Here is a 71514-nt window from a genome sequence, read left to right as displayed (position 1 = left end):
CAGAATTTTAACTCAATTACTCTAACAATTAAACTAGATGCATCCATTGGAAAGTAGTGTATACATACAAATTACAATTCAACAATTGAACAATAACATAAAAAATTTCCTCTTTCTAACTTTTCACAAACCACTATTCAATATGCTTGCATGTCTTTCCTCTCTCCTCTAATGTCAACAATACTTGTTTGGAATCAACAGGACTTTCAAAGTTATAATCAAATGGCTTAAGTAAAGGGTAGTTGAAAGTCATTTAGGCTTATATTATACTATAAGCACAATCTGAACCACTCAAGCACTCAGATACAAAACACACTATCCCATAATTTACCAAGTTTCTAATGATTGAGAGCTTACTAATAATATTTCCAACATCACTTTATTTATTCAACACTTTTTTTCTTTTTCTTTTCTTTCTCATTTTTTAATTTTAACAAGGAAGATAAATAAAATTAGTGATGTTGAAAAATATTTTTATAATTCACACATTAATCTCAATTACCCACTTATAATAATAATTTAATCCACATACAATTCATCTCCCCAAAACTTATTTCTAAACTTATGGTATAATTCAAGGAACAAAGGAAAAAATGTAAGTGGATTCAAAGTTATCTTCATAAAGTGGTTAAAAATAAATGAACAAGATAAAGCTCAAACAGAAAAACTAGGGATAATATAGATAAAGGTCATCTTGAAAAGGCCCAAACGATCAATAAAAAATTGCCTAAATTATATTCTAAACAAGCATTCTCGAGATTTTCGTCTCAATAATTAATTCATGTAAGTTTTATCTTATTCAATCAATTTTACCACAAACCAAAGTAAAACTTGTATGATGCAATTCAAATATTGAAAATTTACAATGATACAACTATTTCTAAGAGACATCCAAAATAATCCAAAGAGTAGTCAAGTCAAGCACACAGTTTAATTTAATTCTTCCTACAAGTAACAATAGTAATTATCCCTCCATATCATCGACTTAATTCAAACACACAAAAAAACAAACAACTAAAATAAAATAAACACAAGCTAAAAATAAAAGAAATAATTCCCTCCCCAAAAATAAATTCACATTGTCCCCAATGTGAAAAACGAAAACCCATGAGAGAGAGAGAGAGAGAGAGAGAGAGAGAGAGAGAGACTTACCTAAGAACCCTTGTCAAAAGGGGTTTGGTGGTGGCGGTTGGTCATAAGGGTGGAACCACAGAGGATCATCCACCCTATAGACCAAGTCTAGATCAAAGTATTCAACTGCCTCACTTGCTTCTCAACGTAAGCATTACGCTTAACCATGTAGTTTTCCATGTGATTATTTTGTTGAATGATGTAGTTCAGTTGGTTGGTCATGAGTGTATTTCATGGTAGGGTCAAGGGGACCCGCTAGAACAACTAGCTGTCCAACATTGTCATTTGGTTGAGGTTGACAGCGACCCCTTTGCGAAGGCGCTTCAGGAGGAGCACCATACATATATGATGCCTTAAGGCAGAGAACTATGGCATGAGTTATTTTCCTTTGCGGTGCAACTCTAGTATCATTATAGTAGTGAGGCACATCATAAGTTGCACACAAATTAGTAATAGCCCCTACTAGACCCAAACCACCAATAGTAGTATCTTCGAGCATGTTGTCAATGCTATTCTAAAAGTAGGTCCCAACATTCAAATTAAAACCCTTCATAATCACATAAACAACCTTCAACCGATAAAGAAAAATGTGAAAATGGTTGTTAGGAATCAGTCTTGCACTTACAAAATACAATCATGCTTTAGCCACCTGATTGAGCTCATAACAGTACATGAAATATGGATTCACATCATTTTTATGGAGCATAGCTCCATGATACCCCAATGTTGCACCCATATCCACAAAATCCAAAGTACCACTTAAAGTTGCAGATCTTCCTCAAAGAAAGTAGGAAGGTCATACAGTTTATGAATCATGTGTGCAGAAATAGGAACATACTTACCCCTCACCCTTACCATTTGGCTCCTCCTCTTTGGCCAATTAGCAAAGAATTCATAGGCCATAGTGTTATTGATTTTCTCCAAAACATTAACAAATTGTCCCCATTGCCTCTAGTGCCCAGGTTGACAATCAACCTGGTGCGCTGGTTTTGATCACTCAAATACAAATTTTGCTTTAAACATTCTCTCTAAAATGGTCAAAAATGAGGTAGGTGGTATCGTCCTCAAGTTCAAGAACCTTGAAAGTGTCAAAACAACATCTCGAAAGCTCCAAAAGAAGCCCTCAATGCCCAGGTTGACATATGGCCTGGTGCGCTGGGTTCTACTTATCTAATTTTGATTTCGTCTCGACCGTTTGTCTAGTTTTTCATAGTGACTGAGATCTATGAAGTCAAAAAATCAAATTCACAACTTCATATTTCCACTTTTCCAACAAAGTGACTTGTTCGAAAATTGGGGAGTTTTGAGTCTCTCGTTTTTGTAAAGTAGCAACATCTTCAATAATTGGTAACCAACTTTACTATAACATAAAAAATGGCTAAGTGATGTCGAAATATCACTCAGGCATCAAAAAATACATCCCGGACACTTTTTCTTACTCACCCAGCTTCCAGGTTGATGTCACATATATCAACATGGGCTCTGGATGTCAACCGGACACAGGGATGTCAACCTGGACATTGGGCCCAAAACAACCTTCACTAAAATGGCTATAATTCACTAAATATCGATATGATTGATGCGATTAAACTTTCTTTTTGAAGCCATATCAATGCTCTATCAAGTCATGTCTCTTACTCCAATCGCCATTCTAAAATTATTAACTCCAAATTTTGTCCTCAAGAGGGTTACAAATTTAAACTACAACTTACCCGAAGTGGGTCCCACAGACGCGACTCAAGTTCCGAAAATTAACGACCAACCCCGAAGTCAGTTTCTATTAGATCATTATCAACGGTCAAAAATATCATAAATTTATTTTTCCATATTTTTTGGAATATTTTATTATTATATTAATAGGACCTCCTTCCCTATAAAAGGAGAGCTCATCCAGCTCATTTTTTACATTCAGAAAAAAGTACCCATAAGGTCAGAACATCTCTCTCTAAAAATTAAAGCTTTCACACTTAGCTAATTTTCTTGTAATTCTCGTGAGAAATAAAAACTCGAAGTAGACGTAACTCTATTACCATCTCGACATGGGGAGTGAAGTACTATAAATTTTGTGTGTTTCTCTAAATTATTTACCTAAACTTATTATTCATCTCGCCAATCTAGTGAGCTAGTATTGGCCATTTTTTAGCGTCAACAGATGAATAGAGAGAGAGAGAGAGTCTAATTTTAACCAAGAAATCATAGATCTAAACGTAATAATCCAAAATAACATTTTTTTCTAAAAAAATGCACCACAAATCTGAATTAGCCGCAAGAACCACCTGCAAACAACAAAAATAAAATGGTAGAAAACACAAAAAAAAAATATGGTAGAAAAAAACAGAGAGAAGAGATAGGACCTTCAGTGGTGGTTGGGCCGTTGGGGTTGGGTTTTTCGTGGTTGAGGCACCGCCGATGCTAGAGAGAGAGAGAGAGAGAGAGAGAGAGAGAGAGAGAGAGAGAGAGAGAGAGAGAGAGAGAGAGAGAGAGAGAGAGAGAGAGTTTTTCATCAGCGATGGTGGATTCTTCATGGTTGAGGTGTCGTCAAAGTTAGGGTTGGCAGTGGCTAACTAAGAGACACATAGAAAGAGTGGGAGAGGAAAAAAAAAGCAAAAAAAAAAATATACCTTTCATGGTGGTTGGTGAGCCAAACAAAGAGAGAGAGAGAGAGAGAGAGAGAGAGAGAGAGAGAGAGAGAGAGAGAGAGAGAGAGAGAGAGAGAGAGAGAGAGAGAGAGAGAGAGAGAGAGAGAGAGAGAGAGAGAGAGAGAGAGTTTCTTTAGGGTTTTTAGGGTTTTTTGTGGCTAAGGCAGCTGAATTTTTGTTAGGGTTTTATAAGGGTTTCTTATGGGTTTGAAGCCCATCTAAAAGCTCACAACCCCTTTAGAGGCGAAAAGAATTTCAAGATTTTTTTTAGTGTTTGTAAAAAATCGACTCTAAATTTTGTAGTAGTGAAATATGATAGCTATATATACATCAATAATGCAGGCACAATTTTCTACATTTTACTATACGGGGATGACATGCTGATTGCTAGTAAGAATCCATAAGTGATCAATAAATTAAAGAAGCTTTTGAGCAAAGAATTTGAAATGAAATATCTTAGCAAAGCTAGAAGAATTCTGGGGATTGAAATCACCATAGACAGATTTAGAAGAACGTTGAAGTTGACTAATAGCAAGTACATTACCAAGATATTAGACATGGTTGGTTTCTCAAACTCTAAACTTGTCTCAACACCAATTGCACAACAATTCTGATTATCTAATGTATATAATGGTATGTATCAGGCCAGCCTTGTGCTATGGTATCTTTGTAGTGAGAAGATACATGGGAAAACTAGGGACAGAACACTCGAAGGCAATGAAATGGATGGTGAGACATCTCCAGGCAACAATCAGTGTTGGACTGATTTATGGATTAGACAATGAAAGATCAAGAGTAAAGGGTTATGTGGATTCAGATTATGCTGGTGACCTAGACTTGAGAAGGTTACAATAATCTAGTTATGTTTTTCAACTTAATGGATGTACAATAAGTTGGAAAGCAAACCTACAGTTTATTATAGCTCTATCCACCGTAGACGTTGAGTACATTTCATGTATTGAATCTGTCAAAGAAACACTATGGCTTAAAGAAATTTCAAGAGAGCTAGGAGTTGACCAAAGATAGCTCCTAATCTACTGTGATAGCCAAAGTGTTCTCAGTAGAAATCAAATGTTACATGTCTAAGCATTTGATGTAAGGCTCCATTTTATTAGAGACATCATAATTAATGAATGCAAAGTTCAATCCCGCAAGATATAATAGAAGAAAATATAATATTCTCACCAAATCACTAGCTACAACCAAGTTTAGTAACTGTCTATTTTGTTGACAATATCGATGTAATTGTTTTGCCATTCATTGTATTTTTGTACACCTTAATTATTTGTGAAAGGTGAAGAATTGTTAGCTTTTAGTTTACTAGTAATTCGGTAATGTTAGCTAGTGTGCACTGTTAGTTAGGGGTTAGTTTAAACCGATTTTGGCTAATTAATTGCTTTGTAAGGGGTCTTGACTAAACTCATTTGACTTATACATTTGCCAGATTAATAAACAATTGTCTAAAAGCCTCAAGATCCCCGAGTGTGAAGCACAATTTGAGTGCTTAATTTGTGTGTGCGTTCTGTAAGTGCATAGTGAGTGCAGTGTTCTCGAGTGTGTTCTTGTAAATATGTCCCTAGCATGTGAAGATCATAACCACTTACAACTTATTCTATCAGTAGGCACCTTAAAGTATCTAATAATACTTTAAAAGACAACAAAAACAATACCTTGATTTAGTTTCATAGAGATGTAATTTTTTGAAAATGTATTCCAAACAATAACAAAAATCATTAATCTTCCGAAAGATAAAAGGTGACAAATACATGATTATTATAGCTAAAACATGACTAACACCAATGAAAAACATAACAAAAAACACATTATTTAATAACCATATATATAGGACAACATCAAGTGAGATCTAATGGAAAAATTACAACACCAAAGGTAGAGACAAGCTTGAAAAATATTAATTTGGAAAAATATTCTTCCCCTCTCTTAACCATAACAACACAATAACAACAAGAAACTTCAGCTATGACAACTAGGAGAAAAGGTTATGAAAAGGGAGACTTTAGGGTTACTTCTAGAGCTAGAGAGATTGAAAATGGTTAGGTAGATAAATTTTTAGAGGGAAATTGTAATATTTAAATTTATATAAAATTAATATTAGACATCATGATGATCCAAATAAGACTTAGCAATGCGACCATTACCCCCGTTGGGATAGAAACCACCAGGCACATGTTCATTACCACTTCCATAAACAATTCTAAGTATCTCCATTGGTGTCCTTCCATAAGAAAGCGAGTCTTGGTTTGCAGAGAGCACATTTCCAGAAACTCTTCCCTCAGCGCCTAGAGATGTTGGTACCATAAGCCCTTCGTCTTTCAAACCTACTTTTCCCAACTTGTTCCTTAGCTTAGAAATTTGATTTGTGAACTCTGCCACATTTATGTTATATGGCTTCACTATCATCTTCCTACGCTCATATAGCATTGCTCTAATCACAGCATCTTGGCCGGATTCCACACCCAAAAGACCTGCTACAAGCTAAATCATAATTTCACCAATTAATTATAAATATCAAAAATGTATGAATATATAGGGTAATTTTATAATACACTCCCTAAAGGATTGTTTTGGTACACCCTCTATCTGTTTTTAGCATTGAGGAGAGCTTTTTAGTCTAATTTATTTCTATGATTTGTATGTTGTAGTTATCTAGAACCACCTATATATAAATTTAAGAAAATTCTAAAATGTTTAGTATAGAAAATAAGTTTCAAATATTTTGTTGCACGTTACTTTTTTTTAATATGTGTAGTAAGCAACTGTTTAAACTTTTATTTTAACACTGTAAACTAATTAGAATTTTCTGAAAATTTATAAGTGATCTTAAAAAACTACAATGTATGTGATTGTGAAAAAAATAAAATAGACTAAAAATCTCTCCTGAATGCCAACATAAATAGAAAATATACCAAAACAATCTTTCAAGAAATTTACTACAAATATTTTCATATTATATAAATACATATGAAAAAAAAAAATAACAAGTTTGAAAGCTTACTCTTTTGGAAGTAGTTCCATTGAGATTTGGGTTTGTTCCAACATAGCCAGTGAGTCCAACATAAGGAATCACATATGATGCTATAAGAAAATTAATGCTATTTTTGTAAGGATTAAAGGGAGGCCTTAGCTTTCTCCCAAATGCACTATCTATTACATTTGCAAATGATGATGAACTTAAATTCAATAGTGGTCTTGGGAACCCTTTAACTGTTTTTTGAATAGCCCTGCATGCATGCATAAACAAAATTAAAACCAACATATATATATATACACACAATAAACACAAGTTAAAAAAAATACAAAAATTAGAACCTCAAGTGTCCTACTTCTTGCAATCCAAATTGCAAGATGACATCTTTAGTGAGAGTATCTAAATTGGCCTTTGTAGCACCAATGGGTGGTGGGCCCCCTTTGGTTAATTTTGGAGCAACTTTGTCCAAACCATAACCCAATGCTCCATACAAGAAGAATTCAGCTTCAAAAAACTCAAGATTTAAAGGAAATTCCAAGAGATCAACATCAGATTTTGGGACAGAGGTCCCATAATTATTCTTTGATAGAGATTTTGGGAGGAGGAGGAGGAAGAATAGCATAAGAGCAAAAATTGGAGTAGTGGCCCTCATTGACTCTCTGTGTATATTACTACTCCTACTCATCAATATAATGTATTAATTTGGTGACAACACTACGGACTACTCATATTTATATATGTTTTTTATTATCAATTAGTAGGGTTTCTTTTTTTTTTTTTTTTTTGGGTATTGAGTTATTGAATAATTGGGTATATAGCTTAGGTTATACTATAGAAGAGCATCTAGGGGTCGGCAAATAGTGTCACTATAATTTTTCACTTTTTCTTTGTTTTGTAGTGATTAATTACTTTCTTTTATGTTGCTTTTTGTAATCCTCTAAAGTTTAAATGTGTTATATGGTTGTTAGTACAATTAAACTTGATATTTAATTGTTATTCAAAAATATTCAAGAAAATTTACTGAAAAATATGCTTAACACTACTACAAATTTTTGTATATAGGTGTACAACTAAAGTCTTACATTAGTTAGAAATAGTAAGGATTATAAGTATATAAAGATGGACAATCTCTCTATTAGTATGGGGTCTTTTGAAAAAGTGTCCAAAAACAAATTGAAGAGGGCTTTGATCCAAATTAACAGATTAATGTCATACCAATGTGGAAATAGATGGTGTCCAATATTCCAACAATTCTAAATATAATTAAGCGGTTGACGGTCCATCATATATATCGTTTTGCAACTACAATAAATCCTAGTACTTTGGAGAGCTTGTGGCTAGAATATATTCTTACCTAAGAAGTTTGTTCAGAGAGAGTAATTATTCCAAGGATCATCTTCTTATTTACTAACTATATTACTAGCTCCCTTTTATATCATTTTTCTATGACTACCTGTTTCTTTTTCTACTATTTATTTATTATTATTATTTTATTTTATTTTTTATTTTTTGAGTAACATAGAGTTCATTTTTAGAAGGCAAAGGCAATTTAAAAAGTAGACAATGGTAAGCCAAACTATGGCCAAACACAAGTGGGTAATTTAGGCTACCAAACTTGGTAGCATGCATAGACAATAGCTACAATATTGAGACTTGTTTTGTACTATGGATAATGATATGTTTAATTTTGTGTTGTTGTGGCTTGTTTTGTATCATGTAGATGGTAGTTTTGTTTATGTCATATTTTGGGTTCATCCTACGTATAGTGTGTAAGGTAGCAATAACACTCTTAAGTTGTAAGAATATCAAAAATAAGTTTAATAAAAATAATAATTTAGAATATTTTCCTAACAATGAAATAAAAATTTATATTCTAATTTAATATTACTTTTATCAATGAATAATGTGTTAATTGAATTTTATATATTTATCTCATAAATGTGGTTTTGCATCACTTTGTTTTGTGCCTTCAAAAAGAACTAGAGACCACCATAACTAGATCTCAAATTTTTCAGAATTCATCAGTTTGTGACAATCGTCCTCCTCCTCTAAGGCTCAAAATACTTTCTGCTTTCTCAACAAACAAACAATAATAATTTTATTCAAGGATTTAATTCGTCTCAAGAACACAAATAATCCGAGAAATACAAAGAACAATAAAGAGAATTAAACAAGAAATATGAGAGAAAGACGCCAGGGATTTATGAGTTCAAACTTAGTACAATGCTCTACATTTCAGTTGGAACAGCAGTCATTAATATATTTATTAAACACAAAGTTTTACAAATTTACAAGATTACTCCAGTGTGATCCTTCTAAATCTTCATCAAGTCTATTGTGTTCAAGAGTCTTTCTCATAGACCATGTGCCTAGCTATTCCTTCATTCTTACAAAATACATCAAATTTATCTGAACAATATTCTAAACCATTATATGTTCTAAGACTTTTTACTTTCTTTCCAATTTGATTTTCAAGCATTATTTACCATAGCTTAAACTTTTCAAGTACTTCAGTTTTACTTTTTAGGATAAACACCATAATTTTCTTGAATAATCATCTATAATTGAGAGAAAGTACCTACTCCATGATCATCTAACATTTCTACAGAGATCAAATTTCTTTTGAGATCCAGTACTTATCTCACATCCCTTAGTACTTTTTCCATGCCATCATGTAATTTCAATCTCACAATTCCAATTCCCACCATATTACAAGACTTGTTATATTTCTCAGATATACAGTCCCATAATTTTAAATTCTTCGAACCAAGATTTATTTGGTGTCATAACAAAGGAACACCTAGAATCTAAGATCCACTCAGAATCTGAATTCTCAAAGGTAACAAGTAAGGCTCTAGCTGAATCATAGCCATCACTCATGACTACTGCATCTCCTTCAGATCTGTCATCACTATAAATATTTTCCTTTCAGAACAAACCCTTTTGATATGGCCTTCCATTTTGCAGTGATAGCATCTGATATTCTTTTTGTTACCAAATTGATTTAGATCTTTATTTCCATTTTGATCCCTTGTTATATTGTCCCTCTTCTTTTTTTTTTTTTTTTTTTTTTTGAAGAAAGTATTCAAACTTTATTAAACTTCAAATTCAGCAACCAAAAACGGAAGCAAATCAGTTGGGCACGATCAGGGTAAGAAATAGTAGCTTTAGCAATTTCATGAGCTACTAAATTTGCTGACCGTTTTACAAAAGAAATAGTAACACCACATAAATTCACAAGCATATTTTGACATTCTTTTATTACATCACCAAACAAAGAAGTCATATGAGTTGGATTACGAATTGCTTGTACCACCACCAAACAATCAGTCTCCAGAGTCACTTGCGGCCAATTTTTATTTTTTATCCAACTTAGAGCCTCACGGACTCCAATTGCCTCAGCTAACTCCGGACGTACACTCCCATGACAAAGCTGAGAAGTAGCCTCCAACATAAAACCATGTTCATCTCTAGCCACCATTTCATAGCCATAGTCTTGTCTACCCTCAAATATTGATGCATCCACATTAACCTTGATTATATTAGCAGCTGGGGCGCACCATCGGTCATTCCCATCCCTACGTAAGTCCAAATCCGTGATGTCTCCAACAAGGAGCTTATGCCGAATTCGATTGCCAAGGTTGCATGTAAAGAATAAAGCATAAATAAAAGAGGCACTAGAGTCTTAATTTGTTCTTCCATACTTTGTCGTTTCTTGCTCCCCAAATTGCCCAACATAAGATGCAAACATTCGACAAGTTTCTGTGTTGGCATTGTTGAAGACCGAGACACACTACCCATAGCTAGCTTTTCCCGTCGTGTAGGCGTGGTAATAGCTGCCCTCTCCCAACATTGAGCTGCAATAGGACAATAAGCAAGCACATGCATTATTGTTTCATTATGCGAGTTGCATACGGGACATAGGCTATTAACATCAACCCTTTTAGTGATCAATTGGACCTTTGTTGGGAGACAATTAGTTCCTCCTCTCCAAATCAAGTTCTTAACCTTTGGAGGTATTTTTAATCTCCAAAGGTCATTCCAAAACTTCGAAGCTTCAACAGTATTCCAAGCTCCTTTCGCTTTCTGAAACAAATTGAAAGCACTCTTCACCGAGTATACGCCACTCAACTCATGGTGCCAAACAAGGCAATCGGCTGCTGTATGTTGCAGGATCGGGACAGCAGCAATGGTTGCTGCATCTCTGCTGTTGAACAAATCCTGAAGCAATTCCATGTCCCATCTCCCTACTCCAATCTCCATTAGATTACTGACTACAGCCGAATCTAAAGCTGGGTGAGTGGAAGTGATAAATGGATGCTCATCCAATGAAAGCCACAGCTCACCTTTGACAGCCACTTGACTATCAATACCAATCCGCCACCTAGCTCCCATCTTCACTACCTTTTGAGCTTCAAAAATACTTTGCCATATGAAACTCGAGTTATTACCTATTGAAGCCGAGAGATAAGAACCATTCGGGTAATACCGAGCCTTGAAAATTCTCGAAACTAGGCAGGTGTTATTAGTAAGAAGTCTCCATCCTTGCTTTCCCAAAAGAGCAAGATTATGATCTCTCAAGTTGCGAAAACTCAGACCTCCAACACTTTTATGCTGACAAAGCTTCTCCCACGACATCCAATGAATCCTTTTCTCCTTTGAACTGGATGTTTTCCACCAGAATTTTGCCATATGTTGCTCCATTTCATGACTAATATCCAGAGGAAGAAGGAACACGCTCATAGCATAGCTAGGCAGAGCTTGAGCCACCCTTTTAATCAAGACTTCTTTTCCTGCTTTAGACAAGAATTTAGAGTCCCAATTTTGAACTCTTTTCCTGACTCTTTCCTTCAAGTAACCCAAAACCGCATTCTTGTTCCTTCCCATTGTGCTTGGCAAACCAAGATACATAATATGCTCATCAACAATCACCATTTGAAGAGAAGAGCAAATACTATTTCTTAAAGCCGAATTGGTGTTAGTGCTATAAAAAATTGAAGATTTGCCCAGATTTACTTGTTGACCCGAGGCTTGCTCAAAGAGAGTAAGAAGCTCGCGAACTTTACCAGCCTCCTCCATTGTGGCTTTACAATAAAGATAACTGTCATCTGCGAACAACATATGAGACACACGAGGAGCGCCATTTGCAACTTTGCACCCATGAAGCCACCCTCTCAGTTCATACCTCTTGATCAAAGCTGAGAAACCTTCCGCACATAATATAAAAATGTAAGGTGAAAGTGGATCACCTTGCCGAATACCCCTCTGCGGAATGATAGGACCCATTGTTTTCCCTCCATGAACAATAGAGTAGGAGGCTGACCGAACACACTCCATCATCAAAACAATCCAACCAGAATCGAATCCAAGTCTCAAGAGAATGTCTTCCAAGTAACTCCATTCTATTCTGTCATAGGCTTTGCTCATGTCTAGTTTCAAAGCCATAAAGCCTTCTTTTCCTCTCCTTTTCCTCTTTAGATAGTGAAGTACTTCAAATGACACCATAATATTATCCGTAATGAGCCTCCCGGAATAAAAGCGCTTTGATACTGTGAAACAATCCTATCCATAAACGGTTTTAACCGATTAGCCATTACTTTTGTAATTGTCTTATATAAAACATTACACAAAGCAATAGGTCTTAAATCCGTCATCCGTTCAGGACTTCTTGTTTTTCGGTATAAGCACAACATTGGCCTTGTTGATATCATTTTCAAACTTTCCACTAGAGAAGAAACGTTGCACTACCTTAACAACATCCATGCCAACAACTGCCCAGTTTTTTTTGGTAAAAGGCCGGAGTCAACCCATCTGGATCGGGGCTCTTATCAGGATGCATTCCAAAGATAGCATTACGCACCTCATCCTCCGAAACCGAGAGCAAAAAGGTCTCATTCATATCAGGTTTGACCACTCTATCCACGCACTCCACAACCGGACGAGTCAAAGTTGAGGAAGAACGAAACAGGTTTGTAAAATAATCTGTAATGACCACTTCCAACCCCGAATTCCATGAGACATCAACACCCTGCTCATTCTTCAACTGATGGATAGTATTAGTTTTGCGCCTTGTGTTAGCAGCCGCATGAAAGTATTTGGTGTTTTGATCCCCCTCTTTGAGCCAAAACTGCTTTGCTCTTTGTTTCCAAAACATCTCCTTTTGATCAATGATTTTAAGCAACTGCCTTTTAAGTGCCTTGTATCTCTCCACTGAAGCAGTATCTCTCCTATGTTTCAACAAATCAAGATCCCTCTTACAAGTCTTAATCCTTTGTTTGAAATTACCAGTGATTGTTTTACCCTATTCACCAAGCTTGTCCACACAAAGTTGTTGTTTAGCCCAAAAGTCTTCACCATTACTTTCCTCCCAGCATCCTTGAATAATTTGATAGCACATCGGTTCCTTAAGCCATGCATTCTCAAATTTAAAGCTTCGAGTGCCTCCCAATTGGTCCGGTATCTCTGTTTCAAGAAAAATAGGACTGTGATTCGAGGTTGAGTGATTCAAGTTATGCAACTTTGCATTCGGAAAGTTTTGAAACCAGCTTGAATTAATCAAAGCTCTATCCAATCTAACCTCCACCCAATTAACACCTCCTCTGTTCTTCTCCCAAGTATATTGGTGACCAATGATCTCCATATCAATTAGCTCACAATCACTCAAAGCTTGCAGAAATCCTTCAATGAGTCCCCTTGGATATCTATTTCCATCCCTTTTGTCCTCTTCGCACACTATATGATTCATATCTCCAATGATACACCAAGGATGAGTCGATCGAGTCTTGAGTTCACGAAGAAGATTCCAAGTTTGCCAACGTAAATGTCTTCTCGGTTCACCATACAAGCCAGTGATTCTCCATTGTTCTCAGGTTCCACTTGTGACAATAAAATCAATATGGTTTTGAGAAAAGCCATATATATAACCATCATTTTCATTTTTCCAAAAGAAAGCTAAACCACCACCTCTTCCTTGGGCCTCAACACAAAAAACACCCTCAAAGCCCAAATACCTTCCAACCCAATCCACTCTACTCTTATAGCACACTTAGTCTCACACAAAAAAATAAAGTCGGGTCTCTTTTGAGAAATAATCTCTTTCAAGAATTGAACAGTCCATGGGTTCCCAAGCCCACAGCAATTCCAGCTGAAAAGATTCATAATCCTTGGCGGGCCTGTGAACCAGAGCCCGCCCCATTTAAGTTTTTTGCAAAGGTGTCCCATTTGAATTATTCGTCACGTGGTCATCCAAATAGGCAGCATACACATCATCCCCCATAATCAAATCCTCATGGACAGATTCCCCATTAATGTATGTCGTGACCCTCCTTCTTTTTTGCTCCAATATAATCTGTCCATCATCCTGCTCACTTCCATTCTCTATTTCAATTGACTTTCCTTTTTTATCACCATTAATTCCCTCCCTATTCATGCTCTCTTGATTTCCCATAATCAAATCTCCTCCACCAATTACTCCACTATTTTCTCCCGTAATTAACTCCCCTGCTTGTACAGAATTATTACTTGCCGCCGGTTTGTTTACCTGCCGAAGTTGCAGACAATGCTCCAGCTGACTTCACCACCATTTCAGGCCTTAGCCACCGTGCACCAATAGTCTGTGATCTTCTTCTCGGAGGCGCCTTCATTTCAAGATTGAAAGCCTTCTTAAGAAGATGTGGAGGAGTATCAAAAGCTTTTTCGCAGAATCTCTCGGAGTGGCCTAATAATCCACCAACAAAACAGAACGTTCACAAGTCCTCATATTTGAAAATTGCATGACATTCCGACCCGTTTTTCATCTGTAGTTTCCATCCTTTCTTCAACGGTTTATCAACCCGAATGGGCATCCTTACTCATAAGTAATCTCTCCATCCGCTGACAAAGTTGTTTGGATCCATCTTCACATATGATCCCATATAATTACCCAGGTCCTTCAACACCCTTTCTGACTGAAAGCCAGCAATCAAACCATGTATTTGAACCTAGAACTCCAGTTCAGTAGGAGTGATACAACGTGGGTTTTCCCCTGCTTTGAGCCTTTCGAATATCAGAGGAATTCTGTCAAAGGTCCAAGGGCTTCCTTCCATAACCCGATCTATATCCATATCATGATAAAATTGAAATAAGTAGAGATTTGGCTCAAGCTCTTTCACAAACAAACCACGGACTGGACGCCATAAGGATGCCAGTTTGTGTTGCATTGCATCAAAATCTAACGTACAACCTGTCAAAAAACGCCCCACAAGACACCATCTGTCATCGAAATCAACTATGTCCACCGTGTCTTCCTCATACATGAGAAAGCCATCATCATCTTCTCCCAAACTCATTGCAGTATATTGTTGATCCATACCCGAAAACAAACAAAGAAAACACCAAGTACCAATAAACCAGTCAGACCAAAACAATTAACAGAAACAATCACAAACGACCAATACTCATAGGAACATCATACACATGTCAAAAGACAAGACACGTACAATGGAATTTTTAATTATCCACGTATTTTGTCCCTCTTCTTACTTCTACCTCTTATGTACAATCTTCTTTGATTTAACTCTCTTTTGAATTCAAGGTTGATTGAACATCATCAAGTGTAATAGATTCTCTTCCATATTGTTTGGTAGGATGATAATTATGAGTTGGGAGTTTTCTTTTAAAATATTAAAACTTTATTTTGTTTAGTTTTTCAGGACATCTATTTCTCATGTTTACAAATGGATTGGCTTGATCTTAAGTTAGACGATGAATTTTAATATAATGAAGAAATTTCCCTCCCCTTTTCATGAAACAAATATTCATTGATCTTTACCTTATACAGTTATTCTTACAAAAATAAAAATAACTAGAAATAAAGGCCCTCTTATACCTTATTAATTTTAACTAATTAAATCACCCAAAGACTACTTTTATATGTATAGAGTATAGTAGTTTTGATCAAACAAAGGGTTGTACAATGAGAGAGTTGAGAGTCAAAGAACTTGTGTTATTAATAATTTACTCATAAAATATTTGCATGGATGAAATTATTAGTTATTAAGTAAGATATGATGTAGCAATATGACCATTAGCTCCCTTAGGATAGAAACCACCAACAACATGTTCATCACCATTTCCACCATATACAATTCTAAGTATCTCTTCAGGTGTCCTACCATAAGAGAGTGAGTATCGGTCTCCGGCGAGCACATTTCCGGCCACTCTTCCCTCGGCTCCTTGAAAGGGGGGAACCACTAGGCCTTCATCTTTGAGACCACCATGTCCGAGTTGGTTCCTTAGGTCAGAAATTCGGTTTGTGAAGTCTGCCACAGTTATTCCATATGGTTTCACTTTTGTCATTGCTCTTTCGTATAGTAATGCTCTAATCACAGCATCTTGCCCTGATTCTACACCTAAAAGGCCCCCCACAAGCTGACAACATAATAAAAATCATTTAAAATAAGTAACATAACTATACTTTTAAAGCTTACACACACAAACAGAGAGTATTGGAGAGCAGAGCACTTTGATTTTATGTAGTATTTTTAAAGCTTAGTGCATGTTTGGTATCATAACTAAAAAACTATTTTTTATTTTTAAAAACAGAAAATTATTTTTTGAAAACAATTTGGCTTGTTAGGCCTTGTTTTTTAAAAACAGTTTTCAGAAAACAAAGTTACAAAAAACAAAAATTTTGTTTTCTGTTTTAAAAACCAATTCACTTTTGGTCAATACTGTTTTTAAAAAACACTAACCAAACGTGACTTGTGTTTTAAAAACTTCAGAAACTATTTTTTGTTCTCGTTTCTAAAAATAATTTTTTGAAAACAAAAAACAGAAAATAATACCGAACATGCTCTTACCCTCTTGGAAGTAGAACCTTTGAGTTTTGGATTTGCACCTACATACCCAGTGAGTCCAACATAGGGAACCAAATATGATGCCAAAAGAAAGTTAATAGAATTAGCATAAGGATCAAAAGGGGGCCTCAGTTTTCTCCCAAATGCACTATCCATAACTTGTGCAAATGAAGATGAACTCAAATTCAACAATGGTCTTGGGAACCCTTTCACTGTATTTTGAATAGCCCTGCAAATTAATGCAATATAACCAAACATAGTTTCTTAATCTTATTTAAGTAATATGTAATTAATAAGAAGTTAAATGTATAAAAGAAAGAACCTCAAGTGTCCAACTTCTTGCCACCCAAATTGTAAGATGATATCCTTAGTGAGAGAATCTAAATTGGCCTTTTTAGCACCAATAGGTGGTGGACCACCTTTACTCAAGTTTGGAGCAACTTTGTCTAAGCCATAACCCAATGCTCCAAACAAGAAGAACTCTGCTTCTAAATACTCTAGATTTAGAGGAAATTCCAACAGATCAACATCAGAATTTGGAACAGACCCATAATTATCAGAACACTCACATTTTGGAATTATTACTACTATTAGGAACATTAGCAATAAGGCTAAAATATTAGTGGAAGTAGTAGTGGCCATTGTTCTTCTTCTTGGCTCTCTTTGCAAACTCCTCTATATTTCTTATTAGTGATGATGACACACTCTTCTGTGTGTGTATATATATATAATAGGTGAAGTTGTGCATGAAAATTGATACATGGCAAAATAGGAGGATTTTTTGGGACACTTGGGAAATGAATACAAGAGTAGGTTTAGGAGAGGGCAGATAGTGTGATTTTATTGGAGTGTTGTGGACTATCTCTTAGGCATCTCTTAAGGTGCTTTAACACCACAATAAGTGTCATATCTTTAGTTACAATTTAATGTGGACTTTCATATATTTCAATTTAATAAATAATATTAAAAAATTCATTAACTAGTGTTACATTATGTGGTATTGAGCAGCATAAAGTATTTTATGTAAGAAAAAAAAATTGTTACTGTAAACTTCCTATTACAATTTCTTAGTGAAATTCTGTGTCCGAAAATATATGTTGAAATATTTTTTTTCAATTTTTTTTATTATGATGTTTGTTATAGTTACAAGATTATCCCTGTAAATTTTTGAAAAATTTCAAATAATTTACAATATTGAAAATAAGTTTGAAGTTTTTTTAACTCTCATGATAAAGTGGAACATCAAGAAATCTATTTTCAATATTGTAAATTATTCATAATTTTTAAAAATTTTACAAAATAATATTGTAAATATAATGAATACTGTTATGAAATTATATATTTGAAAAAAAAAAAATTGACATGTTATTTAGAGCGCGAAAATTGACTAAAAGATTGTGATTAACTAAAAACTACCAGGGTTAGTTTTGAAAAGATCGCTATCATACTTAAATACTTCTATTAATCGTAATTTATACATAGTTAGGTGTATCTTAAATAAAACTATAAAAAAAAAAATAAGAGTAACATTAACATTCCTTTAATATTTCACGCAGTTCCCATAAAAAATAAATAAATAAAGACATATTCTAATAGTGTTGATTCTCATGTTCATGGCAATCAAGTTTGTCACTTCCCAAAACTTTCTCTGTTTAGGTAGAAGATTTGGGCACAGAAAGAGAGTGATTGCAACTCCTCCCATCAATACTTTTAGGGACTATGCTGATTAAACCATTCTTAATTAAGATAATAAAACAATAAATGGTAACAAAACAACATACAAATTGATCACTATAAACTTGATTAACAAAACATCTTATTTTAGTGTTACAATTAGTTGCTTTACTGGTTTTAAAAAGAGAAAACTTTGACTAACCAAGTGGAGTTTTGAAGGTAATAAACTTGGTTACTGAGAAACCTGTCCAAACCAAAAGAGCTCTTAGTCTTAAGCCAAGAAAGCTTAGCATTAGACTATGTCTATGACCACATTAGTTTTTGGATTTGCTTCTAATGTTGTAATACTTGTGTTAAAGCATTCAAATACTTGTTAACAATTTAAAAGATTTAGAGAAAACAATATAAATTTAGTGAAACATGATGATGAGATGATTTACATGGCTCTTATTTTTAGAGTATATCATTCATCTCAAGTTTGATGCCACTTGATTTTACTTGAACTATAGTTGAACCTTAAATCAAACAACATCTAGTCTTTTAACTATTTTTCATGATTCTCTAGATGATAACTAGATTGAATAATGATAATCAACTACCAAATACAACTCTGCTTTGTATAGGCTGTTTCCCTTTACCCAATATTAGACAAAATATGCTACCATCTACTATATAGAACTTCCCCTATAAAACTCTCATGACAGCATAAACAAGGCACAAAGGAAAAACCAAGAAACTATCTATCTAGCTACTTTCTCAGCTTTTAGTTTGCTAGTTTTGGATTTAGCATCGGATTTGCTAGTCCTGTCTTCTTCATCTTCATCACTGACAACAATAATCCCATCGTCATCTTCGAACTCACCTTCAGCATCCCAATCTTCATCATATTCTTCAACATCAATTTCTAAATCTTCATCATCATCTTCGTCCATACCAGACCGCAAAGAGTGAAACTCGGGAGGAGGGGGGCAATCCTCAGTGATCGCCTCATCCCTCTTGATCACGAGATGCCTAATGACTCTTTCGTCTTTGTCCAACATACTCTTGAAATCGTTAATCCATTTGGCATCCATCTCGAAGTTCATCAAAATATAATGGGCATTCTTTGCTTTCTGTATCTTGTATGCTAGTCTACGCATACCCCAATCGCTTATTCTCCATATCGTGCCTCTCTTCTCTCTTAAAAAATCTGCAATAAGTAGAAGCATTCAGTAACATCTTGTAGCATATTTGAAATGCAACTCCAAAGAAACAATACTCAAAAAAAGTGCCCACCACTTGTAGAAAAGTATCATAACTTGTTTTATTACCATAATGTGCAAGTGTGGTTTTGAGAGTAAAATAGGGTGAGGTGTATGGTAAGAAATATGAGATTCCTTTAATGGTATTAAGTGACTCTACCAATTTTGGACGGTTCAATCACAACCACAAGTGGTTCTTTTGGCTCTAATTTTTGGATTGAATTAGATGCTCGGAAGAGTTTTCTTCGAGTCTAATACCATGTTAGAATGTGAAAGTGTGGTTTAGAGAAAATAGTTTGAGATGTATGGAAAGAAGTATGAGTTCATCTTTAAACTGCAATGAGTGGACCATGATCTTATAAATGGCATTCAGTTTAATCCAGACTCTCTGACATAATATATGAAAGTAATTCTAAGAGCATATAAATATCCTTTGCACACACTCAAAATCATACTATATCAATCTCATGATTAGGCAAATAGAACTGGGAAAGAGTACATACCATTTACTTTTGCATTGACACTCTCAACCTCTTCTGCGTGCTTCTCATGAATTAGATATACGACTTCATAGTGGCGCACTGCAACAAAGAAAACAAAACAAAATGTCAACAATATTATTATGTTATAACAAACAGCCAAAGAATGCATTTTCCCATGTTGAAAAATCAATGCAGGGTATGAGTACAAGCTTACATCTTTGTTCTTCTTGAAGATCATTTTCCAGCTGAAGCTTCAGAACTTCATATATCTTCTCTGCAATTGGGCAAGAAAATCCATTATTGTAACTTCAAGTCCCAAAACAAGGCTTAATCACTAGAAGAAATTTGATTTGAACAACTTACCTTCTTCTGCATCAGCAAACTCAGGAACTAATTTACCATCTTTTTCAACTTTCTTCTGTAATTCAACACAAAATAATCCCAATTCAAACTCAAACTTCAGCAAAAACATGCCAATTAATAGCCAAAGCCTCTTCCTTTACAAACTCATGTTACTTTAAACCATTAATCTTCACACCCCAAATAGAAAAAACATGAAAGTTCATACAAGTGAAATTACATTTAAGAAGAATTGTACATTTGAAGCACCAAGTTTACATTTTTTTTTTTTCATGTTAAACAGTTGGAAAGAATAAGACAGCTTCAGAAAAATGAAAAAAGAGCAAACCTCTTTGAATAAGACAGATTCAGGAAATGGGCCAGTAGCTTCATCTGGTTTAGGTGCAAAATGATGAGTATCTTCTTTTCTGTTCTTCTTGGCTCCAACAATCACAGATACCCTCTGGCTTGAGTTGGGAGAGAGTGAAGAAGAAGAAGAAGAAAACCCGTTTGAGAGAAATAGGAAGCGGAAGGTTTGATTCCCAGAAGACCCAATTCGATTGAGATGATTTGGAGTAAGAAAAGCTACGGAGGAGTGGAGTTGTAGCAGAGTATCCATGGTGAGGAAGAGAAGAGAGAGAGAGAGACTAGCAGAGCAGGCTAGCCTATCCGTTCAGAAATTTATTAAAGGGTTCTTTCTCGTTTTCTATATTGTGAGTTTGGATCTGCTGTGGTGCTGCTGTATTAGAGATAATTTGCACAATGCACCTAAATTTTTTATAATTTTATATTTTAAGATTTTATTTTATATTTTAACACAAAAATAACAACAAAATTATATAAAAATAATAAAATAAAATAGTATACAAATAGCAACAAATTAATAAGAATACAATAAAATTACTACCTCGTAATACGACACCAGCTCGATACACAATTATTATTTGAGTTGGATTAGGGTTAACGCATGTGACACGAATTGACTCATTTATATTCAATATATTATTAAAATTATTAATTTATAGTTAAATATTATTTATTTTTATAGAAAAATTTATAAATTGAAAACCGAAAAATCTTACAAAGAATATAATAGATAATTTGTACTATTGTATAGTTACTTTGTGATAAATAATTTTAATTAATCAATATTATTCAATTGCAACTTGATATATTTTTATTTATTATATTATTTAAATAAGAAAAAACACGTATATAATTAAAAAAAATATATGTAAAAATTAAATATGAGATGCCAATCATGTTAATATTGTAACATAATTATAGCCAATAAGCAAACACGATAGATCGACACGAGAACACAACGAGTCAGGTTAAGGTTAAAATTTCTTGACACGAAATATATATTAGTTGGATTAGAACTAAACAATTAAACATTTCAACCTGCATAATATAAACACGAATATGACACGATAATACATATTATCACCAGGCACCAATAGTGTTATTGGTGTCTGCTAATATCTACATATGACACGTTATAAATAATTTGCAATATATAATAATAATTATTAAATTAAATTATATAAAATTCAATATTTAATTAAACTAATGGCGACATAACATCTCTAAAGACTATCTTTTAGCATATTTTTTTTAAGTTTACATGATATATGCCCATTTCTTTTTTAATTATTATTTTTTTTAAATATTCTCCCACAGCTTAATGGGAATGAATTGAGTTGAAAAAGGAAGGCAAATGCACAATCACTGCCATTATTGATGGCCATTCATTTAAGCAAACAGCTGACATTAGATGGTAGATAGATGTTAGAGAGGAAGAGGAAGATTTCTGTAACAAGAAAATGATGCCGAAAACTAAAATAAAACACTGTACAAACTCTGCAATATGCAAGCTAGAAAGGGATTCCATTCATGCCAGCATATACAATTCCCAACTTTTACTCATACAGGCTTTTTCTTTTTGGAAACCACAATTGGGCCATTTGTAAAAATTTATAAACTCTAATGCTCTCACATAGAGTCACAATGTTCCATCCCGAAATGGAGGCTATTTTTACCATTTCTTTCCCTTCTTCTTTTTCTTGTTGCTACTGCTATTATTGCTTCCACCGCTCTTTGCGCTGCTGTTACCAGCTTTGGAAGATGGGCTCTCGGTGTTGGGGGAGTTGACACCGTTCATGTTCTCAAACATGCCTGATTGCACCGCGTTCTGAAACCATTCAAAGAATTCTTCTTCTGTCATGCAGTCTTCGACGTTATTCGCTGGCATTTTACCGCCTTTTTGTCCTGAACTCGATCCCTTCCCAACATTATGCTTGGTCGTTAGACTCGTGTTCACATGAAAACTAGGCTTGTGAGTGTTGGCCGGACATCTCATTCCCTGTGACAAAGTTCGGAAAACAAATTAATTCCATCACAAGATTGTTTTGGATCATCAAGAACTTCATTTAGCTAGGATTATTTTCATAAATGATGAGAAAGCTGAATTACCTGACAGATATACCATTCTGTAGCATTGTATACTTTGCTATCCGCACAAACAAATGCAACAGGAGCATCTACCTGATCAGTGAGCACTATGTTAAATTGCATAATCAAAAATCGAAATTTCTAATCATGTCGATGATATAATTATTATGGAACTCCCTCTCTTGACTTTATCATTTCGTAAGTTTTCCAGTCATTCATCCCCGACGAAATGTGAATATCGTTAAGGTAATTAATAAGCAATAATAACAATCTTAAACTTGTACTTTTTAGATACCTTCTGTAACAATCCAAAAATTAAGGGTTGCGAAGATTGTTCTACCCATCCATCCCCATCCCTTGCTTGATGAAAATCATTACAATCCTTCAAAAAGAAAGAATACATCAACACAGGTACAGTAAACATCTCCATGTTGTGTAAAACCACATGTTAATAAAAATAAAATGAAGATGTAACTCTGAAAGTTGATATTTCGTATGAAACCAAATGAAAAGCCGAACGGTAAATGAACAAACCTGGCACCATCTTGCTTGAGATTTTGATTTCCTAGTGAGTACCCAAAGATGAAAGTTGTTGCACTTCTTGCAAGCTATTCTTCTTGATTCCCCAAACGGATCCTCACCATCAGCATCCGACCGTGCCATTCCAGAAGCAAATAAGCCATGCCCTCCATTCTAGAAAATGAATTGCATAAAATGGTTAAGTAAAAGAAGAGGTCTGCAAAAGGAAAAGGACTAGCAGAACCAATAAAACATATTCCCTGATGATCAGCAATGATTTACTTCTTCGGTTTAGTGACAAGATTTTCATTCATAGGTTGTATGCACTATGTTTCGGGCAATTTATTTTAGCAACAGTGGCACAAACAGAGTGAATTGAAGGTCATAAAATTGACATAATTCAGGCTCTAACCTTTGCATTTTTGAGTTTAAATTTTCTATAATATTATAAATTACTTCAGAATTAATGCCTCTATCAGATATTAAATTCCATTAGTTTGTGTCAAGAACATATTAAGTCACTAATTCAAACATGATTATCGTTCTAACCATGATCGAACTTGATAAGAAACCACATGTGTACCTGAATATAAGATCTTGTAAAGTAACTGATTTCTACATGTAAACATTTATCACAGATATTGGGCTGAATTCCTACAAAATCTAAAGGCACTGGGAAGCTGAAATGGAACGATATGCAAATTTATACCTTTTGTGATGTACTTTGGAACCTCCGGAAAATGTCCAGTAACTCCTCTCGTCTTAATTCATCATCGTATGTTTTTCGCTTCACTGCATCGAGCAAGACCTTGAACAAATGAAACAAAAAGGGTAAGCACAAAATATCAGACTGGAAAACCAAAGTTTGAATTGAATCTTATGAGAATCAAATTTAATAACTTACCTCATATGCATTCTGAAGTTTCTTAAAAGCTTCCACAGCCTTTTCATTTCCCATATTTTTATCAGGATGGACCAACATTGCCTGATGAGACATCATTAATTATATAATTAAAAGATGGATCACCAAATATCAGATGAGATAAGTTGAATTTCACCATAATTAGCAAAATCCACCCAAGAAAATTCCAAAAAAAGGGCATAACAAACATTGATAAAATACTGTACCTTTTTCCTATATTCCCTTTTCAGAAAGGAAACATCCACATTTTCGTACCGTGCCAAGCCCAACACTGAATAAAGATCAGTACAGTTTAACAACCGCACAACTTCATCTTCGGAAGTTGTTTCAGAATCCGTTCCACTTGTTGAAGGTGCTCCAGGGCTACGATCAGCAGAAAATCCTGGACCGGTTTCAAAGGCTGAAGAATGTGTCTGATCACTGTTGAAGAACCCTTGTTGACCTTGCATCCCGGGTGTTTGTTCAGTGGATCCTTCAGCACTTCTATTCTGATTTATATTATTCTTTAGGAAGTAAATCAGAATATCACTTGAGACAAAAGCCAGATTGAAAGCAACAAGTACACCAAACCATCCGACGTATGTCCAAGCACAATACACAGAGTATACAGTGCTTATAAACAGTGCAACACGTTCACGGCTGAGAGCAAATGCCAAACCTGTGTTGTAAAGGGTGTTAAATCTCAGCCATGCCTTATGAAAAGAAAAAGAAAAAACAGAGCATTAACACTCATACAGAGATAAAAGGAACACCTCCAAGGACGATAACAAACACTGTTGTCCAAAAACTTCCATAGAGCCACAAGAAAATAGCTCCAGAAATTGCAGCCACCAGAATTCCAAGAGTAAAACCAACAAAAAGTCCAATTAAAGCAGCTAAGGCCTGAACAGAATTAGTTAAGGTAGCACGAATCAGCAACAGCAATGGACCCAGCAATAAGGCGAGATTATCGCATATGTAAGCCACTCAAGATAAATTGAAATAATGCAAAACCATCATATTGATCAACAAAAAATAAAGTTATAATCAGCACAACTCATTGCTATATCAAATGAAATGTAGACTCACCAAAACAAGAAGGAACTTGAATATTCCAACCATAGCAATTAGAGAAAAAATGCCACACCATATAACTGAAAAGAAAGATGTCGTCCCCAATCGTAGAAAAGAATCCATGCCCCTAATAGCACAGTCTAACCAAACCATTAATATCAAAAGCATTATACTCCCGAAATGCATTAGCCATTTTAAAACAACAGGATATGCCTGCATAATCTTAGTTTTGCCATAATCATTAGCCTTCTGTGCTTGATTTTTAAGTCTAACAAACAAAGGTCTCTGTCTCTCCAGCCATTCATTTGTTGCCTTTATGGTGGATAATGCCAATGCCTTCAACTTTCTCACGACCACATTATCTGGGAGCTCCATATTTTCCAGTGCATTTTGGATACGAAGTCCACTCAACGAGTAGGATGTCCTGCTCTTTCTATGTCTTTTCATATGATTGGCCCGAGGTGGTACTGGCACATTTTCTTCTACAACACTTGGACCTTCAGAATTGCCATTGTGGTCATCCGAATCATTTCGTAAAGGCTTTTCCTTTGGCTGCTCTACACCATCCACTCCATTCACAGCTTGCTTGTCTTTCCTCAAATGCTTATTAGTTTTCTTCTTGCTTTTATGTTCCCCTCCGGCATTATGAGTTTTCCCCGTGCTCCTTCCCAAAGGACTGTTTGGATGGCTACCATCTGGGAGTTCATCTCCAGGAAACTCCTTAGCCTCACTTGCATTCCCATTAGCTTTTACATCTGGCTCTGCAGACCCTATATCTGAAGACCTCTTTTTATGGTTTGAAGCATGGCTATCAATGCCATTTTTCTGCTGATTACCTTTTCGAGCCATAACTTAACAATTATTGAATCACAGTTTGGCGGGGAGTTTAGTTATGACATGTCCTGATTAATAAGGCCACCATACCATTAAGATAAATTCTTCAATATGTTCTGCCAACAAAGATAATAGACAATCATATTGGAGTGCATACAGTAACATCAATTAAGAAATTTCCATGAGCTAAAATTAGAAATATGACAAGTATGACTAGAATAAAAAGTAAAAAACTTCTACCAGTTCATTTAGTACAAAAGCATGAAAAGGCTAGAAAATTAACAACAAACAAAAGACTTTTCTAAACTACTTCTTCTTCTTCTTCTTCTTTTAATTTTGGTGGCAAAAAACTTTTCTAATCTAAAGGCAAAACTTACAAACTCAGTCATAAACGGCAAAAGGATGCAAGCAGAGTAAAAACCTTAAATAAGTAAAATTCATATCAATGAAATTCAAATTACCTTAGCTTAGCTTTACACTACCTTTCTCGAAACAAATTGGGAGATAACAAAGCACCAGTACCTGACATGCATGTCAACAAGACCATTGAAAATCATCCATTGAAAAATACAAACAGGGCCATAAAATGGAGAACACAACAAGAAGATAGGCCTAAATTTCGTATCAAAATAAAAACCCATTGTCGCATAATCCAAAACAGATGCAGCAAATAAATGAATTTTGACAAACACCGTGTAAGAACAACTTGAAAAAAAGAAGAAAACAAAGAGTTTGAACAATACCCAAATGAAAAAAATCTGCCATAAATTACAAATTTTAAGAGCATACACATACATACCTGAAACAGGTTCGAATGTGAGAGAGAGAGTAAGAGAAGGGTATAACCAAAAAAGAAACTTTGATAGATATAGAAATAGTTATGGCCGAAAAAGCAATAAAGATCAAATTTTTAGCCAGTTGTTGACACTGTGTATATGAAATTGGTCCGATTTGGGCGTTTATCACAGGCGAAACATGTCGGAATTTTGAGACGGGAGTAGATACACACGAAGCTCTCAAAGACGATGACTTTGAGATTTTCCAATATGGGCTTTTTTTGGGCCGACGAGAGCCCGTTAGGCCCAATATTTAATAAAATTACCATATAAATACTTGTAAGTTTTTAATATTACCCATTTCTGTCGAGTGAAATACCCAAGTTTAGTATTTATAAGATCATTCTAGTTTTTATTGTTCAAGGTTCTAAAGTAACGTGAAATAATCATGTACTATGCTCTTATTTAAAACATTGGTGAAATAGCCTTTTCTTGTGATAAGATGAAAAATTCTCCATTCAAACTAAGTAGCCTTTTCTTGTCATATTTTGTGTGTGATTAAATGCACTTTATATATTTTATATATGTAATAAGAATAGAAAATAATAATAGTTTTGTTAAATATAAAATGATATATCCAAAATGTAGTAATTATAAGTGTATATTTATTTGTTTTTATTTATTTATTCAATTAACAAAAATTTCATGAGATTTGGTAGCTTTTATTAGATTAAATATTATTATTCAAACTTTTAGATTATTTATTTCTTGTAATTATATTTATATAAATATTTATTCAAGTAATTAGTGAAGTTTATTAATGTAAATGTAACTGATTATTTAAAAGAAAACAATTCTTTTACTTTATTTCTCGTTCCTAGATTTATAGTTATCGAAAGTTATTTTTTTCTCCGGTCAGACCTGCCGGCCCTCCTTAGGCTTAAGTGCGGCTTGGTCGGAGTTATATTTTTCTACTGTTATTCGATTTTTGTTACCGTGCTTAATATTACATCATCATTGTATGTGTAACATCTTCAGAAATTTCTTGAGGAAAAGTTAGAAGATGAAATCAGTATTTTGTACTCTTCGAGTTCTCCAATAGGGGCTTCCTTTTATCCTCATGTGGCGGAGGCATCGGCTGTCTTAAATGAGTTGTTGTTGTGTTGTTGTTTAGGATACAATTCCATTACTATTTTCTCGAATTGCCTTTGTCTTGTCCAAGTTTTTAATAGGAAGAATAAGTATCAATGAAGCTAGAAGTTGGTGTTATTATTCATTATATTTTACATGTTTGGCCTTATTTTCTTATATTTTTCTTTTTTATTGTAAAAGAGCTCAAAATGTTATAGCTCTGACACGTTTGGTTTTATCTCTTGAATTTTCTCGAGTTTAGTGGTCAGATTTACTGCTTTGCCTATAATCTTTGATTTTGTATTGATCTTTCTAATTTTGTGCTTTTCAATGAAATTTTCTTTTGTTAAAAAAAGAAAAAAAGAAACTGGACAAATGTACAAGATAAAGAAAATAAGATCGAACTGATAAAAAATTGCTGATGATGATGATGCATCAAAATATTGTGATTTTTCCAATACTTCATCTTTCTCTTTCGTCTTAGCAGAGGATGGTTCTTGTGCATTGGTCTCACCAAACCACATATGGTTACTTTCTGATTCGAGATTTATGCCATAGTAGTAATGAATATACACCAACTGCTTGTGTTTTTGTGAAATGGTTACTTGTGAATCAACATCTACTTTCCAAAGACCATTTATAAGTATAGTTACACACACAATAATAATATAATATTTATTCAGAATAAATATTATTTTAAATTCCGTGTTGTATAAAAATTATAAATTGGTACAAACTTATATTTTGCGACATAATATGCGCTAAGCTCGATTTTAATTGACTAATTTTTTTTATTGGAACTCTAAAAATTCTTCTTCCTAGCCCTAAAACCTTCTATTTCTAACGCTATGTTTGAAAATTGAATTTAGGTGAAAAAATAAAAAGAAATGAAAAAAAAAAAAAGTCTACAGAATTAAAAGAAAAAAATCACCTTTTTGTTATTGAAAGTTTTATTGAATTAAGTTTTCTTCCATACATTTTTCTTTCCACACCAAACATGAATTTTTTTCTCCATTTTTCTCACATTTTCTTTCCCCACCAAAATTCAAGTTCCAAACATAAGGTAACTATAACAATTGTCAATTGTAGTTCAATTTCTATCCTATTCCTAACACGACCTTTTTTTTTTACCAAAATCAGGCTCAGTGGTATCATTATATTTTTACAAAACACATGTTCTAAATTATCGTCTAACAAAACAAATGGGCCAATTAATAACTTTTGCAAAACACAAAATTCAAAATAAAATTTAACCTTTATATAAACCATTCACATTTTTATGATGTAAATACACTATATACATATAAAGTTTTGTTTGAAATTAGATAATTGTTGGTAAATTCAATTCAAAATATTTATTCTAATATGCAATGGGATAGGAGGTATCAACTCCCTTACCAATTATTTCTCCTCTTCAACCATCTCACTCACCTCAACTATTAACCTTCTCTGTTTTCTTTTTATTGAAAATGAAGATTGATCATATATGTTCAAGCTCTAAAATCATTAAAAATTCAAATCTTTGCCTTTATCATAAGATATTATTCACCTTGTTCTCCATGAACTTTGTCAGTACACAATACCTAATCAAGTCATTAGTTGAAAAAGAGGTCCTCAAAGACACAAAATAATACACACACAACACCAACATTGACCAATGTAATCAACAGCAGAACAATGAAGGTACCTAATCACCTGTAAAATATACACACGTGTTGGAACAATGTCTAGTGTAATCTAATATGCATACACTTGTGTTGAAAACATGTTTTATAGACACTAAAGTAAAGATGTTCTAAAAAGGCAAACCTACTCAATGGCCTCAGTTGTGAGTGTGTGAATGTGGTTTGTTAAGAGTTAGGAGGACTCACGTTCAAACCACACACTTTCTTTACAACTTTGGATTGTGTCTGCAAAAGAGATCCTAAAAAAGCTTTGATTTTAAACAAAATCACATTGAGTTACATTTTTGATCCTAAAAAGGGTGTTTATTAAGAAAGTAGAAATGAGTACTTCATATTTCATATGATTATTGATTTTTTACATAAGCAAAATTACAAAGTGAAACTAGAATCAACAAGTAAATTTAAGTACATATATCAAAGCTTTCATGGAACAGTACAATTCTTCCTCCCAAGACAATGGCTTGTTTGACATTAATCATGAAAATATGAAACAGTAATAATTTCTAAGAAATTTTTTTGGCAGGAAATTTATGTACAGTAACAAAAGAAATTGTACCAAAGTACCTTCACTCACATCTATTGACAAGATAATATTGTGCTCCTAAATGCATGTGCTGAGAACCACAATGGAAGTGTGCAACTATTTTTCACAGAGTACATCTCTTTCCATACTCTACTCTTGCGTTGATACACCAATACTTGCTTATGGGTTGCTAAGAAAACCACCTCACTAGTCTGACATATAGGGAAAATACCTGGTACTAATCCTTTAATACATCTGAGACTCACCCTATCAACCAAAACCCATTCATGTTTCTCATAATTCTTCAAAGCCCAAATATTCATCCAAGTATCAGAAATCTGTATCACAGATAAACAACCATCTAATTCCAACAAGTAAACTCTATTCCCTGACTCCTCACTCACTTCATATGGCAATGACATCTTCCTCCACATATCACACTCCAAATCAAGAACAAGTATACCAGAACCACTTCTTCCTGTTAACCAATGAAGTCCATTTTTAACAAACACAACTTGGTTCTTATTCATATGTGTAAATTGATCATCTTGATAAGAAACACATTTCCTCCACTTGTTTGATTCAGAATCAAATACTAAACATATGAATGTCCCATCTGGTCTATGACCAAAATTCCTGTGATAACCAGCTAAAACGACATTAAACTTGTGAGTTGATAAATTACAAGCCAACCCCACTAGAGCTGCCTCACCATCAGGATAAAATCTAGTCACAGGCCTCTCTCTACTCTTGGGAAGAAGCTTAAATTCACGAGTCATTGGATTACATACATAATAAACACCTCTATCAGGAATACTAGAGCAACATAATAAACCATTACAAGAGGCTCTAATTCTGACTCTGTCCTTTAAAAAATCCAATGAAAATTCAGAAACACCCAATCTATTGTCAACACAAATCAAACTAGATTTTAAATGTAAGGATTCAGAAATCTCCACCAATAACATGGGATTCTTAGCTGAAACTTCATTGAATAGCTGAAGGAAATACTTATCAGAACACAATCTATACCATAATTTACACACAACTTTGATTCTATAAAGAGACTTTATAGGTAATCTTGCTAGAATTTGAAGGACAACCTCATCCGGGAAAATCCCATCTCTTTTTGAATTCATAATTTACAAATTAATAATCAAATGAAAAATCCCAGATACCCAATTATGAAAATCAAGAGTAGGATAGAGATTTCGCTTACCAAAGACAAATCTAGAAATGGGTGTTGGATAAAACTTCATTTGATGAAGAATAAGAACCAAAGGGACGATGATGGCTTTAAAAAGACGCCATTTTTGGTCAAACCCAGTTAATATTATTAATTATTATTATTAAAGAAGAAGAACCCCAAATAGGAGATGAAGCGATGAACGAAATTTGGGGAAGGAGAAGAGTGGAGAGTGAATAAAATTATAGAAAGAAACTCGCTCGCTAATCATAGTCATACACGAAACGAGAATATATCCTTAACAACACCAATCCCTTATTATTATCATCGTTTATCTCCTGAGCTTCACTTTCAGCTTTCTGGGCCGGGATATATTGGGCCATATTGGGCCTACGGCAGGCCCGTAGTATTCCCTAAAGAGGAAAGAGGAAACTAACGTGTAGTATGGGATTTTAATAAATGTTTAAATATGGATAAAAGTTCTTTTTCCGAAAACTTTTTTTTTAAAGGAGAAAACTTAAAATAAAATATTATAGTGGAAACTTACAAAAATATTAAAATTTGGGTTAATTTTTACAAAAATACTGTCACACGGAAATCTTATCAAAAATACTGTGTTTTTATAAAACACCAGTAAAACACAAAGCATAACAACTCAAAACAATAGTAGAACACTAGTGAAAACTTAACACAGTATACTGCAGTATGAAACTTATAAAAAAATACAGTAAAAAAGTAAAAAATTCCGCCTGACAGTATTTTTGTAAAAAAATAACAAAAGTTAGTATACCATGTAAATTTCCCATATTATAGTCTCTTCTACATTTTCATCGTCTCCTTTCAGATTGTGATTTCTCTCCTCTCACTATAATGCCATTTCCTTTTCCATATAGAAGTCTATATTTGCTCTTGTAGTATAGAAGCTGATATCAATACACATAATGCTTTGATAGTTTTATGGAGTGTATCGGCTTCTATATTTGCTCTTGTAGTATAGAAGCCGATACTCCATAAACAAAAGAATCAACACACATAATGCCTTGATAGTTTTATGGAGTGTATCGGCTTTTATATTTGCTCTTGTAGTATAGAAGTCGATCGATACTCCATAAACAAAGGAATCAACACACATAATGCCTTGCTAGTTTTATGGAGTGTATCAACTTCTATAATACAAGGACAAATATAAACTTCAATCAATGTCTATATGTAGACAACTAAATTGGTAAGTAACAAGTTTTATTTTCTTTGTGGTAGCTTTTTTATTAATTTGAAATATTATTGTTTTTTAAAGGATTTTCATACATATTGACAATGACTGTGGTGTAAGTAACATAGAGAATACCTTAATAATTTTCTCAACAAGTTCCTTATTCACTTTTGGATTCATCCAATTATATACCACCAAGCACATCTTTCTAATATTTGCAAGAATATAATGTATTTCATCTTTAACATGAGCTGAAATCGCAACATTATCAAGACAATACCATACAACACTATATGACAATGCTTGTTCACAGGGCCGGCCCTGAAACAAAGTGGGCCATAGGGAAAAAATTTTTTTGGGCCCTTATGTTAGAAAAAATGTGAGATTTTTCAAAATCAGTAAAAAAATGTATAATTTTAAAAGAGGAAAAAAAAAATTTAGGCTCCTGGGCTGGATGGGCCCTAGGCACAGGCCTAGCCCGCCTATGCCCAGAGCCGAGCCTGCTTGTCCATATATGTATTTTGCAATAATGCTTTCCTAGTTAATCACATTGCTGCCGTCAGCCAAGTAATTCTTATAAGTAGTTCTAACAATTTTATAAAAAATTGAATCAGTAATCGTAACCAATATATTGATAATACCACTGGGCATGATTTTTTTCTTTGATAATACATAATAACATCTATTTGCTGCAATTAAAAAGAGAGGATAACTAATTAACCATGTAATTTATAACAAATTGTAAAATAAAAGGTGTAAATTAAAGAAATCAAAAGTAATAGGTACTTTCAATCAAACTATAAAATAAAGAATAAGTACTTGAACTGATAAAATAATATACTTACAAAGTCAAACAAGAATTCACCATAAGTCTGGAGTTGGTAAAATCGGTATTTTTTTTATGTGCATGATCTCAAAATCAATGCCATTAGCATATGCCACGAACTTATTTCTACAACCCAAAAATAAAAATGCATTAATTATAAAAGTGTGAATAAATCATAAAATTATGTAGTTAAAATTATATAAAATAATTTAAAGACTAACTTACTAAAATCAACATAATTTAAGCACATTCAGTACAACTAAACCTTACTCTAACTTGTATTTCAATATCATTAATTATGGAATATTTCAATATTAATTTATACTCTTTACTGAAATAATAAATACAACTTCTTCTTCTCATTCCTTTCCTATATAAGATACTAATAAATAAGATAAGACAAAAAAAAAAAAAACGTGGAGATAAAAAAACAGAGAAGACATTATAACAACGTATTTAATTTTGAATGGGACCCACATTTAAAAAAACCTCAATACGAAAAATATAGGTCCCACAATTTTTTAAATATTATTATTTATTTTTTTTATAAGTTTATAAAAATTACTTGCTAAACGTAAAAAGGAAAGTAAAATTAATTAGTTGATTCCCGCTCAAAGTAGCTGTCTCTATCGTAGCTCTGATTTCAAATATCCCATTCCCAGCTGTTGCTGCGATCATTTTATTCCATCACTTATATAAACCCCATTCACTCACTCACTCACTCACTCACCAATTCCTCAATTCAAAAAATTCCAAACAAACCCTAGCTAACATGGCTGTCCTCCGATCACAACGTTCTCATCTCAATCTCCACCTTCCCTTAACCAGACTCTCCAACGCTCCACCTCGCATCTCTCTCCCACTACTACCTCCCACTTCCACCGCTGCCCCCACCGAATGCAACTGCTCATCTTCCTCCGCCCCTATCTCACCCGCTGATCTCGATAAGATTCAAGTTCTCGGAAGCGGCAATGGCGGAACAGTCTACAAAGTCCGCCACAAGGAAACCTCGGAAGTCTACGCTTTGAAAATCATCCACGACAATTTCGATTCAAATTTCCGCCGCCAGCTTAACCCCGAGATGGAGATCCTCCGCTGTACGGATTCACCTCACGTGGTCAAATGCCACAGCATCTTCCAAAATCCATCGGGAGAGTTTGGTATAGTCATGGAGTATATGGATTCGGGAACCCTAGAGAATGTTCTCAAATCGGAAGGAGCTTTCTCTGAGTCCAAAGTCGCTGACGTGGCAAAGAAACTTCTCAACGGTCTTCACTACCTTCACTCGAACAAAATTATTCATCGTGATATCAAACCAGCCAATCTGTTAGTGAATTCGAATATGGAAGTTAAGATCGCCGATTTCGGGGTAAGCAAAATCCTCGGCCGTACTTTGGATACTTGTAATTCTTTTGTCGGAACGTGCGCTTACATGAGTCCGGAGAGGTTCGATTCGCAAACTTACCATGAAAATTATGACGGTTACGCCGGAGATATCTGGAGTTTGGGTGTGACTCTAATGGAGCTTTATATGGGTCATTTTCCGCTACTTCCGCCAGGCGAGAGAGCTGATTGGCCTACTTTGATGTGCATTGTATGTTTCGGTGAGCTGCCGAGTCTGCCCGAAGGCGTTTCGGATGAGTTTAAGAGTTTCGTTGAATGTTGTTTGCAAAAGGAATCAAGTAAAAGGTGGTCTGCCTCCAAATTGTTAACTCACCCATTTGTCTGTAAAGATTCTACATCAGAAGAACAGTAAACCTGATCAACTCGAATGGAGAATATTTGGATCCGAAAATTAATACAGATTTGTTTTTTTTTTTATTAATATTGTAAGCTGTAAAAATACTTGGTGGAATTCAGATTAATGAGTACATTTTAATTGGGATCTAACCTTAACGAAAACGAATATTGTATGGAACATTGTTTGTTACATATATATAAATTTCAATTTTGTAAGTAGCAACTTTTATATAATATCAATTACAGTTTGTATTTTTGATTCAATTTTTATATTACTATTTAGTATTTTCAAGAGAAAAGTAACACTCCTCTTCAAAAAAAACCAAATATATGTCAATTTTATATGTATTAATTTCATTATATTATTATTTTTTTAATCCCTCGCCCTCTTTTCATAAGTAGAAATTTTTATAAAATCAATTATATTTTGTATTTTGATGATTTATTATTTTGTTTTAGGAATATGCATGTTTGTAGTTGTCTTTCATTGTAAACTCGTTGTTGATAGAATCATAATAATTAAGGGATTTGAGAATTTGATGTAATAAATAGATAATTAATATTTCATAGTGAATAGTTTTATATCTCAGTTGCTATACTTTTAGGATTTAAAAATGATTTATTATAGTACTTTCATGACTAGCTTCTTTATTTTATCTATACAGAGAAATTTTAAAGCTTCTTTAATATTTATCATTGGTGCTTTAAATTTATAAATTTATCAGATGTTTTGTATTTTAAAGAAATTGAAATATACCTTTTATAGCAAATAATACATGTTTGGTAGCTGATACATTTTTTGCTACAAAATTCATTGGTAACTATAGTTGGTAGTTTAATGACGGTTGCTGAAAGTTTTTAGCTACCAAATTCTTTTGTAGTTAATTGTTACTAATATTTTGGCAATAAAACACCTTTATTCTAGTAGCCAAACTAGTAAATTTTGATGTCCAATAAAACTATTTTGCTACCAATTTTTAATTATTGATAACAAATTATATATATAAAATCTTATGCCCCAATTGGAAAAGTGTCCTAGAATGAGTACAAGGAAAACTCCAGAATAGGTTATGCCCACTTACTAATGAATTAGCTCCAGACACAACTAATAGTTAAGAGTAAATACTGAGTTGAGAATATTAGCAACACTAGGAAGTCTTTCTACTTTTTTCTTGGAAGCACACAATCTCTTGTGCCTATATATTTTCCTGTCCTATTAAAAAGGAATTTTTACTAGCAGTAATTTATTATATATCTAAATTTTAAAACTAACGTTAACATCACATTTAAGTTTTCCAAGTATTGTTAACGTTTTTTAATAGGTGGGCATGTTTCAATACCTGACTAAATATTATTACCTGTCATTTTTTTTTCTTCTCTTTTAAGCCTTGATTCCCTGTTTCTTCATTATATTCTATCTTTTCTATTTCTCATTTTTTTTTTTTACTTTTTAAAAATATTGTATGGCCCCAAATATTATTGTGATCTATTCTTTAATGTGAACATTTTAAGATATATATGAGAAGCATATATTTTTTTTTACTATTTCTAAAAATTAAACTATTTGGTTACTAATATAGTGATTAGCACTACTACAAAAAAAGACCTTTTATTCCAATTTTTAAGATTTTTTTCTCCCAGTTTTCGCTAAAATGAAAATAGGAATGCATGATAGTAGGATAAAAGGTATTTAAAAAATTGAGATAAAATGGATACTTTTTATCCCATATTTTACATGAAAAAACTGGGATAATAAGTACACTTTTATCCCCGTTTTAATAAAAAACTAGGATAAAAAGTATCCCTTTTATCCCGGTTTTTAGAGAAAGGTACCCTTTTATCCCGATTTTAATAAAAAAATGGGACCTTTTATCCCACTTTTTATGAAAAAACAGGGATAAATACCCTTTTATCCCACTTTTTTTTTTAAAAAAAAAAATGGGATAAAAAGTCACCTTAATTTTGATCCCATTTTACAAATGTATAGATTTTTTATTTTTTTTTGTTTTAATTTTATTACATTTCATTTCATTCACTTTTTTCAATAACTAATAAATATACTTTTTATTTTTATAATTATATAGAGTATATATATATATAAAAAAAAAACTTAATTAAAAATAAATGATTAATATCATTTTTAATAACAACAATAATAATTGGTAAGTTCAATTCTAAATAACACTTTACATAGTATGCATAAATCTATAAAATACTACACAAAGTGTCTAAAAAAATACAATAAAAGACTACTAATTAATTTTTATATATCAAGGGAAGCAATTGACACTACAAGAAATGTCACTTTTACCAGCATATTTCGCAAACTGCACTAGCAAAGAGGTCAAAGTTTTACCAGCGTACATTTGCAGTGGCTAAAATCTAACTTTTACCAGCGCATTTACGTGCTAAGAAAAGTCATCTTTGCCAGCGATTTTTATTTTATGCTGGCAATTTGGCAAAAGTTCCAATACCAACATTGATTTGCCAACCCCCTTTTGCCAACGCATAACAAGTAAATTCTATTTTACCAGTGCAATACTAACTTTTGCTAGCACAAAAATGTGCTAGCAGAAATGATATTTCTTGTAGTGTGACTTAACCACTGTTGTTGAAGCGGTAAGAAATTAATGTTCTTCCTCAGAATATTGGGATAAGCCGCCAAACTGTCAAATTAAAAAAATAAAACTAATTAAGAAGATAGTACTTTTATATGTTTGTATATTTATAATAAAAATGAGTATATATTTACTTTTTCTTTATGACTTTAATAGGCCTTGAATGTGGAAGCATATCACGAATGTAAGTTAGTTCACAGTTCCCACATTCGTAATTATATGGTTGTTTTGGACAAACAAAAGGATATATCTGCGGTCCCTTTGGACCAAATACAATAGTATTTGAACTAATATTTACATATGCACTATTAAAGACATTAAAAAAATTATAAGTTAAGCATTTAGAATTTATTAATTGATGATTATATTAGAATAAATAGCTTAAAGTTCTAAATTTACGTCTTTATCATCTTAGCAATGATTGACATGATTTTAGATTTAAGCAGGTTTAAGAATACAACTCTTCTCGATGTCATTGCTATAATCAACATCCAATGCTTGTTGAAAAAAATAACAATGTTATATTAATATAAAAATAAATATTATAGCGAAAGTGAAATAGATGTGTGATTCTTACCTTATGTTCCATGGTATAAGAAAATATTGTCCTACTTGAGTCATAGTATTTAACCACATTGATAATTGATTGATGGCTATCACCTTGTCCTGCTCATTAATATAACTAAGAAGCTCGACATCATAAAACTTGTATAACCTTTTTTTTATTTAAATTTTCCCAAATGCATCTGTTTTACAAAAATCAAATAGAGTCCTAAAAAATAGGTAGAGTTTCCTCTATTTCCATAAAATTTCCAATTTTTTTTAAGTAGATAGCAATACAACAAATGGGCAGAGTTTTATCTCTCCACACAGTCAATCAAACTCAGAACCTACTTCACTACGGATGAATATCTAAGATATTCAAACTCCACTAACATAATATATATGATATATTAGTCAAAGTTAATGAGATACCTTAGTCCTAATAACATATAGCTAAACCCGTAAGTTCATCTTGAATGGCCACTTGTATGACATCTTCGGAAGTTATGTAGATGTGAAGTCGGTAGAATAAGGATGGGTTGACAGAAACCCTCACATACTCATTTTTACCTTTTACTCTCATATATTCCAAGAACATGGCCTGAAGAGAAATATGAGTTTTGTTGAGTACCTTTGCAATGAATGACTCATAAGATTCAGTGGAATCAAGATGTTCCACTGTCTTCTCTTTTCCCTTTGAATTATTTGAACTATGAAGCTTCTTAATTAGAGGACCCTACATAGTTACAAGTAAAATTGTAATACAATTCATATATAATATAACATTAATGCAAATACAAGTAAATTATTGCATACCTCTTCAGTCAAAATTAATTCCTTAGGCCAAGGAACCAATGTGTTACATATTGCACCACTTGGATATGGGATTTCAGCTTCCCCTTGAATAACTTGTGTGATTTGAACCCGTGCATAATCATTTGAAATTATATCACCATAATATGAAAAGAAACCAACCACCTCAATTATGACACCCTCAGCCACAACATTGTCAATGTTATCCGAACATAATTTTACACATTGACTTACATCCTCATAGTCCATTGGTTGTTCTTGGTGTTCATAGTTGTCAGTCGGTTCTTGGTCTTCATTTTCCAAGGGTTGTTCTTGTTCTTCATAGTTTCCGGTCGGTTCTTGGTCCTCATAATAGTCTTTATGTCGCTCTTCATCTCTATATTCATTGTCTAACTTTTGAAGCTCTTCTTTTTGTGCATTTCTTTATTCTTTTAGCCTCTCAATTTCATCTTTTAATCTCTTGATTTCAACGACATGTTCACTATCGACATCGACCTCAACCTTTTTCTTTCTTTGCATTCTACCAAACACGGTAGAAATCTTGGCAAATGACTTGCAACATAATGTACCAACTTAGTTACATGTCTCCAATCATCATAATTTCGAGGGACTATAGATCTTGCTTTAACCCCAATCCATGATTGCATATCTGCATGTGCTGTTCCTATAGGTTCTCCTTTCTCATTTCACTCTAGTTTTTTCTTGCGTACGTCCTTAAGCTTTCAGATTGCTGATGTTTTTCTTTTTTATCTTGCCTCGCCCTTTTGGCTTATTTGCATCTTTTTGATTTGTCATCTGGAAGAGATACACAAATTAAATCGTTTAGTAGGAAACATCATACTGAAAAACATCATACTTTTTTTAAAACAAACAAGTAGTACTATTTTAGAGAAAAAATTACTTCTTAGTTCACAGACTAGCCAAATAAAATCTTTCCAAAAGTTGTTTCTATTAGTGGCTCATAACATGTCCTAGACAGTAGTAGTACCGATTGATGATAACTAAAACAAATTAACTCATATAAACATCATACAAGGACACTTAATTTTTTCAAGATCGTTACAATTCTTTAGGGCAAACTCTAAAAGTTTTTAAATCATTCTACGAATTGTGGAGTTTCTCTCTTCTCTTCCATCCATGACTTATCCATTTTGAAAATAAAATAAAATTCCTAACAAACAAGATTGAAAAAAAACTTAAAAGTTGCTAGAAAAATCCTAAGCACGCTTAGCAATTAAATATTAAAAAACATGTTCATTTAAAAATCCTAAAAAAAAAATTGGCCAGAGTTTCTCCTATTTCTACAATATTTCTGAATTTAATAACTATCTAACAATGTACGCAAGTAAATTGGATAACAAGAAAAAATAATCCTAAAAGCATTGAACAATATAATAATTGCCACCTGTTAGGCTATTTTTAGCCTATGTTTCGGGTCACAAATAGAGTTGTTTTTTGATGTTTTAGGACAGAATTACGATTGTTTTCCATGTTTTCAGGTTTCCCATAGTTGTGGACGCTCGAGGTTTCAAAAGTACGATAAAAGACAAGTTGAGCCAAGAAAAAATTGAAAAATCAGGATTTGGTTCACTTCTGGCCGCGGCGAATTTATTAACGGTCGCGGCCAAAATTTGGCAGAAAGGTATTTTCGTGACCGGCCCAGTAGCCGCGGCGAGATACTCCACCACCGCAGCCAAAGCAACACTTGCCACAGCGAGGTAATCCATGGCCGCGGCAAGGTTCCGTACAAATGGAGGCCAATTTCGTCTTTTGAAATCTGGGATGAAAAAGATAAAGGAAACTGCGAGAAAGAGAAGAGGGGAGGCGAATTTTAGACCTAAAAGCAATTAAGAACGACAGAAGGAGCAAAGTGGCAGCCCGGATTCATTCCACCAACAATTTCTTTCTTCCTTCCTTTTTGTTTCTTTTATGTTAAATTCTGCTTTAGGAATGGTTATGGATTTGAACATGAACTAAATTCTCAATTGGGGAAGATGATGAATGTTGGTTAAAATTTTTCCTAGTTAATGTCAATTGCCATTCCTTTTATCTTGATTTGTGAAAATTATCTATATTTGTGTTTAATTCCATGTTTAAGCTTGATCATCTTCTACATGTTCTATGATCTCAATTCAAAATTTGAAAAGTGAGAATTGAGAATGCTAAAATTGGATAATCTAGATTTTATGTGAAACGAAAGTATTTGCATGACCTATGTGACAATTAGATTATTGCTTAATGCTGATTACATGTGATTCTAATTAAGATATTAATTAGAGAATATGTGATTTAGAACCTAAAAGATCTGAAAAGAGTTAGGTTAAATTGTATAATCTGTCATTCACATCAAGAAAAAGAATAGCAATTAGGCATTAACAATTGGGTAAATAAATCAACATAATTCTCTTCCCTATTTTCTCATATTGATTAGTCTTTTTCTGTTTATTCACTACTACAAAATCCACTATTCACGTCGGTCAACGCGATGAACAACACGACTGTTCATCGCGTTGACCGACGTGAATAGTACTATATTCAATATAGTCGTCATTTTTAAAATGTCACAAAAAATAAACAAATTGCGTCGGTTCTATGTCTGTCACTAATTACCCAACCGACGGTAAAAGTCAAGAAATTAAAAAAAATCGTTCATTATTAGCGTCGTTTTAAAAGCCTCACTCAAGCTTTATGTGGCGTTTTAAAACCGACGGTAAAGAGATTGTGAGTGTGATAAAACGACGCAAATTCTCCTATTGTTCACTTACACCCAAACAGTCGAATGACACTTTCATTTTCGAGCTCTCTTCCCTCTCTTTTTCTGAATAGCTCTATTTCCCTCTCTTTCTCTCTTGCGATTTTGAAGAACTGAAGGTCTCTCTCTTTCCCCTCTCTTTCTCTCTTGCAATTTCGAAGGTCTGAAGTCTCTCTCTTTCCCTCTCTTTTTCTCTTGCGTTCTCTCTCTCTCTCTCTCTCTCTCTCTCTCTCTCTCTCTCTCTCTCTCTCTCAGTCTCTCTGTGTAGGTTAGGGGTGTTTGAGAGGTTGATTTTCCTATTGATTATAGTTAATTTCCCAGATTTCAGGTTTGTAGGGAGTGAGCAAAGACAGAGAGAAATAGGGACCAGAAACCAGAAATCGTCTCTCTCGATCACTCACTCACTCGGGTCTCTCTCTCTTACGGTGACACACCTCCACCACCACCGGCAACGCACCTCCGCCGCCTCTCCACTGCGGAGCGTCACTCCGTCGCCCTCTCTCTCTCTTAGCTGCCATTGGTGAGTTCTCTATACTATTTTCAATTTTTTTTTTCAGTTTAGGTTTCTTGAGTTTCTTTTTTTTTTTCTTTTAATTGTTGGTTTCTTGAGTTCTCTATACTTTATTTGCTTAAGCTTTGCGCCTATACTTCGAAGCAGAAAGAAATTCGTATTGGGTTTGTTGGTCTGTTTCAAAGCCCAGGTAATTATTCAATTCAATTTTCTTTGTCTTACCTGAATAATTGTATATATATGTGTGTGTAGAAATAACTGTAAAAATGTGTAATTTAGCCATTTGAAAAGTTGGATTTGGAATTGATCGAAGAGGTATTTGGAGAGAAATGGAGGATTGGGCGTGGATAATGAGTGGAAGGAAGTGTGTTCTAAGTACGAAATATTATTATTATTGAAGAAGAAAGAAAGTGGGAATAATTATAGTGTTTTGCTATATATTGTTTGCATTTTTTGCATTCTTAAGCCTATTTAGTAGGGAATATTGGTAGTTGAGGGAATAAGAAAATGGTACAATTGCTTTATTATGCTATTGATGTGGCTCATAATCAACGTAATTGGGTGATAATATGATGAGCACTCCCAACAAGTTTTTAATCAATTTTTAAATCAATTTTTAACAAGTAAAAACATTGGTTGTTTTTGTTATACTAACTCTGGTAGGAACATCTTGCTAATTGAGTCAATGGGTTTAATCTAGTTTTTGATTTTTTTGAACATGTTTTACTGATAACATATAACATTACAGCTTCAGCATTCGCATTTTGTGTTATACATGTACTTGGATTGTATTTGCCATTAAAGCTCTTGACTATTATAAACAGCAGATATATGTACTCGATATTTGTTTTGAGTTTGTTGATGCCTAATTGTTAAGTGGCCCCATGAGCAAGAGCCTTGGAAATATGTGTAGCCTTCTGTTGCCCCTGATTTTGTCCAATATACGTGGACCAACCAGACAAGGACACGTGGATTAAACAACTTAGCATTCAAATTATTTGCTAAGTCTTTATGTAATAAGGCAGCATCCGGGACATGCCTCCCGGAGAGGACATAGGGAGCCCCATACGCTCCCAGAAGCCCAAGTAACACTAAGGCATCTCCGCGAGGTGTCAAGCTTCCCCGGAGCAATCAAGTCGCATTTAATGCCGCATGGGAGGAAGCGTGTTGGGACTGCTACACGCAATAAAGTCTGACGGCACAACCCCCAATCTGCAGCTACAAAGTAATGATCATTTAAGTCTATCGACGGCTACACTGTGAAGAGTCACATCAGTCAAAAGACAATAAGGACATTCCACATAAAAGCCCTACAACACATAAGGATTTGTGTTGGGTTTTGTGCCCTAAATAAAACCCATTACAATCTGATTAGTTATCAATTTAGAATTTTGAAGTGAATTATGATTACATGTATGTTACATGTTTATGGTTTAATATATATACTTGATATATGCACAAAATCAGTTAAATCCAAAACATATAGTTATTCACAATTACAGTATTGTCAGTACAGTGGAATGTGATTGTGATTATATGATTCAAAAGATTTGGTCCCTGTTCATCAGTGTTTTGGATTTACACTAATGTGATAATCAACGATGAAGTATACTTACACTTGGAGTAAGTGTTATGTTCTTTCCAGAACATTGGCAAAGTATACTATAGTTTCGAATGTATGGAGTATGCATTGGACTTGACCGATATTGAACTTGGTCAAAGATATTGTAAACTTACCGTTGTATCTTTCCAAGTCAATGTCAGAAGTTGATCTTAGATTAAGAGAATCTAAATCCTGTATGCTTAGGCTCAATCTCAGGAGTGCTATTCATGTTCTTTGATTTATTAGTTAAACCTACCTTTGGGTCAGGATAATACATATATTTTGGGAACATGATAGCATAACTGAGTGGGAGTGCTGAACATAAAGTGATGATTCCTTTTGAGCTTAGTTAAATAGAAGTAAATGGATGAGCTCTTGTTTCAGTGACTGTATATTAGATCACTAAAACATCATTTACAGGTAACTAAGTGTTCAAAGGGGCAAAATACATTGAGGGGTGTAAACGGTAAATTGGTCCCATCTCGATGTAAATCATCTATATAGAGGATCTCTAAATCACATTAAGATTATAACAATGGTTAAATGAGATAGCATATTGATATCGTGAAACATATGATATGCTCTATATAAGTCTGAGAGTGCAATTTCAAGTTCTAAGAGTGGATTCAACAAGGAATTAATAAGTTAGGGATTTACTTGGTAAATCGGTTCAACTTATTGGAAGCTCAACATATAGATCCATGGTCCCCATTCTAGTTGAGACTATACTGTTTGTAAGACTCTATAATTGATTTATGATTAATCAATTATAATTCAAAAAGTTAGACTATGTCTAATTTGTGAATTCTCACAGTTTAAGGATGAAATTGTAAATAAAAGGATTTCTAGGTTTAATTATTAATTAAGAGACTTTGCATGTCTAATTAATAATTATTTTAAATGGTAATATTATTGAATAATCTATTTTAGTTATTAAATAATTAGTTTTGGCATTTAAAAGATTAGAATTTGTAAAAAGGCATTTTTAGAAATAGAAATAAAATTGAGGAAACTGCAAAATTCCAGTGAGGCCCATCCACACCATGGTCGGCCACTCTTTGCTTGTTTCCCAATTATTATTTTCAATTTAAATTGTCATGTAATTGCTAATCAAAGCCTAGCCTAAATAGGAAAGTGGTGGATCACACTAAATAAGGCAGTTATTCAATTACACAGTAAAAGAGGAAACTGTTTATTTGGAAAGTTGTGCTCTTCCCTTATCCTATTTATAGCCGCCCCTCTCTCTACTCTTGACATGCTTTTGCAAGGTCTTTGCATGCATTGTATCACACGAAATCAAGAGAGAAAAACAAGAGAGAATTTCGAAATTCCTAGTGAGAGAGAAGTGCCCACACACATCACTCAGTACCTCATCATAGTTTGGAAGACTGTGAAGGATCACATCCAACTGAAGAACTTTCGGGCTCAGATCTTGATTATACTCTGCTACAGACAGGAATCAAGGGTTAGAGATCTGAGTGGAAGGAGACATTTAATTCCGCTGCCATCACTGTAAGTTATTCTTAACTTTTATGTGTTTAGTTCATCGTTTTAGAAGTTCAATATTAGGTTGTTAAATCAACATACTTGTGAGTAGATCTAAGTTCCTGGTAAAATATATTTCCAACAATTTGACCATGCATTACTCATGGTATATTCATTGGGAATGCCCAACTTTATGGATACTTACAGATACACTTGTACAATAGTTCTGGGGATCACCCCACCAAAAACACTATAAATACCCCCTCAAAGCTCATTAAATGGGGTCGAGAATCTTGGGTTGCATAAGAGCAAGAAGAGTAAATACTCACCAAGAACATTCTCTGTATTTATAAGAGTGAAATACTCACCAAATACATTCTCTGTATTAAATACATCCATAAATAACAAAGACTCGTGGACTAAGGCTCATTAACGCCCCAACCACGTAAAAATCCTTCTCTAACTTTCTTACAGCTCTCTAAACTTATAATATTTTATCGGTTGCCGAAAACCTCGGTCAACATTTTGGTGCTTTCATTGAGAGCTGAAGAAAGCTTCTGCAAAAATACACTTCACTTTACAAAAATGGTGGAGACTAGAAGTACTCGTCAACCTCGCCCACTAGAAGATGCTCAAGATCCAAATGAGGAGGATGTAGCCTCAAGAGCAGCTGAGGGTTCTGAGAAAAAAGAAGGAATTCCTGATGATGACTACGAGGGAAACCTCGACGAGTATGCTTACGATGAAGGTAGCTACTCGGAGTTGGTGCTTCTAAGGCAAAAAGCTATCGATCACGAAGCCGAGATCGAAGCCCAAAAAGCACAAAACCAAAAAATGAAAGAAGTGATGCTAGCCATGCAAAAAGCCATGGAGGCGGCTGGTATTCACATGCATCCCAAGGCAATGACTGCTGGACTCGGCAAGGAACCAGAAGAATCCTCGCCTAGTACCCAACAACAAAAGTCTAGGGAGCCTAGCCCTATAAGGTATCCCGCTGAAGGGAACCAAAAGAAAAACCCTACCTCTACCCCTGGGCGAAAGAAAAAGGAACAGGATCCGCGAAAGGTCCGCTCAGATTTCCCTAAAGGGAAAGGTCCGCAGAGGGGCAAGCTCTAAAAAGGGAGTCTTGGCCCTCAAGATCGAGAGGACCGAAAAAGCGTTTCCGTGCACCAGGAGCCCGGAGGTAGAGGAAGAAGAGGACAAAGATGTCCTCCCGTTGATTTGAGAAATCAAATCAATGGGAATCAAGGTGACCTCCGGGATAACCTTGACCAAAAAAGATACGGGTCCGAGGTCTCCACGGGTACGTTAAATGAAGGAATCATGGCGGAACTCGCCATACTCCGAAAAGATATTGCCCGAGTCTCCCGGAGGCAAAAAGGGGATGACTCCGACTCAGACTGTGAGGACCGGGAGCCATGTGCTAAGCACATCCTGGAGGCCGAGCTCCCCAAGAACTTTAAGATGCCTGAAATGGCAGCTTATACCGGGAACTCCGTCCAAGCGACCACTTGTTGCGGTTTAACCGTGTCATGACGGTCATGAGAGTCAGCAATGACGCAAAATGTCTGTGCTTCCCGCTTACTGTGAGTGGGTCCGCGGAGGAATGGTTTAAGAAGCTGGAACCAGGATCCGTGGGCTGTTGGAACAAGTTACAGACCAACTTCGGGAGACAGTTTGTCGCCGCAAGAAAGGTCAACCTGGAGGTCAGTGCCTTGACTAACATCAAGCAACTGCCCACCGAGACCTTGAAAAACTACATAAAGAGGTTCCGAGAGGAAGCCTCAAAGACCAAGAAAGTTGATGACGGACAGCAGCTTGCTCTTCTCCAGGCAGGCATTCGTACAGGGACTCCCTTCTGGAACGAACTACAACAAGAAGGGGCTGCTAGCCTTTAGGACTTCCAAAAGCGAGTCCAAAAATATATCAACCTTGAAGAGGCCCAAATAGTGGCCTATAGAGGATACTATCCCAGCGGGATAGCAGGGAACATGCCCAGAGCACTGCCCTCGGGTACTGTCCCGACCGCGGCTCCTCCATTGAGCGGTATACAGTTCTCTGCCACTCCCGGATATAGTCAGGGCCAGGCCTTGGCGCCCACATCATCCCATTTTGGAAATCCCTCAGGGATAAATGGACAAGCTCCCTCACACTCCGCTCCAACCGCTAGCCTGGCAGGCCCTTCCCAGGGCTCAAGGAGTAAACGATCCTCCAAAGGCAGCACCCGGACGGAGGAGAAACGTCAGAAAAGGGGGTACACTCCCCAATACACCCAGTACACGGAGCTGACGGACTCCCAAGAGCGTGTGTACTTTGCTACTAGGCAAAATACGCACTACCGAAGACCACCTCCTTTGTACAAAGATAGCTCCCGAAGGGATCAAGCAAAAGATGCGAGTACCACAACGACATTGGTCATAGCACCAACGAATGCAAGAATCTCAAAAACGAGATTGAAAACCTGATCCGATTGGGCCACCTCTATGAGTGGATCAAGAATCGGCTGCCACACCTCAATCCAGGGGATCAAGAAACGCGAAGGGGTTCTTATAGACATATGTTTGTATAGTGAAGCTTTAGAAGAAGCAAGATAAGACTGTGATTCAGTCTATATTTCTCAAAGATTCAATGGGTGGTGAAGAGCTTAATCCTGTTACCTTTACTTAATGGTAAATCAGAATATCTTAGCTGGCATCAAATTGCTGCGCTAAGCTTGTGGTTGTGTATAAATGCTTTAACATGAGTTTATGTGTCATTATATGTGATGACTTTCCACCATTATGCATACCATACAAGATACATCTCTATCACCTTCTCAGTGAGGAGTAAAATTAATTTATGTTGCATCTGCTGGTTGTTCTCCTGGCAGTTCCAACTGCTATCTAGGACTAAGCGAGGTGATTTGCTTTGTTGAGAAATTAGATTATGCTTTTGAGTGTAATCATTGTATCATTATTGTTACTGTTCTTTGGATGAGGAAATGAGTGAGCTTATAAAAAAAAAGCAACAATTGAAGTGATCTCCTATTGAGCTCATTTGAAAATTTGTAGACTGTCTCTTGACATGTTTATTATACTTCCATTCTTGAATTTCTAAAGCTTGTTTATACTCCCATACATGATACTATTTTTTGAGGTGTATTTTTGAGTTTTACGATAGTAAAATTGAAAAGTACAAATAATGGTGATTAACTCTCAAATATATATTTATTTATATAATTGATATTTGAATTTGATGAGTTTTGAAAGTAGAATAGTTGGAGTTATTAAATTGAATTATTTTATTAAAAAGTTTAATATTTAAGGAGTAAAAATAAGTTTTATTTGATTTAAAAATTAAATTATTAAAAGTGTTGATTATTTTAATTTGATATATTGGTCATATTGTAATTTTAATTAATGTTTTTTATATTTTCTTTTATAGTTTAGGCCAGACGCTCCTTATAGTAACGATAAGATCAATGCAGTACGGGATGAGTGAGCCGAATTTGTGAAGCCTTTGATTGATTAAATACAAGGTTACCACTTTTTGTTATCATACATACGATATAAGTTTTATAATTATTGATATTAACACTAGTTGGTTGAATTAAGAGTACTTTTATTCACAATGCAGCTTTTCAATTGTGGTAGTATCTTTCGCAGAAATTGCTTGAACGCTAGCTTGGAATTGGTAAGCTACTCAAACTTTATTTTTTTTATATTTTATAAATCCTAGAAGAGTTTGAATATCCTAGATATTCATCCACAGTGAAGTAAGTTCTGGAATTGCATGACTGCGGTCGGATGGGTGGTAATATTTGTACTGTTAATTATAGTTTTGTTTGTTTGTATTATTGTGGATGTTTTAATAGATTAATTGCATGTTTAAAATTTTCGGGAACGTCCGAATTATAGATGTTATGCTGCCGAAATTTCAGTAAAAATTTCAGTAGAATTAGTATCACTACAAGAAAAAACACTTTTCATAAGACCAAAATAGTAAGATGTTTATAAATAAATAGATAATACATAGAATATATGATTGGATATATAATTAATGTTAATAATTGACTATAAAAAAGATATACATAATCAAAATTTATATATATTATACAATCTAAGTACATAGTTTTTTTTAAGAAGATTGTATTGCTTCAAGCTTTTAAAACTTTTTCTAACCAAAACATCACTTTTAAAAAAGCTCGAAAATGTAATCTATATACAATTAGTCAAACCATTCTATATCTATTATCTACATCTTTTTGACAAAATCATTGTAATTCTTTGTGGTCAACTTGATGTAATCCACAAAGCAATTATAAAACAAAGTAGAGAAATATAGTTATACACTCTTAGTGACTAAATAGTAATTATAAAATAACATACTTCTTTTGCTGAGCTTCCTTTTCATCCAACCAAGTCTTTAACTTGTCAGCATCACCTAACACCTGAAAATCCATCAATGTAAGTCATAAAAAACTAACTTCTGAACATTCAATAAAACAAGAGATTATGAGCACCCAGACTGCAAGAGTATAATTAATCACCTCATCAATTTTCTCCTTAGGAAGCCAAGATTTGTTAGTCTCCCTACGCACAATCTGTCAATAAACAGAGTTGAATGGAGACGATCAGTACCAAATAGCAAGTTAGCAACAGTAGAAATCCATAAACTGAGTGGTAATCAAACACTAAGTGTAGCAAATGCAGCAAACAAAGAGGGAAACATCTAAAGTGAAACAAGATGCCTATCAAACACAAGATGCCAGTGATAGAGTGAAAGATGGTATGATGAGACATCCAGCTGACTCTCCCGCTTGGAAAACAATTGATGCTAGATGGCCTGATTTTGCCAATGAGCCTAGGAATATCTGTCTTGGTCTCTCTGCAGACGGTATCAATCCACATAGTTCCCTTAGCAGTAAGTATAGTTGTTGGCCAATCTTGCTTGTGATATATAATTTGCCGTCGTGGCTTGTTATGAAGAGAAAGTATGTTTTTATATTAATAAATGTAACAAACTAATGGATCGATTAGTGAGTTGACTGAATTAACATGTTTTGTTCTGTAGTGATCACTGGTTGACAATTATGATTCATGCCAATACTCAAAGTGTTGCATATCTTGACTCGACGAATGACTTTATCCGAACTGATATTATGAAATGTATCCGAAAGTAAGTTATAATTTTTTAAATTTAGATTATGTTACAAATCAATTCATTAATTAATTTCTTTTTTGTTTAGTGCTGTGGACATGTACATGATTGAAAAAAATATACGAAACAATGGTCCAGTAAAAATCAACCAATACACGTGTCGACAGCAGCCGGATGGAATACAATGTGGTTATTATGTTATGAAGATTATCCAGAGTTTCATGACGGTTGTTAATCCTGCAAGTTTTTTGAAAAATCATATAAACATGAATAACTACTCTTCTCTATTTAGTTTGTATTTTAATTATATATACTTTTAATATAATGATTAATGTTTTTTCTATCTTTTGTTTTACAGTTCAAGTTAGATGCTCCCTATAGTAACGAGGAGATCAATGCCGTACGGGATGAGTTGGCCGAATTTGTGAAGCCTTTGATTATAGATTAAGTACTTAAGGTTACTACACTTTTGATATAATACATGAGTAACAAGTTTTATGATTATTGTTATCTTTTGCATATATTATTAGTTATATTTAGTTTACGATATACATGGAATTTAAGTTTTAGAATCGATTTTATTAATAATTTTGGTATTGTGTGATTAGTTAATAGAATCGATTACTAATTTAATATAAGTTTTAAAAATGTTATTTTAATTTTTTTTGTATTATGTATTTACTATTATATAGAGTTATTCTAAAATTTGATAATGCAGGTGGGGAAAATTGCATGAAAAATTTGCAATTTTTCCTTACTTATATGTGTGCTTCATTTTATAAGTGACGCAATAGGTAAAAAAAAAGTATTTTCGTAATAGATATGACATTTTTAAACCGACGGAATAAGTTTTTTGTGACAGTTTTAAAATGCCATGAAACATTTAGCGTCATTTTTTAACTGACGCTGAAAATAAAATAGAAAAGAAATTATTTAGCGTCGGTTTATGAATGTCGAAAATTGTTTTTTGCGTCGTTTGAAAAATGACGCTAATAAAAACTATTTGCGACTACGTCAATAGTGAATTTTGTAGTAGTGATTTTAGCTTCTTGTTCAATTTTTAATCATAAAGACTATTGATTTACCAAATAGAATCATAAATTTAATCTAGTGGTACTAAATCTAATTTCCTGTGATTTGACCTCATCGATCTGTGTGAGTTTACTATTTGATTACGTGCACTTGCGTACTGTTTACAAAATTTCGTAAACCACCCATCCAACCGCAGTACATTTATATCGCAGAACCTACTTCAATACGGATGAATATCTAGCATATTAATCAAACTCCTCTAATAGCTTTATAATTAGTGGTCAATAATGTACCTTTAGCTAGCAATCAATGATCACCGATATATTTGATTTATTTTCTAATAACAATCCACAACCTACAATATTAAATGCAATTCAAAAAAGTTTAAATTAGAATTAAGTGAGAATAGTAACAAATAACTAATAAATATATAACTAGTGACTACATACTCATATAATTACACATTATTTACTATACATTCTTATTAAATTACATTACTATTCCTATTACTATATCTATTACATTACAATGAACTAAACACCTAATTAATAATTTTAGTTCATGAATATTTCTTACTAAGTATTAAAATAAGTTTCTAACTAAAACTATATAACTCATTATTACATTACATTACTAGCTATTTCAATTATTATTCCATTGTCAAAACTATTAAAATTACTAAAACTCAAAAGTTTCAAACTATATATATAAATGTTTATTTTTGTCATAGTAAAAATTTCTACCATTTCATAAAAAATTCTATCAATAACTCATTCATATATTATAAAAATTGAATCTTTAAGAACTAGAAAGGTAAAAAAAATGATACATAATAAATAATCCCTAAAATAGAAGACATTATTAACAAAAAAAAAAAATCAGGTTTTAAATTTTTTTGAACCTAGAAAAAAAAATGGTGAAAAAAATGCAAAATAGAGAAAAATAATAAAGAAACAAAGTTTACCTTTACCCGTTTGATCAGTTGGGTTTGGGCGATTTTGGTATGGGCGAGATGGAGGCTCACATGGGTTTGTTGGGCGAGGGCTACTGGGTTTGGAAGGGTTCTGTCGAGGTTATAGCAGAGATATATATGTGATTTGACGAGATGAAAGTGTGTTTAGGGAAACATTTTTTATCCCAGATAAAAGGATTTCACAATAAACCTTTTTATCCCAGTTTTTAACTAATAACCGGGATAAAATGTTTTTCTAAAAACCTTAATCCCCGTTTGGCTAACCCATAAAAATCGAAGCTTGAATTTTTTTTTTTACCTTTGATATATTTTTACGTTCTACCAAACAGGTCCTTGTCTAATTTTTTTTTTTAGTTATTTAAGGCTCCAAATCTAAAAGAGGGATAAAAAGTCTCAATATATCTTTTATCCTATTTTTTTTTTTTTTTTGTTAACTAAAAAAAGTGGGATAAAAGGTACTCTTTCTTGTAGTGTAGTTACTATTTTATCATTTTTTTTTTTAAATCGTATAGTTAACATTCATTCTTAAATAGTATAAAATGTAACATAAATATTGTTACACAGAAGAAAAAAAATATAACATAAAAATACATCTTAATCAATATAATATATATAAACTAAAAATAAATATATAGTTTTAAAATAACTATTAAAAATTGAATATTATCTACAAGAATTACTTTTATCTAAAGTTGATCATTTTATGAAAAGTAACTAATTGGTATATTAATTATCGAAATCATAATTATTTTAAATATTACTATAAAGTATACTAAATAAAATTATTTCATATCTATTTTTGAAAACAAGTAGGGGAGGTGAGAAAACAACCATGAGTGAGCGGAGTGTTATGCCAAGGTGATCACTTCTTCAACCCAAATATGCTGGTGAATATTTTTAATTATTAAATCATATTGTAAATTGATAATTAAAAGAAAACCAATTAACTTGTCCCATTAAAAATGCTAATCCTCATAATAAATAAATATACATTATAATTATTGTAATTAATACATATATATATATACTAGGTAGGAGTTACGTGCCGAGGCACGTAAAGATTAGTTTTACGTAAAGTTTAGTTATTTTTTTTTATTTCTTCTTATTTAGATTGTATGTAAAAGTATGATCATACGAATAAAATAAAATTACTGTAAAAAAAAAAAAAAAAAGGTAACTTCTTCCTAATCTTCCATTGGTTCAACTGCTTGAATGGTGAACTGATTGTACTTTGAAGTCATTGTTCGGTTTGCATCTACGTACAACTGAATTCTCCATTTTTTCGCTGATAATTGCTTCGTAGTTTTTTGGACAAACAACTTATGTTTCTGTAAAAAAAAAAAGGATTAGTTATAAGTTTTAATGTATTTCTATGTACGAAAATGTATAATTTTTACATATTTATTTTTTTATAGTTACCTCGTCCGAATATGTTTCGTGGCTGCTTCTAGTTCTTTCTGCTTTTCTAGTAGAGCAGCATAATAAGCTTTAACATATTCATCCTACAACAGACAGAATCAACCGCAAAATATTCTTTTTGTCAGGTGGAAAATCAGATAGCACATATGAAAATTAAGAAAAATCAAGACAACATTCCAGACCTGGAGATTTTTCTTATCATCATTTTCAGTAATAGATTTTTTATCCTCTGAGGTCTCTGTAGTTGACACGCCTCCATCCATCTTTGCCTCTTGCTTGACCTCTCCTCCACGTTGTTCTTTTGTAAGATTCATCCCTTGCTTGATCATCCACGGCGGTAAAACTTTTAGACTTGTATGATCAACTTCAGATTTTTTATCTTCCTGGCCCTCAGTTCCAGAAAACGCAACTTCCACCTGCCAAACCCCACATGTAAATTACATACAAGCCAACTTCATGGAAAACAAATGCCTAATATTGCAAAACATCTTATCATAAGTGTAATGATAAAGCAGAACTCATTAATGGAAGAAATCCAATAAACAAACAGATTTTCCAATCTCGTTACTGATGCGTTCCAGGAGTTCAAATAACACAAAAACTTGTATAAGCATCAAGTTGGAAACTATTTTATTAAATCCCAGATGACTGGAAAGCTGAAAACCAGCAGTGTTGCCAAGTATCATCATTACAAATAATCCAATTTAAAAAAAAAATCCAGAAAAAAAAAAGTTATCTATAAAATTGGGAGCAGGTCAATCTAAGACTTGTATTATTTGACTCCATGCTATTTTTGATAGGAGGGAGGAATAGAGTAAAATTGGGAATGGAAAAATAGCACACTCTATTCTCATGTTATGTGTAGTATGAGAGGAATCACATCCCTTGAATGGTAGTGAAAATCCCCTCCCATGTTTAGAAGGAGGAAGAAGAGGAACGAGGAAAGTTTTAACTGTAAAATTATCATTCCATCCTCTTGTATTTATTTTATGATACAGAGTTGAAGGTTAAGTATGTAAATGAAATTCAAAGTAGACTTCAAGTGAGCATTGATCAGCTAAATTCTATTCAATATCTAAACTAAAAATTTGCTCAAAATAAGGAATTAAATTTCATCTACTCATCTCATCTCTTCCCTCAAACAACAATCCTACCCTCAAAATCCTTCTACTAATCAACCATTTTTTTTACTTCCACTTCCTACAAAACACACTCAAAACAGAGAGAGAAAGGGAAAGACCCAAAAATATGGAAGAAAAATTTACCTTGGTTTCTCCAAAAAAGGGCATTGGTGGTCCCCCATAACCATTCTGGGATGATTTGGAAGGATCATTACCATTGGCGTCACCATTTGCTGCACGTGCAGCAGCACTTGCTCTTAATTCCCAGGCTAGAAGAGTTCCAAACTCAGGAACAGCCAAGTCTTTTACTCTTGCAAGTTGATCCATTAATGGTTTAAGTTGTACCTGCATTTACCTTATTTTGTCATCATACAAACCGGAGAAAAAGTAGCACTTAATCAAGTAAAACACAGAGTAACATGGAGTAAAAGACTATCAAGAAGAAATGCATGCCACATATAATACTACTATATTCTTTTTTGAAATTAGGCTCCTTGCCGAATGTTAATCAAACTGGGCTCCTCGACTAAACATTAACTAATGTATGCCCAAAAAAATGCTAACAATGACTTAATTGTGAATTGTCATCCTTATTTCTATACACTCACTAACTTATCATAAATTAAACAAGGTCCTTACTCGGGTATGTTAAGCCATGTCTATCATTTTTTCTATAATAAGCCAGGTCTATCATATTAAATGACTTGAATGATATCAATGACCTGAGAAGATTTGCAAGGACCTGTAAAGTTCATTGGCCTAAGGTGATAAGTCCTATTATTTGGGACCAAAAAAACACCCCCTTCAGATGAACAAGCCTTCTTCCAAGTCTTCTTAAATGCCTATGGTACCAATTCAAATTTTCTAAATTATCAAATCAAATACTAATTAACTGAGCATATCAAAAATGAAAAATTTTGAGCTAACCTTTCTGTCATCTGTTCCATCACCCTTAGCTCCAAAATCGTCAACATTAAATGCCCGATGAGAGCTTCCATGACTAAGCCTTGAAACAGGTCCAAGAGTGTTGTAATTGACATCAGACTTGACCAAGATAGGAAACTCATTCTCATCATCATCATGATGATGAGAAATAACAAAAGAGAAGTGAAAACAAACAGAATTGAATAGAGCTAGTAAGGTGAGAAAATAATGAAGTTTTCGAAACATTTGAACTTGAAGTAACAAAGGATAATATGGTTTTCAATGAAAGCTTAGCAAAGAGTTGAGAAAGTTTCTATGCACATGAAAATGAATACTAAAATAGCTAAGGCCGCCGTTATTGAATTTCCATTTCAACAAAATGTTGAAACGTGAGTATATATATATATATACATATTTTATATACAATTATAGCTAAGGCATCACATGTAATAGAATACTTTGCTGACAAGAATGGTTTTTACCATTCTCATAAGTTAAAACTAAAACGTAACCAGTTACTTTCTTAAACCTTAAAGCAAATGATAGATACTTACAAGACAACATACAGAGCAACCATAAATGCCCAAAAAGACCAATCAATCATTCCAAAAAGAAAAACAGAAACAGCAGAATTTGATCAAAACCCTTAAAAAGATTCAAATCAGGGTTTTTGGTTAACCCTTAAAAATTAAAACTTTCTGAGCTATAGTGATGACCTAAAACGACACGACCCACAAAAGAAAATGAAACAAAGGTAAGTACTTTGAGTTTGAATCAGTATTTAGGTTACAAAATCAATCAATTTACCCTGAAAAATCTTCAAGCGATACATAAATGGAAGCATTGAAGAGAATTGAAGCTTAATAAATGAAGCAATTTGATGTAAAACGATTTAGATTTCAAATTAATTAGAGCATAAAATTATTATCCAATATCCTAACCTATATATCACTTAGACGGAGACAGTAGCTTCTTCTGGGACCACCGGCAACGGCGGAGCCGAAATGAAAAAGACAGATATATAAACATATCAAAATCATAAGTTAAAAATTTTGATTAAAAAAAAACACAGTGAGTGAGAAATATTACCAATCCTTCAATCTGTAAAACTCTGAGAGGAGAGGCAAGTAAGCTACACCTTGAACAATATTTTATTTTTCCCTTCTCTTTCAAAATATAAAAGTAAGAGTCTTTGATATATACCACAAATTTTTATGGGAGCTTCGAGCTCGAGAAGATTAGGCTGGCTAAGAAAAATCTCCTTAGACGTAGAACAAAGCTGTCTAATTTCAGTCTCGGTAAGCTGCACCTGCTTAGTCGTCCGTCCATTCTTGGCAGACAAAAGTCGCTTTATAATATCATCAAGAACACTATCATCCATCACAAACCCTAAAAAAAAAATACCCAATACAAAACCAAACCCTAAAACCCTAACTTTCACCCGAAAAGAAACCCCCAAACAACCGGTACTGAAGATCGATGAAGAAAAAGATCGGATTCCCAAATCAAACTCTCCGACAAAAACAAAACCCAAAGAGAAAGAATCTGCGAAAGAAGAGGAGGAACAAGGTGAATGGGTTTATGAGGAGGAGGCTGTGGCGGCCATTTCTGGGTCGCGAAAGAGAGGGATTGAGAAGGTTTAGCTTGTGTTTGTTGGGGTTTGGGGGTTTGTAGAGAGACAGAAGACTCTCTCGTGTAATGAAATGGAAGCCCTAAGCTCTGGTTTTTGGAGAACCAGATCCTAATTGAGGAGAAAACGTGGACGATAGGATTAATTGTGAGTGAGAAAACGTGGACGATTTTTTTGGGGTTAAATTTAACAGAATATTCTTTTATTTGTAAAGCATATTCTGTTAAACCAAGAATTGCCGTTACATAGGCACTTTTAATATATAAAGATATATATATATATATATGTAAAGAGGTATGTTAATCTTCCCACGTGGGCTCATTCAATATTCATGCATGCATGCATGCATTTTTGTGCCTATTTTGTTGTTATTCATTTTGTCTATATCTCTATTCTATATAAAGTGTGCCTATATAACTGAAATTCTTGGTTTATGAGAAATTTATGAGTGACTTTTTATTTTTATTTAATAGAATATTATTTATATATAATAAAATAATAATAAAACAAATCATATTAATATTTGAACTGATATTTAACATATTTCAACTCTATATATAATCACAACTATAACTCTAGAAATTAAAAATATATATATAAAATAAATTGAACCTTAAACCGCATATACAATTAGTTTGTTGAGAGAGATCAGGAAAAGAACGAATTATAAATGGATTTTTTTTTACCAAATCGTCCCCCAATTTTAGGTTCTGATCCAATTGGGTCTTCTTTTTATTCGCAAATCATCCCCCAATTTTTAAGATTAATTTTTCATTTTCTAACATTTTGGGATTTTTGTCTCCTTATTGAATCTTTTCAAATCTGCATTGTTTCTATCAAAATTAATGAGCTCACATCGTTGTTGTGTTATACGGAGACTAAACTATGCCATTTGTTATGTTTAACCTTCACATCAAAAAACATGTTGTTATATTCTATATTTGGATTATGTTAAAAATTTGATCTTATAAAGAATACGTTTAATTAGCTTAATGTGTTTTACTATGCAGTATATTCATATACAGTCCTTTTTCTTTTCTATCTTCGAAAGGATAGTTAATAAATATAATATATAGCTTTTTTTTTTTTTTTGAAATAATATATAGCTTTTTTTTCACTCTCTCTAATATGAAATAACAAAAAGAAACTGAATTATCCATGCGCGTTGGGTCCACATGAATAAAAAAAAATCATAAAATTATCATTTACAAAAATATACACTAATATTTTTTTAAACTTTTTTTGATGATCTTAAAAAATAATTATAAAAATAATATCAAAAAAAAAAAAATTACTTATCCTAATTTCGTTTTATCTTAAGAAAAAAGAAAATTAATTTTCTAATTATTTTTTTTTCACTGGAAAAAATATTTTCGTGTACTGGTGTCCAATTAATGGATTATACTGCAGAGGTGTAGTTTTACAGAAATAAAATAACTTTACTTGTCTTTCATAAGTAAATTTTTTTTAATTAAATTAATTATGCACACCATGTCTAATCATCTTAAATAAAAATAAATAACTATTTGCAGGAACATCCCCGCTTTGTTGACACTACCATATTTGATTTATACACAAAAAAATGGACAATCCAGTTATATGCAGACTCGGTTAGAATGAAAAGTGCAAAATAAAAAATTATACTATTGTCTCTGTCGAAGCAAATGTTATCTTCAATTATCAATAATTTAGAGATTAATTTTTAATTTTCTTTTTATCTTACGCACATTGTGTTTCCTTAAGTATTTGAACATCAATTTTTAGTTTATTTTTGGATTAACTTAAGAACATATTTAAATTATCAAGCTTTTTTAAACACTAATATACTGCATTCGGTATTTACTTTTTATTTATATTAAAAATAAAATGGTTTATTATTAAAAAGAAAATAGTTTATGAGAAATTCATGGGTCACTTTTCATTTATATATAATAAAATAAATCTCATTAAATAAAAAAAAAATACGATTGGATTTTTGCTGTTGTACATCTACGATTAGGTTTTCTTTAATTATTTATTGTATTCCTCTTCCTATTACAATTTAGACATTTCCATGGGCTCACACATAATATTCCAATCCGCACTTCCCTTTTTTCTTCTTCACAACTTAATAACAAAATATATAAGTAATAATAATAATAAAAAAGAAGCGTGACTTTTATCAAAGTTCACAAAACCAAGCATCAATGGCGAAAAAAACCCAACAAAGTTTACAGCTAATAAATGATTCTAAGTGCTCGGCATATGCATTAGTTTCCAGGCAAAATTTTTTAAAGTTACGTAATAATTTACATATATGTTGCAAACACAATATACAAAAAATAAAGAAGAATATGGAAGAAAGAAGAGACCATTATTCACATCTAGAAAGGCAGTGGAGATAATAATAGAAACTTTTCATTTTTTTAATCATTTTTTTTTTCTTTTTGAGTAAAGATAAATATGAAATTTTAATCGCATCAAGTTTTATTTTAATAAAATATAGTATTTTAAAATAATTTAATAGTATTTTGTTTTAGAATACTATCACTTTTTGTTAAACATAGTTTTCACTTTTTGTCGACAATACCATATTCAATTTATCAACGAAAAAATAGACAATCCAGATATATGCGGACCCGGCTAGAATGAAAAAATACACTATTGTCTCTATCGAAGCAAATGAAGATTGAAATCCACCAATGACTATCATTAGTTTTCTTATCTACAATTTTTAGACAAATGCTATCTTCAATTATCAGTAATTTAGAGATTGATTTTTAATTTTCTTTTTATCTTACACCCATTTAAGTAATGTTTCTTTAAGTATTGGAACATCAATTTTTAATTTATTTTTGGATTAACTTAAGAACATATTTAAATCATCAAGCTTTCTTAAACACTAAAATATTGCATTCAGTATTCACTTTTAATTGACAACATTATAAAATATAATATTTAGATACACATAATACTAATCTCACTTAATAATTAATAATATTTTTTCTTTAATTTTTAATTGTATCACTTTAAAATAATATAGAAAAAAACTAGCATAAATTTAGTATACGTGCCTCGCACGTAGTTTTTTGCTAGTATATATATATATATATCTTTATATATTAAAAGTGCCTATTTAACGACATTTCTTGGTTTAACAGAATATACTTAAAAGTAAAAGAATATTTTGTTAAATTTAACTTTGATCTCGCGTTAATAAATAAACCCAATAAAAAATTAAACAATCTTTTAAATATTAATAATTTCTTTTTAAATTAAAAAAATCATCTTAGCCACATATATCTCTAACAAACCTATCTTGGGAGAATATTAATAATTTTTTTTTTTTATTTTTAAAAAAGAAAAATCTTTATATATTAAAGTTAACCTAACGTTATCTAATGTTTTCTCTGGATAAGCATAAGAAGCAGAAATACCACTTCTATCTTTGTGTGATTGCAGATATACCACTTCTGTCATTGACCCACTTTTTAGCTTTATAAATAGAGATGTTCATATAATATTAACACTTTACAGAATATTTATAGATATAAACTTACATTACAATGCTATGTTAAAAAAAGAACTAAATAGAATAATCTACTAATACTCCAATAATAAGTTTATTTACAATTTTATAATTACACTAATATTATTTTTAATATATTATTAAATAATATTTCAAATATAAATATTTAATTTTTTCAAACAAAAAATTTGTAATCTTTAAAAATAAAATACATTCACAATCTTAAAAAGACCAAAATCTTAAATGAAACTAGCACTACGTGACTCGACACGTACATTCACCCAGTATATTATATATATGGTCCAAATGAAAAAAAAAGTAAGAAGAAGCCTTTGTTTTACATACAAAAGAATTATAATAGAGTAGTATATATATAGGAGAGTTGAGTAGGTAGCTAGTATTAATTAATTGGAAATCATTCCAACAGTGAGGGGGGAGATGAGAATATATGAATATGATGTGTTGTTTGGTGTGTTTGAAGTAGACATTATTACTATATACTAGATTAAATTTATGTGCGTTTACACCTATAGTGTTTTATGTAAAAGTATTTTGAATAAAGGAAATACTTTAAGATTTCAAGAAAAGAAAACATAGTAGTCTTTTGATAGGAAATTAAAAAAAATGAAACATGGTAGTAATTAGTTCTTCACGTTTTTCATTCTTTCTATATGGTCATTTGGATTGTCTATTTTTTGAAGTTTACCAGTAACATTGTGGACAAACTTGCCATGTTCCTACAAAAATAAATATAGATGAGAATTTTCTACCTAGTTTCTAAGTCAGCTATATATATGTCACAAGTTGTTGATTTCTTTTAGAGAGATTTATATGTTATTGCATCATTTTGTCTTGGTTGAGTGTCTCTCAATTATTTATTGCAAATAGTTTTAGGTGATGGATATTACATTGCTATGAGTAATGGAAGTTAAGTTCATATGTTTACCAAACAAAGGAGGATTAAAAGAGAGAAAATTAAAGCTATAATCTTTGCATAAGTCACTTGAAATTCAACAAAAAAAACTTAAATGATATGATACAAACTCTTCTCTCTCAAGCAAGGTTTGTCATGGCGAAAGCAAGACAAGAAAGAGAAATTCCCAAACCTCATATCTAATTACATCTCGTCGAGAGCCATGCAACTTATTCATCAATTATTTTTTCAGCCTCAGACAAGGGTTTCCAAGAACATTCTTTTGAATCATTACAAATAAGGAGCACAAAAGAGTAGGCAAAATTTGACCTAAGTGATAATAACTTTTCCAAATAGATTGAATTTATTCAACCTTGCAATCCCGAATATCAAATCTCTCGTACTGGATTGGCCCATTAGCAATCTTCTCTTTAACCAAGCCTGAGGAATTTTGGGATAGTGTCTGAAGAGGTTGTCTAAAGCAGAATTTTAAATTAAAGTTTAAACACGAACCTCATGCCTCACGTTCCCAGTAATCTCAGATTCATCACCAATTGTCATGACTGGGCGCTCTACTTCCAGGCTATTATAGTTACAAGACACTGCTTCACTTTATATCAACCTCCAAACTATTAATAGAACAAAAAGAATGATCAAAGAATAGTAATCATTTCATTGACTATAAACAGAAGTGCGACACTTCAAAAGCAACCCTGCAACTGATCAATTAACAATTGACAGTGAATCCCAGTTTGAGGTGGAGCCAGATCAGAAAAAGGAGGGATCTGAACAAGTAGAAATAGAAGAAACAGTAGATGAAGAACCAGAAGAAAGAATGAGTGATGATGAAGATCATGAGAGGGAGGACTATCAACTTGTAAGAGATAGAAAGAGAAGAGCAATAAAACCACCAATCAGAATTGGTTTTGCTGATGTCATCTACTATGCACTGAATGTTTCAGAAGGAGAAGAGCCTAGATCCTACAGAGAAGCTATGAGATCAGTGAACAAGCATCAGTGGGGACAAGCTATGGATAGTGAGATGGACTCCCTCAGAAGAAATAAGACCTGGATAGTTATAAGGTTACCTGCAGGGAGGAAAGTTGTGAGTTGCAAGTGAGTTTATAGACACAAAGATGAGATTCCAGGGATTGAACCAGCTAGGTTTAAGGCTAGACTAGTGGCCAGGGGTTTCACACAAAGGGAAGGTATTGATTACCATGAAATATTTTCCCCTGTGGTGAAACACACCTCCATTAGATTGCTTCTCAGCATTGTAGCCTATAATGACCTAGAACTTGAGCAACTAGATGTAAAAATAGCATTTCTACATGGAGATGTGGAGGAGGAGATTTATATGAGACAACCAGAAGGATATGAGGAGAAAGGGAAAGAAGATCATGTATGTCTATTGAAGAGATCCTTATATGGCCTAAAACAATCACCTAGACAATGTTATAGAAGGTTTGATGATTTTGTAACCAAAATAGGGTTCAAAAGAAGTGCCTATGACAGCTGTGTTTATGTGAGAAAGGCAAAAGGATTAGTGTTCTTGCTACTATATGTTGATGATATGTTAGTAGCTAGCAAGGACAGAAATGAAATTGACAAGATCAAGAGGCTATTGAGTAAAGAGTTTGACATGAAAGATCTAGGGGCTGCAAAGAAAATTCTTGGGATTGAGATTGATAGAAACAGAGAACAAAGATGCTTAAAGCTATCCCAGCATAGCTACATCGAAAAGATCCTAAGGAAGTTCAATTTTCTGGATTGCAAACCAGTAAGCACCCCTATTGGCATGCAATTTAGATTAAATAGCTCCCAATCACCTTGCACTGATGAAGATACAAAATACATGGAAAATATACCATATTCTAATGTGGTAGGCAGTATAATGTATCTAATGGTGTGCTCCCGACCAGATCTAAGTCATGCTGTAAGTGCTGTTAGCAGGTTTATGGGAAATCCAGGCACTGAACATTGGTGTGCTGTGAAGTGGATACTAAGATACTTAAGGGGAACAATGGATATAGGTTTGATCTATGGTCCAAACACATCTAATGCTCAAATAGAAGGGTTTGTAGATTCAGATTATGCAGGAGATTTAGACTCAAGGAAGTCTCAAACTGGTTTTGTGTTCAGAATAAACAATAGCACAATCAGTTGGAAGGAAAATTTACAAACTGTAGTTGCTCTGTCAACTACTGAAGCAGAATACATTGCTTGCACTGAAGCTGTCAAAGAAGCACTCTGGCTCAAGGGAATCACCAGGGAGCTTGGTGTTGAACAGAGCACGCTTGTCATCCATTGTGATACCAAAGTGCACTCCATTTAAGCAAGAATCGTGTCTTTCATGAGAGGACCAAACACATAGATGTGAGATACCATTTCATTCGAGACACTCGTAGCCGAAGGAAAGATCAAGCTTCAAAAGATTTCAACACATGAAAATCCCTCTCGATATGCTTACCAAACCACTTCCCACAGCAAAATTCAAGCATTGTTTAGACTTACTTCAAATTGCAGCCTAAAAGGCTGGTTTTTGTCAATTTCTGTCAATTGTAAGTCTGTATGTTTTTGTTTAAGTGTGTAAACTCTTTTGATTCTGTACATTAGGTTCCTAGGTGGAGATTTGTGAAATGTTAGTTGGTTAGTTACCTATTGTACACGTGTCAAGTTAGTAGGCTCTAGTTCGGTATGTTAGGTAAGTTAGTTAATAACTAACTCCTAGTTTTTCTAAGACATGTATATAAATGTATAACTAGTGCTAATTCATTGTTGTAACATTCATACACACTCAAATCAATACAATTCAATTTACTAAAACTCGTTCTTGTGTTCAATGGCCAATCGGCCAATCACCTTGTGAGTTCATCTTGAGAGTTTGAGAGAGATTCATGCAAGGCTTTGCATAACATATAAACAGAAGTGCGACACTTCATATGAACATCCAATAGAACAATAAGAAAGAAAAAAGATTAATGTAATAATGTCACTGACTATAAACATAAGTACCGCACTTTAGGCCTAAAAATTAAAATACAACATTTATGGATAGGGTGAGCTGCAAAGTGCAAAGTTTAAGCGAACAACTAAAAGGAAAACAGCAAGTGAGAATTGGAAAATTCAAAGCAAAAGAGAAAGAATAATAAATATCATTTTAAGTGTGGTCGATGAAAGAATGACCTAAGTGGTTAAAAGTTGAACATGACCTAACCTCTTTTTGAAGAGCCAAGTGTAGACTGTAGCCCACACCAAAGAATCTTTTTGAATTTGAAATATTGAATAGTAGTAGTAGTATATGTATAGAGTACTGTATTCTATTAATGTGAATATCTCATTTTTTAAGTAATCTCTCAGCATGAAATTTGATCTGACAAACCAACAAAAATAAAATTGTCAACACTTTTGCTGCCTTGTCAAAAATGATATCTGATTAATTGAAATTTTGAACTAAGATGAATTAAATGAAGAACCCCATCATCAATAATTAATAATAAATGTCCTCTGATTAAGTTCTCTTATTGAAAAAAGAACATACCTTCTCCTTACTCTGGCATCCAATTATGCCATTTTCCCCTGTAGTCCACTGGTTTATTTTGCTGCCAAGGAAGGATAGAAAGAGAGTGTGAGATTCCAACTCTATGATATACACGCTTAATACTATTATTAGATATTAGAATCATCCGATCCGTGAATTTAGAATTCTGTTCCTGTAGTAGAAGATTCACAATATACTTATATTGCTTTTGATTCTATTCACACTGTATATTTATAAAACGACATATATTGAAATAGGCCATAGAAGGTTGTGTAGAAATATTAAATTGATGATTGCAACATGCCTGAAAAGCTATTAAAAAAAATAAACAAAATGAAGACTAAATTGACTATAAAATCACATAGAAAACTGTTTAGTTAAAAGAAATTGAAAAGACAATAATTGAAAGAACATACTGATTAGGTCCATCCAAGGATATCTAAAATCTGCCATTTAAAAGACCAACCAATCTATAAGAGAAAACCATTTAACGATATTGAAGGCCCAAAATTATAAAACACATATCAGCACCTACCTTTTCAAAAAAGATAGTTTGAGGATTTTGGATTCTAACAATATTGAGCAATTTCTCTGTCATATTGCTCTCTGCTTCTCCATATTCAGATATTGCTCTATGGTTGCCTCCAAATTACTTCCTCCTTCCTGGAAGTTGAACAAATATATATGTATAATTTAATTTCACAGAAATGAAACTCAAGGAGAACAATCCGAAGAGAAAGATGGTCTTACCGTACTTTTTTTCAGCCTAAAACCCATCATATCATAGCCAAAAGAAAACCCTAGCAGATCAGAACTGCCTATCACAATTTAAAGCAAATTACAAAATAAAATTTGAATATTGAAACCCTTACCTGAGAATCAAAAGAATCGATTTCTCTTTGCAAAATCATCATCGTCGAAGCAGATTTTACCCGGATTTTTTTGAAGTAATTTGAAGTCTTCACAAAGATTGTTGGATTTTTCAATGCCTAATTCTTCGGTAAACACGATCTTGAACAAATAATCGTTTAAAAAAATTGTTTCCGTAATTTTATTTCCCTTAAGATTAATGTATAATGGCGTAAGTGTTAAAGTTAACGGAGAAGTGTTAAAGTTAACGGAGAAAAATATCAAAACGTTAAACTAAGAATTGTCGTTAGATAAACACTTTTAATATATAAAGATATAAGCACGGAAAGAAAAAGGTAAAACCTTTGAAATTTGACCCTGATCCCACACCACTATTATATATTAATGTATCATGCATCAAGTTTGTGTGAGTGAGCACTTAAATTGGTATAATTGTGGTGGAATTACCAAAAAAGGAGTTATTATATATATAATGGCTTATCATCATCATCATCATCATCAATCTCTACTACTATAGCTAGTTTGGAATTGGAACACCTCGTCTCCATCTCCAATGGGTTCATCACTACTTTCATACTCATCATGTTATTATAATAATTCTCCTTCACCTTCATCTGATAACAGTGGCCAGAAAGTAAGGGCCCGGTGGATGCATGGCCGGGTTGGTGAACCTCTACAGCTTGATCTCCCAGCTGTTTGATCATAGTAGAATTATAGGGGCCATTAAATTAATTAATTAATTGTGATTTAATTGATACAAATAATATATAGGAAGGTGGTTTTTGTTTTGAAATAATTAATTAAGTGAAAATGAAATTAATGATAATGCATGAGATATTTAATTATAGCTTCTCACTCACGTAAGTACTTCTACTATTCTAGTAGCTATAGTAGTATATAGGATAATTTAAAGTTGGTTGAGTCGGTCCTATAAATATATATATATATATATATATATATATCCTAATATTCTATTACTAATTCTTTTTTTTTTTATCTCAAATAAAGATATATTATTTTGAAATTCAAGAAGATGTAATAATATCAAGAAAGTAAATTTACTATTTGTACGTACGTATTTGTTAGAGATAAACGACGTAGTTTAGTTCATATATAATAAGTAATTCTAAATTTCTAATAGTAATAGGACATAAACATAAATATTTCCTATATCAGCTGGAAAATTAAGAATTTCGAATGGTCCCACCCGCCCTAATCCCTATATATATAAACCCCAAAACCTATTCACTATTCCTATTAATTATTATCAACTTTAACTTTAATTAGCTCTGATCGTTGTTGTAAACCCCAAAACCCATTCACTCACACTCAACTCACTCACTCACTCACTCAACCCCAATTCCACCTTCAAAACAATCCAAAACAAACCCTATATATATATATATATTAATATATAAATATATAAAACATGCCTGTCGTACGAAGAGGACGTCCTCATCTCAATCTCCAGCTTCCCTTAACGAAACTCTCCCATGCTCGGCCACCTCGCATCTCTCTCCCACTACCTCCCACTTCCAGTACTGCTGCCGCCACCCAATTCAACTGGTCATCTTCCTCCGCGCCTATCTCAGCCGCCGATCTCGACAAGATTCAAGTTCTCGGAAGCGGCAATGGCGGAACAGTCTACAAAGTCCGCCACAAGGAAACCTCAGAAATCTACGCTTTGAAAATCATCAACGACAAGTCCAATTCAAATTTCCGCTCCCAGCTCGACACCGAGATGGAGATCCTCCGCCGTACGGACTCACCTCACGTGGTCAAATGCCACAGCATCTTCCAAAATCCATCGGGAGAGTTTGGTATAGTCATGGAGTATATGGATTCAGGAACCTTAGAGAATGTTCTCAAATCGGAAGGAGCTTTGTCTGAATCCAAAGTTGCTGACATAGCAAAGAAAGTCCTCAACGGTCTTCACTACCTTCACTCCCACAAAATTGTTCATCTTGATATCAAACCAGCCAATCTCTTAGTGAATTCAAAAATGGAAGTTAAGATTGCCGATTTCGGGGTAAGCAAAATCCTCGGCCGTACTTTGGATACTTGCAATTCTTTCGTTGGAACGTGTGCTTACATGAGTCCAGAGAGGTTGGATTCGCTGACTTATGGCGAAAATTACGACGGTTACGCTGCAGATATCTGGAGTTTGGGTGTCACTCTAATGGAGCTATATATGGGTCAATTTCCGCTACTTCCGCCAGGTCAGACACCTAATTGGCCTACTTTGATGTGCGTTATATGTTTTAGTGAGCTGCCAAGTTTGCCGAAAGGCGTTTCGGATGAGTTTAGGAACTTCATTGACTGTTGTTTGCAAAAGGAATCAAGTAAAAGGTGGTCTGCGTCGAAGTTGTTGTCTCACCCGTTTCTCTGTAAAGATTCTCCAATCAAAGAACCATAAATCCGACTCTCGAATCGACTGGAGAGAATCATATCAGAAAATTCATGCTATTTTTTTTTTAATATTGTAGTTGTAAAAATAGTTGGTGGAATTCAGATTAATGAGTACATTTTAATTGGGATCTAACATTAACGAAAGGGATTAACTGATTCATATTGTATAGAATATTTTTTGTTATGATTTTTCATATATATAATTTCATTTTTGTATACCCTCAAAAAAAATTTCATTTTTGTAAGTAGTAACTTTCATATAATGCATGTACTAAAGCATTATTATTTTGTTTTAGGAATTTAGGAATGGAGCAAAATATGTTTGTACTAGCTTCCATTGTTGTTGATAAAATTGTAATTAATAAGGGTTTGAGAATAATTTGATATAAATAGATAGTTAACATTTTATTGATTAGTTTTATTAGCTCATTAATTTCGCTAGTTAAATTTTAGGATTTGAAAATAATTTAGTGTTATACTACTTTCACTAGCTTCTTATTTTATCTATATATACAAAAATTTTAAAGCTTCTGTAATATTTTTCATTCAGGTTGATAGGGAAAATAAAATCTTTATAATGTATTTAAAATAAAATAGAAATTTGATGTGAATGATCTTGAAATACAATAATCTTAATAAAAGAATAATAATATACTTTAGATATGAAAGTAAAAGGTAAAAGCGTGAAGACATATAATAGATCATTGCAATAATACAAATAAATAAATTAAAATTATTTTAACATTAATAACAAGCCAATTTGGAAAACTTACAAAAATACTGAAATTTTTATAAAACAACAGTAGAACACAAAACAGAATAACTAAAAACAACAGTGGAATAACTAAAAAACAACAATGAAAATTTAACACAGTACACAGTATAAAACTTACACAGTGTTCTTGAAAAAAGCACAATATTTTTGAAAAAAATTTCATCCCACAGTATAAAAGTAAAAAAGTTAGAAATTTCAGTATGTGGTGTAATTATCCCATTTAATCTTGCTTAGACAGCCACTAAATTAAGTTAAAACAATAATCAAAACACTTTTTTTTTTTGAAGAAATGGTATTAACGCAAATCAGGTAAAATAATAGCTTGCAAATCCGTAGGGACAAGCCCCCTACCATAACTACAACCTAAATATAAACAAGCATGCCTAACTAAATAATTGGCGGCCTTGTTCGCAGATCGTTTAACAAAGACGAGAGAAATATTCCTTAAATCATTGATGAGAGAAATACAATCAGCAACAAGTAAACCAAACGGGGAATACATAGTTACTTTGTTCAAAATAGCATTGACAAGCACTTAATAATCGGACTCAATCACAACTTGAGGAAAATCGTTGGTTTTCAACCAACTTAGGACTTCTTTGAGCCCAATTGCTTTGGCCATAGCAGGATCCACATGAAACTACTGCTCCATAGCAGTAGCAAAAAGAACACAACCCTCATAGTCTCTAGCCAACCAACCGAACCCAAACCTCTTCTCAACATAAACCGAAGCATCCACATTGACTTTAATTGTATTCAAACTTGGAGGTTCCCAATGTGGATAAATGACAGCACCAGCATGCATATCACTCTCAACATGTTGAGTTTTCGCACTTTTCCATTGATCAAAGTAAGCTAATGCAAACTGCACTACAACTGCTGGAACCAGCCTTTTACTCCTCCAAACAACCTCGTTTCTCGCCTTCCAAACTGCGCAGCAAATCACAGCCACACCTCCCAAAGAAAAAGATGTCAGAGTGTTGGATATATTAGAAAACCAGTCAACAAATTTCACACCAAGAAGAATAGAAAGGTCTTGTGTTAAATTGCCGCCAACACAAGCCGAGCAAAAGAGCATTCAACGAATAAATGCTCAACAGTTTCATCACTTAGCCGACGTAATGGGCATATCACAAGGGCAGTAACATGTTTCACCTTCAAATTAACATGAGTTGGCAGATTATTACGACAAGCACGCCAGAGAAACACAGAGACTTTTTCTGGTATTTTCAAGTTCCACAACTTCCTCCACAACCTAGAATTATTTCCACTAGTCCACCTTCCATTAACTACTTGAAGCCTCTTACAAGCACTCTTAACAGTGTAATGACCTGAGGCTTCAAAAGACCAGTATCGAGTATCAAATTCCATGGATGAACTAATCACAACCGCCCGAATCAATTTTCTGTCATGCTCAGAAAACAGGTCATGAAGAACATCTTCATCCCACTGCCTTGCATTCGGAATCATTAGTTGAGAAACTTTAGCATCAATCAAAGCATGATGCGAAGAGGAAACATAAGGATTTTCTTTATCCATCAACCACAATTGATTCAAAACATCCACCAAGTCCACACTTGCTACACTCCACCTAACACCCGTCTGAATCAAAGATTGACTCTTAGAAATATTCCGCCAAACATAACTAGGATTATTTCCAATACTAGCATATAAGAAAGAACCTTGACGGTAATATCTAGCTTTGAAAACACGCCCAACCAACGAAGACTCATTAGTTAACAGAC

General features: G+C 33.3%; 8 protein-coding genes and 1 long non-coding RNA gene across 10 annotated transcripts; 2 read left to right on the top strand and 7 right to left on the bottom strand.

Annotated features, from left to right (window-relative positions):
• Window positions 1–5570: 5570 nt before the first annotated feature.
• On the bottom strand, window positions 5571–7483 carry LOC115722674 (ferritin-like catalase Nec2). Its single transcript, XM_030651941.2, has 3 exons — window positions 7101–7483; window positions 6787–7012; window positions 5571–6266 (listed from the first exon to the last, which is right to left on the bottom strand). Exons 1-3 carry the CDS (start codon window positions 7442–7444, stop codon window positions 5883–5885), a joined length of 954 nt encoding a protein of 317 aa, XP_030507801.2. The 5' UTR covers window positions 7445–7483; the 3' UTR covers window positions 5571–5882.
• An 8238-nt stretch (window positions 7484–15721) lies between these two features.
• LOC115723047 (desiccation-related protein PCC13-62-like) lies at window positions 15722–17312 on the bottom strand. The gene is made up of 3 exons (XM_030652450.2): window positions 16918–17312; window positions 16599–16824; window positions 15722–16167 (listed from the first exon to the last, which is right to left on the bottom strand). The coding sequence occupies exons 1-3, from the start codon at window positions 17235–17237 to the stop codon at window positions 15793–15795; spliced, it is 921 nt and encodes a 306-aa protein (XP_030508310.1). The 5' UTR covers window positions 17238–17312; the 3' UTR covers window positions 15722–15792.
• A 1346-nt stretch (window positions 17313–18658) lies between these two features.
• On the bottom strand, window positions 18659–21062 carry LOC115723074 (protein REGULATOR OF FATTY ACID COMPOSITION 3, chloroplastic). The gene is made up of 5 exons (XM_030652483.2): window positions 20681–21062; window positions 20356–20410; window positions 20207–20266; window positions 20014–20091; window positions 18659–19458 (listed from the first exon to the last, which is right to left on the bottom strand). The coding sequence occupies exons 1-5, from the start codon at window positions 20948–20950 to the stop codon at window positions 19010–19012; spliced, it is 912 nt and encodes a 303-aa protein (XP_030508343.2). The 5' UTR covers window positions 20951–21062; the 3' UTR covers window positions 18659–19009.
• A 990-nt stretch (window positions 21063–22052) lies between these two features.
• LOC115722314 (uncharacterized) lies at window positions 22053–27125 on the bottom strand. 2 transcript variants are annotated; one of them, XM_030651497.2, is made up of 11 exons: window positions 26913–27125; window positions 26575–26635; window positions 25295–26229; window positions 24979–25108; window positions 24433–24884; window positions 24209–24289; window positions 24014–24112; window positions 23320–23478; window positions 23081–23167; window positions 22807–22878; window positions 22053–22696 (listed from the first exon to the last, which is right to left on the bottom strand). In XM_030651497.2, the coding sequence occupies exons 3-11, from the start codon at window positions 26126–26128 to the stop codon at window positions 22370–22372; spliced, it is 2241 nt and encodes a 746-aa protein (XP_030507357.2). In that variant the 5' UTR covers window positions 26129–26229; window positions 26575–26635; window positions 26913–27125; the 3' UTR covers window positions 22053–22369. The 2 variants fall into 2 exon arrangements, with proteins under 2 accessions (XP_030507357.2, XP_030507358.2); XM_030651498.2 differs by lacking the exon at window positions 26575–26635 and having other exon boundaries at window positions 26913–27124.
• Window positions 27126–29256: 2131 nt separating this feature from the next.
• LOC115723286 (uncharacterized) lies at window positions 29257–32282 on the bottom strand. Its single transcript, XR_004012939.2, has 2 exons — window positions 31448–32282; window positions 29257–29715 (listed from the first exon to the last, which is right to left on the bottom strand). It is a non-coding gene; the product is annotated as an uncharacterized LOC115723286 (long non-coding RNA).
• On the bottom strand, window positions 30008–31449 carry LOC115723285 (F-box protein At5g49610). The gene has a single exon (XM_030652725.2). It carries the CDS (start codon window positions 31365–31367, stop codon window positions 30282–30284), a length of 1086 nt encoding a protein of 361 aa, XP_030508585.2. The 5' UTR covers window positions 31368–31449; the 3' UTR covers window positions 30008–30281.
• Window positions 32283–34180: 1898 nt separating the features above from the next.
• LOC115722711 (mitogen-activated protein kinase kinase 9-like) lies at window positions 34181–35407 on the top strand. Its single transcript, XM_030651987.2, has one exon. It carries the CDS (start codon window positions 34223–34225, stop codon window positions 35204–35206), a length of 984 nt encoding a protein of 327 aa, XP_030507847.2. The 5' UTR covers window positions 34181–34222; the 3' UTR covers window positions 35207–35407.
• Window positions 35408–53823: 18416 nt separating this feature from the next.
• Window positions 53824–57030, bottom strand: LOC133030788 (uncharacterized). Its single transcript, XM_061103674.1, has 5 exons — window positions 56127–57030; window positions 55344–55544; window positions 54261–54494; window positions 54079–54161; window positions 53824–53987 (listed from the first exon to the last, which is right to left on the bottom strand). Exons 1-5 carry the CDS (start codon window positions 56367–56369, stop codon window positions 53915–53917), a joined length of 834 nt encoding a protein of 277 aa, XP_060959657.1. The 5' UTR covers window positions 56370–57030; the 3' UTR covers window positions 53824–53914.
• A 10984-nt stretch (window positions 57031–68014) lies between these two features.
• Window positions 68015–69001, top strand: LOC133031057 (mitogen-activated protein kinase kinase 9-like). The gene has a single exon (XM_061104284.1). The coding sequence runs from the start codon at window positions 68015–68017 to the stop codon at window positions 68999–69001; it is 987 nt and encodes a 328-aa protein (XP_060960267.1).
• The last annotated feature ends 2513 nt before the right edge of the window (window positions 69002–71514 follow it).

The sequence above is a fragment of the Cannabis sativa genome, chromosome 9 (genome assembly GCF_029168945.1).
Source record: "Cannabis sativa cultivar Pink pepper isolate KNU-18-1 chromosome 9, ASM2916894v1, whole genome shotgun sequence".
NCBI classification, from domain to species: Eukaryota; Viridiplantae; Streptophyta; class Magnoliopsida; order Rosales; family Cannabaceae; genus Cannabis; species Cannabis sativa.
Note: the sequence above shows the minus strand (reverse complement) of the source record. Positions and strands in the feature narration are given on the sequence as shown.

Coding starts and splice junctions, on each gene's coding strand:
- LOC115722674 (XM_030651941.2), bottom strand. CDS start 7,444: ATGAGTAGGAGTAGTAATATACACAGAGAGTCAATGAGGGCCACTACT. Junction 7,013..7,100: donor CAAGAAGTAGGACACTTGAG/GTTCTAATTTTT, acceptor GCATGCATGCAG/GGCTATTCAAAAAACAGTTA. Junction 6,267..6,786: donor ATGGAACTACTTCCAAAAGA/GTAAGCTTTCAA, acceptor ATTATGATTTAG/CTTGTAGCAGGTCTTTTGGG.
- LOC115723047 (XM_030652450.2), bottom strand. CDS start 17,237: ATGGCCACTACTACTTCCACTAATATTTTAGCCTTATTGCTAATGTTC. Junction 16,825..16,917: donor CAAGAAGTTGGACACTTGAG/GTTCTTTCTTTT, acceptor ATTAATTTGCAG/GGCTATTCAAAATACAGTGA. Junction 16,168..16,598: donor AAGGTTCTACTTCCAAGAGG/GTAAGAGCATGT, acceptor TTATGTTGTCAG/CTTGTGGGGGGCCTTTTAGG.
- LOC115723074 (XM_030652483.2), bottom strand. CDS start 20,950: ATGGATACTCTGCTACAACTCCACTCCTCCGTAGCTTTTCTTACTCCA. Junction 20,267..20,355: donor GTTTGCTGATGCAGAAGAAG/GTAAGTTGTTCA, acceptor GCCCAATTGCAG/AGAAGATATATGAAGTTCTG. Junction 20,092..20,206: donor TCTTCAAGAAGAACAAAGAT/GTAAGCTTGTAC, acceptor TCTTTGTTGCAG/TGCGCCACTATGAAGTCGTA.
- LOC115722314 (XM_030651497.2), bottom strand. CDS start 26,128: ATGGCTCGAAAAGGTAATCAGCAGAAAAATGGCATTGATAGCCATGCT. Junction 24,290..24,432: donor AAAGGGAATATAGGAAAAAG/GTACAGTATTTT, acceptor ATGTCTCATCAG/GCAATGTTGGTCCATCCTGA. Junction 22,879..23,080: donor TTTTTGGATTGTTACAGAAG/GTATCTAAAAAG, acceptor CTCACTGATCAG/GTAGATGCTCCTGTTGCATT.
- LOC115723285 (XM_030652725.2), bottom strand. CDS start 31,367: ATGAATTCAAAAAGAGATGGGATTTTCCCGGATGAGGTTGTCCTTCAA.
- LOC115722711 (XM_030651987.2), top strand. CDS start 34,223: ATGGCTGTCCTCCGATCACAACGTTCTCATCTCAATCTCCACCTTCCC.
- LOC133030788 (XM_061103674.1), bottom strand. CDS start 56,369: ATGTTTCGAAAACTTCATTATTTTCTCACCTTACTAGCTCTATTCAAT. Junction 55,545..56,126: donor ATGGAACAGATGACAGAAAG/GTTAGCTCAAAA, acceptor AGGTAAATGCAG/GTACAACTTAAACCATTAAT. Junction 54,495..55,343: donor CCTTTTTTGGAGAAACCAAG/GTAAATTTTTCT, acceptor GGGGTTTGGCAG/GTGGAAGTTGCGTTTTCTGG.
- LOC133031057 (XM_061104284.1), top strand. CDS start 68,015: ATGCCTGTCGTACGAAGAGGACGTCCTCATCTCAATCTCCAGCTTCCC.